General features: G+C 37.2%; 1 long non-coding RNA gene across 1 annotated transcript; it reads left to right on the top strand.

The window, feature by feature from the left end:
- The first annotated feature begins 36,914 nt into the window (after positions 1-36,914).
- LOC115427317 (uncharacterized) lies at positions 36,915-62,260 on the top strand. The gene is made up of 3 exons (XR_003936476.1): positions 36,915-36,925; positions 45,033-45,038; positions 62,167-62,260. It is a non-coding gene; the product is annotated as an uncharacterized LOC115427317 (long non-coding RNA).
- The last annotated feature ends 5,195 nt before the right edge of the window (positions 62,261-67,455 follow it).

Below are 67,455 nucleotides of genomic sequence, written 5' to 3'. Positions count from 1 at the left end.
AGCTTAGCTCTGTTTTTAGACTGAAAACAGCCACAGTAAAACCACTAATCACCCCTGTTTTCTGTACAGTTTGTGTTGTCAATAGCGGAACTAAAGATCTGTTTGGGTTCCAACAAAACAAGGTCAGAACTGTCACAGTTTAGTCTGAACCAGGGGTGTCAAACTCACTTCTTCCAGGGGACGCATTCAGCCCAACTGGATCTCAAGTGGGCTGGACCACTAAAGTAATAGCATCATAGCCTATAAATAATTACAACTTTTTTCTCTTTGTTTTAATGCAGTAAAAACATTGAATTATGAAAATATTTACATTTACAAACTGTCCTTTAAAAAAAAGTGAAAAACCTGAAAAACCTGAAATTTGTAATAACAATCTTATCAATATTAATTAATATTAATATTAATTAATTAATATTAATATATTTATACATGTGAATTACACACAATGTTACACAAATATTTGGTAACAAGCACAATATTGTTAAAAATTGGGAGTTTGGAACTAAAATAAGAACAATTTCTCATTTGCTCAGGTCAGTGTTCTTCTTGGTAGTTCTTCAAGGTTCAACTAGACAAGTTTTGCTTCAAAAGAGCAAAACTAGTTCAGTTGAACCTAGAACCTAGAAAAATGGAGTTGTCACTATGAAAGGTTATTATTCTATTTTACTGTAGATCATACTGGTTGTATGTGGAACCTGAACTAAAATGAGTCTGACACCTTTGATTGTTAATACCTTCAGCGTAATTTTTGCACTTTGCAAATTCATTCAACGGGCCAGATTGGACCTTTTGGTGGGCCAGTTTTGGCCCCCAGGCTGCATGTTTGAGACCTTTGGTCTGAACTGTGGATCAACAAACAGCAACTTAGCAAAGATAATAACATCAAACTAATTATTCCCTTCTACTTTCTACTATTTACATTCTGAAAACAAGCACATTTCCTCAGTTTTTGTGCATTTGAGGGGAATCAAAAACAATGTAACGCCATGTAATGAAAATGTATGAATGTAATTCAATGTAAAAAATGCAACAAAATGAAAACACTGTATGAAATGTAACAGAACATGAAGCAAACATTAAGTAAATGAACATCCATTTGGTTCATATTTTGTTCTTAAACTTGCATGACAGCATATCCATGAAGAACTCTTGTTATTTAAGATAAATCAGTTTAAGGTCAGTGGTGAGGTGATTTGTGATTCTGTTATACACAATATTTGGACAATTGATGTGATTCATGTGAAAGTCAGAAAAAGGAGATAAAAGTATGAACAATGTCAAGACAGAAGCTAAAAAAAGCCACTGAAATGACTGAAGATAATCCTAAAACGAAAATGCCTGATATAAATAATCTGATGGTTAGGTTAGAGACAGAAAAAAGCCTTTTAATGAGGAGCAGATGGCAGCAATCATCAGTGCATGCTGGGAGTTTGAGTTCAGGATGAGATAAGAGCGTTATGACACAAAGACGAGGATCCTTTAAACTTATTATTCAGCCAACAATTAGACCGAGCCCCGGAGCTCGTTCCAGGTCAAACTGAGGGTTTCACACAAGTCCAAAGAGGAGAGGACTGATCTGAATACACAACACACGCCGACGCACACAAAGACGCCGTGTGTACGAGAGGATGTGGGAGTTTAGCTCTCCGCCGAGGGATGGAGGTGGGTGTGTTATCCCCGGGTCAGGCCTCCAAGGCAGGATGTGTGTGTGTTGTGACCTCAGGCGGGTCCGACCCTCTGGATTTTATATTTTCTCTCTTTTTTTTTTGAGGAGACGCCGCCAGACATTCAGCACCAACATCGCTTCATTAACATTTTTGTTAATTTTTTGCGACACTGACATTTAAAGGGCTTTTGTGTGGATATTAACAGTCTTTTATCAAATATTTAGAGCCAACACTGACTCCAAGGATTATTATTCTTCCAAATTGATCCCATTTGTGAGTGACTAAATGTATCTGAAAAGTCATTTTACATTCTGTATTTTAAGGGATAGTTTTTAGTTTATTGCTGAAACTGCCTTTAATAATGTATAAAATAATTAACATGCTGCATCATGAGCACTATTACCTATATAATAATACAATTTGCTTTATTCATTTTTAATTACATTTATGATGGGGTTTTTTTAAGTTGTTTTTAAATGCCATTCAGTTTTTATTATCTAATGATATTTACTTATTTCTTGTTTTTATCCTTTTAATAGTATATTTTTAGTAAATATTTTAATTCACTGTCTTATTTCTCATGTCTGTCTCGCTTTCTTTTTTTTTTTTTTAATGATGTTTTATTCTTGAGATAGTCTAATGATCATTTGCTGGCTTTGTCTAATGGAAAAGATAAAAAATCATCACTGTATTCAGTTGGTTGCTAGATGCTAATGTGAGTAATTAACACTTTTTGCAGCTCATTGTGCAGACGAGATACACAGGATGTCAGATACATGAAAAGCAAGATCGTATAAAATCATAATAGTAGCATCAAAACAATTATGAGGATGAATATATTAGCAAGAACTAAAACACAACCATAAATATCTGACGTACATTTTTACAAACACCACTCAACTGTATTATGTCCATAAGTTAAAGCAGAACAATGAAAAAAGAATCATCACCATATTCCGTTCACTGTCTGCAACTTTACTGCTAGATGCTGATATTTATATTTTATGCTCACTTTGTGTAGGACACTGTGCTTCCATCTGGAATGAAATGTGCTATATAAATAAGTTTATGCTCGCTTGCTATATGTACCAAATGTAGTAAGCACATGTATCAATAAAAGCTGTTTGGAGCCGTAACTTGATCCAACGACAAATTCAGAGTTTTGGTGTGAAGGTAGTATTTTTGCCCTTTGTACTATTTACACAGGAACTGATACCCATCCATTTTTGGAACCTTTAAGACCCCTCTAGACAGCACAGAGATTGTTGGGTGACCACTGAGCGACCAAACACTGGCCTGATCTCTCAATGATTTCCTAAGCCGTGAAAAAGTTGTTTCTGTGTAAATGTTTGGGAGAGTCTTGTGCGCTCGTTGTGCCTTTGCCCCCCCCCCCCCCCCCCCTTACACTTTAAACCGTCTGCTCAGTCGTATCAGGCAGGGGGGACATCAAGATAGTCGTACCCATTCCCTCACTGATCTCTCAACCATCTCTACCTTCGAGGTGGAAAAAATTTGATGTTCTTTAAAAGATTTCTGAGAGATCATTGGGAGACTGATGAGATTGTTGAGAGCTCCTTGAGTGTTCGTTGAAAGATCACTTCCTTTGGCGAACGTTGACAAATTGTTTTGGACGAAGTCAAAACTTTGAGGGGACCGTGGCGACTGTGGAGATCACTGGAAGATCACTGAGAGATCTTGGTGATCGCTGGGTGCTCACTGAAAGATCAATGAGATCTGGCCGTTTTTTCATCGCTCAACCATCTCTCAACGATCACCACCCCTGTGGGAAGGGGGTTCGGTGGCTGTGGCTCAGTTGGTGGAGCAGGTCGTCCAATGACCAAAGGGTTGGCAGTTTGAATCCCGGCTCCACATGTCAAAGTGTCCTTGGGCAAGACACTGAACCCTACATTGCTCCCAGTAGGGTCTGGCTGCACTTTGCATGGCGCCTACTGAGTGTGCTACTGAGTGTGTGCATAAATGGGGGAATGTGAGGCTTTGTAAAGCACTATGGACACCATGAAGGTGTAGAAAATGCACAATAGAAGTGCAGTCCATTTACCATTTAACCCTTTCATGCATGAATTATTAGAACCTTAATTAAGATTTTTTTCCTGACTGTTTTTATTCCTCTTTAGGCATGAAAAAAACAATGTGATTGATTTTTTTTTTTTTTTTATGAACCTATTTTTCATGGAGTTACAAAAATGTCCACTCAGCTGGACACCATGCGTTTAATTTTTGAAGCAAAGAAACATGCATTTACTGTCATACTGTGTGAAAACTATGAAATAAATGTTTTTTTAATGTTGCTAATCTGATGTTTTCTCACATTTTAACATACTATAACAGTAGTTTTTACTCACTCAAATAATATGCAAAAAACAACAAAACACAACAACTTAAAAAAAACCCAGCAACTGTTAATTACAGTCTAATAACAATTAGCAATTGATTTACACTCAAATATGTTGCTGTAGATCAGGTTTATCAAGAACAGGAATGTTACAGTAAGCAGTGTATTGGTGTGTTGGTTAATATGCAGGTAAAACAACAAAATCCATGAATATACAAGAGAACAGCTGTAGAAGAACTGTCCACTGGAGTGACCAGTATGCATGAAAGGGTTAAACACAGTCACAAATATTTGACCCATGTCTTCCTGTCTTCCACTCAACTATCAACTTTGTAAGATACAGCAGCTCAGTGCAAGCAGTTAAAATAGACTAAAAGAAACTATGTGGTTCATTTATTTATGATTAAAGCATAAATATCACATAAAAATGACCAAATCAGGGGATCAGACAGCTCTGAAATACAGAACCAAAGGACGGAGCTAAACCTCATCAGAGCCGTGACCTTGCACTTAGATGACTACATGAAACAAAATCTACCAGCTGAACATGTACAAAGTCGTATAATCATTGTTTTAGTTATTATTGATCAATATTGTACAAATAAACAGATTTTCTGCCACAAAAAAAATATCTGAAAATCTGGATGAATAACTTCCATGCTTAAAGCCCTGCACCTGAGTGGAAAAGACTGAAGAGAAATGTTATTTAGAGGAATTAAAACAGTGTAAGTCAGTAAAAATAGAAACCTATGTTTTAATTTATCTTTAATGGGAAACTATGAAGGTACACCTGCTGTGGGATTTTACATTCTCTGGACTTCATTTTCTCAATATTTCTATCTTTCATTATTTAAACACTTTGTTTTTCTCTGGATGTTTCATTTATTTATGTATAAACACAATGAAATGTCTCTGTGAATGAAATGCGTTACATATTAAAAATAAACTTACTTTAACTGATACAATATACCATTTATATTTTAATGGATCATGTTCTAGTGAAACATACTGTTTTTGAGCTAAAAAGTGCAGAAGAACCACAGAAGAAGAAGCATTGATGAAAACCCACCAACCAAAGGCCTTTGTCGGATCCTGATGGTGGACATTGAACAGTCTTTCAGTGAAATGTGACGATGTAGTGTTGTGGAAATGAAGCCTTGAAGGATCCTTCAATGCCTCTGGTTCAACAAGATAAAAAAAAACAAACAAAAAAAAAAAACGCTTTACCACAACATATTCAGAACCCATCAATATTGGGGTGATGGACCAAACCACCACCACTCCCAGTGTAATATTCACCCTAGCTCAGAGCAACGGCTACAACACATGCACCTTGTTTTTCTTGATCTACCCTGTATATACCCTATATTACCTGTATATGTCCTATATTAACTATACATATCCTATATTTACTGTATATATATATATATATGCTTATTTTTGTACATATTTCTCATCTGCAGTACAGAGTTAGCTTTTGTATATTTCAGTAGTTGTAGTAGTACTTAAGCAGCATATGTGTATTCAATATTTTATGCTGGAGACCGTACACATTATGGTTGAATATTGTTGTTCTGTTTTATTGTTTATTGTGTATCATGTCTGTGTTTTATATAGTTTTGACTCTGTTTGGCTGACACCTTGGCTAAGTCTCCCTTGCAAAAGAGATTCCTAATCTCAATGGGGCTTCCTGGTTAAATAAATGTAAATAAATAAATAAAATAAAATAAAGCATGCCTACATTTTTCTTTAGCATTTTGTGAGATATTTTTATACAGTCCTTTTTGCTGCAGTGTTTTTGCTGTTAAACAGAACAGAGCTGTTAAACTGATTTCCATTGTTCCTGTGACAATAAAGATCTATTCTCTTCTATTCTCTTCTATTCATAACACTGTAACCCTGTTCTGTATGTGTCTCATCTGTACTGTCTGACTTTTTGCACTTTCCCGTTTGTTGTAAATATACATAAAGTCTTATATTACTATTACTTTTATTATTTTATTTTTTATTTTATATTGTTCGCTTTTGCACTACCTTGTTTTTGCACTATCCTTATGCATGTTTTTTTTGTTTTAATCTTGCATTTTTATAATTATTGTTAATGTTACTTTATTTGACTGTTAAGTGTACTAAAGCAGGTAATATCAGTATGGATCACATTGTCTCTGTATTTGTAAATGCATACTGTTATGTCTGTTTATTATGGAAGGACCCCAGGAAAAGTAGCTGATGTCCTGCATCAACTAATGGGGATCCTAATAAATAAAGAAATGTACATTTTATTCTGTTGCTGCCTTGACCGTTGAATTTCCTCATTGTGGGATCAATAAGTTCTATTCTTTTTTTTTTTTTTTTTTAATTTTTTAATTTATTTGCACAAAATAAAAACAGCAATAGAAAAAACAACAACATTCAAACAAGTAACAAAATTGTGCAGGAGAGGTTAGAAGCCAAAAAGAAGGCTTATATGAATACCTACCCCGAAACGAACAATACACAAAAACAAAAAAAAAAGGAATAAAAAATACAACATAACTGAAATTATAAACTTAAGTAAAAACAATAAAAATGTAATCCACATTACAAATCATCAAATACAAATCACGTGATACACAGCCTTACATTTTTTCATGAATTAAAGTCCTTTTCAGATGATTTTTAAACAATGATAAAGTAGATGTTGATTGAAGTTCAGGTCTTAGATTATTCCACAGATTTGGTCCACCATATTTCAGAGAATACTGACAGACTGAAGTTCGGCAGTACGGAAGGTAAAATTTGCTTGAAAATTGTGTCGGAAAGTTGTGAATAACAGAAGACAACATAAAAAAATTGTGAAAAATTTTAGGAAGAATATGAGTTAAGTGACCATATTCGTACGTGAAGACTCAGGTCTGGTAAACGTTCACATCAAAAACTGAGAGAAGACTGAATTTTTTTGAAAAGAGGAGCAGATGAGTGGAGTCTCCTAGAAAAACTGATCATTCTTAAAAATTTCTTTTGAATTAAGAGAATCTTATTGAGATACGTGGGACAGGTTGCCGTCCAAACAGTATTGCAATAAATAATGTAGGGATAAATTAAGCAATACTAAAAAGTCAAGAAACAAGAATGATTTATCAATGAATGAACTCTGTTCAAAATGACAACTGACTTCATGATGTTTTTACAGACAAAATTAATATGAGATTTCCAATTAAAGTTTTCATCTACAATAACACCCAAAAATTTAACGTAAGACACCTGGGTTATTTCAAAGTTATCTATGAATATTTTGTTGCTTTCTTTGTTATACTTCTTATTCTATTCTATTCTATTCTATTCTATTCTATTCTACCTGTAAGTCAGCAGCTGTTTTCCTGCTGCTTTGGTGTTTCTATTTGTTTGTTCCTGTGGTTTCTAGCTTTTTCCATTTAGGAAAAAGCTGTAAAATCAAACTCCTGGCAGCGAACAGAACAAACATCAGACCAAAGCGGGTTACGGCTGAAACTTGCTTTCATCTGCAGGAGGGTTTTACGTTCCCACACCTGACACGTGAACCTGTGTGACGCTTACAGCAGCGGACGTGGAGAACACGCCGCCGCGTTACAGGACGTGTTGTTAAAGCACAAACAGCGTGTCGGCTTTCAGGCCCCATTAGAGCAAAAAACAGTGGAATCAAGCATCCAACGCTGCCGGACGAGTGGGAACCGACAGCAGCGCTTCCACTCGGCTTCCCCTGAGAGAAGCTGCATTATCCAACAGTAAACACCTCCTCCACCTCCTCCTCCTCCTCCTCCTCCTCCTCTTCTTCTTCTTCTTCTCTGATACGCGTTATTACTCTGACACCTGTGTGTAACATGTGGAACTTAATGTCTTTTCATTTGCCATTTGTTTCCTCCTAAACAAGGTGCAGGGGGGTTTCGTCTGCTGGGAGCTCTATAGCAGCTGGAGATTTACTGACGGGTAAAAAACGTGCAGTAACACCCCCCTGGAAAAAAAAAACAGAAAAACAACAACACACCATCCGCCCGTCCACACCCACAGCAGAGTCATGTCGGTCTTCATCTGAAACCGTCACATCAGCAGATTTACATGTTGTCGGCTGAAATCACCAAGCTTTAACATCGTTATTTCACTATTATTACGCTGTCAGACAGTTGAATCTTATTCACCTGGGGGATTAAAAATAGTAGAAATGCATATGAAAGCGAAGGTGTGTTTAAGGTGTTACTCCTTCTGCACGATTCCGAAATGTGTTAAAGAGTCAGGAAGGAGAAGGAGGATGTGGAGGAGGTTCACAGGAAGCATATGCAGAACGGTTTAGTTTGGGTTTTTCTACTTTTTATGACTGTGTGACCTTGTTTTGAGAGGCCGCTGTCCATTGCTTATTGTTGCTATGGTTACAAAAATCATCACTTCCCATTTCTTCATTATTCATGATTAGATGCTGTAAGTTATCATTTTTTAAACACTACTGTTGGCTCGCAGGAAGTAGTTTTAAGACTACTAGAATGAGATTGTTTAATCTTTAATTTTGTTGATTTATGAAGATTTATATCAGATCACTGAAACTGCTTCAGTTTTCCTTGACCTGGCTCCGATTTTGGGATCATTTCCAGGTGTCAATAGTGGTATAGAGGTACATCAGGTACAGCGCAACCTCAACTACCTCAACAAAACTAGACGTTTCTTTTACTGCCTAACAGAATAACTTAGTTATTTATTCCATTTCTTTGCTCTATTTATTATCGTGACTTCAAATTTTTAAATTTTTTTTAATTTTATGTTCTTATCCTGGTTTTTATCCCAGATTGTTATTATCTTTTCTGGTTTTTATTGTGTTTTTATTGCATCTTGTTTTTATTTATTTGATCTTATTTATTTTATTCTTTTACTTATCCATGCTGCTATACCGATGAATGGTGGAACACTGAGCACTTTTTGTCCTGTCTGAAAGCGTGATCAAGTGCCTGTCTTGCATGTTCAGTGTATGTGTTGTTGTAATGCCAAGGCAATCACCTAGACTGCAAAACAAATCTACCTACAGGTATAAATAAAGTAACCTTGACCTTGAGACTGTAACTTTCTTGGCTCACAAAATTATTATTTGTCCCTTGCCATTCACCATGATTGTTTTGGGGGTTTTTTTATTCTGATGTTAGGTCCTATGGGACAGAACTGGTAGTGGTAGGACTCTGACTACATTCAAGACAATGATTATAAATGGTCCAATCTATGATCTGATTTTATGTCATGTTCAGTATCACTTTAGCTTGTTTGGAACCTCTGAAGTGGAGCTATAAGCAGCATCTACTAGTACCTTGTATGTAGAGCTTAAAATTATATGTTAGTACCAGTTTAAAAGGAGGATTTTACAGCCAAATCATGAACACTGAGTCTCTAATGCAAATGTTTGTTCTATGTGGCAGAGCAGTGGATTTTCAGGTGGGTTTATTATCTGACATTTGGCTTAAGAAGGTTAACAGAATTCTGGATATGAGATGACAAAAAGCTCATATATGGCTTCATGTGTAAACTCATGACCCTTTAGGATAAGTTCATGTTAACTGAGATTGATGAGGACAAACAGATCTTTCTTTCCTGATGGCTTTTCACTGCTGTTTTCAGATAATTAATCTCAGCCTGAAGTGAAGGAATGTGAGTTTCTCCAGACCTCTGTGAACTTCTCATCACACATTATTAAACATCTTCAAACCATCACTGAATCTAATTTCCATGAGTGGATGCGTTAATCCACTTTCTGTGCCTTCTTCACATTTAATTTCCGTGAGCTCTGGGGTCAAAGGTTAATGAGCGGGAGCAGGTTTTTTTTCTCTTTACCTGTTCCATTTTACATGAAGCGTGTGATCAGAGTGCAGACAGGTGAGACTGATGAACAGAATTAATCTGACTCTGCTACACGACCCACAGGTAGACCTGGTCCTGGTCCTGGTCCTGGATTGACTGGTTCCAGGACGATACGTGTTCAGATGTCATCCAGCAGGTCCTTTAAAGAGAATCAAGTTTATTTAAGGCGGTCTGGAGGTCATTAAACAGTATTTCATGTGTGGACAATCAGAGGTGGTAAAACTTCAGAAATGAGGTATTTCAAGAGTTTAGTGTTTGTGTAATAAGGTACTTTTGGTGTATTATTACTTCTTTTCTCTTTTCTTTTACATGATCATGTACACATGTTAACAGATCACAGTGAATCTACAAAGACAAAACATTTAACCCTTCACAACTTTGTTCCTTTGACTAGTACATGTTGTAGAAACTGCTGTTGAAAAAATAAATAAATAAATAAAAATTTTATATATATATATATATATATATATATATATATATATATATATATATATATATATATATATATATACACACACACACACACACACACATATATATATGCTACACAACAGTTTCCCCTTGGATTAATAAAGTACTCTGATTCTGAATATATACACAATCTTCTCTACTGGAAGACTTGACAACATTTGACTGATCCAACAATTAACACTTGGTATGTATGAAATTGGACTATTAAAATGGATTTCAGTTGATAAATTCATACCAAGAAAAGCTGACAATGCATTTAAACATTGGGCAGAAAAGGGCCATATGTACAACTATTGAAAAGGGAGAAATGAAAAGCTTCTAAAAATGCATGTAATTTAACTAATCAGGACTTCTTCAGTCATACAAATGAGGGACTATTAGATCAAAGATATTAAAACAAGTGAGGATAAAATACATCCTTTCATAAAGCTACTTGTGCGAGCTTGTGGTAATACCATCCTGAAAACAGTGTCAGTGCTGTATTGTTGTTTGATAGACTTTAGAAAAGATTCAACATTATATGTTAAAGCCAAATGGGAAAGAGCTGGGTGAGGAGATCCCAGAGGGGACATGGGACGATTTGTGGCAAACACACCAATCAGCATCACAATCACCTAAACAGAGAGAATTTAATTGGAAAAATGTAATTTGTTATTTCATCACACCTAAAATTAAAAGTAAACAGACACATAGTCAACAGCCATGTTGGAGACTTTGCAATCACATGGATTCACATCACACACACACACACACACATTTTGGAAATGCACAAACGTTCAACCCTTCTGGGGGAAGGTTCACTCAGCTCTCTGTGATGTGTTGGGATACGCAATTCCAAATTCTTGTCTTGTTCTAAACCTCGGACATTTGGAAGAAACAGTGCATAAAGGAGAACGATATCTTCTCAGATCCTCCTGGTGGCCGGGAAGAAAGGCCATAACAAAGAAGTGACTTCAGACTGATGCTCCGTTTTACAAACAATGGCTTTCAGTCATAGATGATATACTTGTCATGGAAAATCTTCCATATAAACTGAAGTTGAAAGAAAATCCCTTTGTAAAAAACTGGGGAAAATGGCTGACATTCAGGGACAAATGTGTCTATGAAGGGACCTGAACACATTCTGACACAAACACAGGCTGTTGTTTTCATTTGTTTGTTCTGTTCATGTGTTTCTTTTCTTGCTCCTCAACCTGAGGAGATTGGGTTGTATTCTACTGATAAAAATGAGAACTAAATAAAAATTGTAAAAACAAAACAAAACAAAACAAAACAAAACTTGGTCTATAAACCATTTTCCAAAATTGTACTGTACAGTTTTTGGCGGCGAGCAGACTAATGTCTATAAATACTCCTTCATTTTAATTATAATTAGGTTTGTTTGGGTACAAGCCAAACAAAAACAGCTTTGGGTCTAGTAGCTAATTCCAGTTTGGGAATAATTTCCTCAGTTGTAACCTCCACCTCTTCCCAAACCCACCCTCTTCATTTTTCATTTTTGATGAATAATTTTTTTTGATGCTGTTTTACATGTCACCATTTTAGGTCAGTTTACAAGATAATTTTAAAATTTTAAAAATGTTACCACCATAGTCTTTTTTTTTAACAAGTGTCTTTACTTCAGCTAAAGGAAACATTTGACATCTCTGACATGAGCCTGAAAATAAATGTGCTTAAGTTCAATTAAAATTACAGTTTAAATGAAAAATTCTCCATAAAGTCATTCAAATATTATCATTCTGTTCCAGTGACAGGATGAACTATAATTCATTACTTCTATATCTACCTCCAAGGGTCCTCGTGGGGGTAACAAACATCCTGAAAAAGGTTTCAACCAGAGCAGAACGTTTTCCCAGAGGTCCATCAGTAATAGGAAATAAAAAACACAGATAAACCTCGGACAACTGAAAATCTAAATGATCCCAACAGAAATCAGAAAAATAAAATATTTACTGTCTGTTCTAATCCTGAAACACACAGACACTGATGCTCCCCCGTCCCCTCCTCCCAGCATGCACTGCTGCTGTGTTTTATGTTTATTTATGGGGGATGATGGGGGAGGCGGGGCTGACTGACATGTTTATTGTGGCCCTTGGATCGGGAGCCGCCGGGGGCCACAGGTGCAGAGTTTTACATGAGATGAGATTTACAGTATGTCCAGTATGAGGAGGAGGAGGAGGAGGAGGAGGAGGAGGAGGAGGAGGAGGAGGAGGAGGAGGAGATGCAGCAGTGAGTCCCTGTCACTGAAGAGCTGGACAGTGGGAAAAAAAAAAAAAAAAAAAAAGATGGATTTATCAACTGATGGAATTCTTTGTTTGGTTTGTGCTTCTTTGTGAGATTTATCTGACTGTTAACTGATCTAATTTATATGAATTTATCTAGTTTATTTATTTCTCTTGTTCTTTTTGCCCATATTTGACTCTCCTTTGTGTATAAACAGTCCCACCAGAATTTCAGACTTTTTCTTTCCATTTATTTCTATGTTTTGACCAGACTGATCTCATGCAATCGCGTTGTATGTCACACCAGTTCTTATGGCATTTGGCGTGCTATACGTACACATTTTCATCTTTTCACGTTTTATTTAACGCCATTTGATCAATGTACGCCAAGATCGACGGTTTACATATCCATAACTGCTAACCCTAATCGCTAATCACATGGTGAGAGATGAGAGACACCGGACCCAACAATGCAGATGACCTGAAGGACACTATCAAATCAACCTGGGCTTCCATTCCACCTGAGCACTACCACAGGCTGATCACCTCCATGACACCACACACTGATGCAGTCATTCATGTAAAAGGACACCCAACCAAGTACTGAGTTCAGACAAATGAACATACTTTTCAGAAGCCTGATATTTGTGTTTAAAACATCCTTTTTTTTATTGATTTTATGCAATATTCTAATTTTCTAAGACACTGAATTTTGGGTTTTCATTATCTGTAAGCCATAAACATCCAAATTTTAAGAAATAAGGCTTGACATATTTCATTCTATTTCTAATGAGCCTATATAATATATGGGTTTGACTCTCTGAAACAAGTGACAAAAAATATGGAAATTTTTCATGATGTTCACATTTTTTGAGATGTACCTGTATGTGTGTGTGTGCGCATATGCAAATTTATGCACATTTTGTAGATTCTAATCTGAGTATATTTTGTTCTGTTTTTATAGTGTCTTTTTACTGTTGCATGTTTTCTCTTTTGCAGCGTATGGGGCAGTGCTCCAACTTCATTGCACTGTGTACACAGTATGTTGGTGCAATGACATTAAAGGTTTATCTTATCTCATCTCATCTTATCTTAACAGGTTAATACATAACTGATAAATTGTAGTAAATTTGTTGAAGTGGTTTTGAAAGAATCCTCCAGAAACACAATGACAGTGGAAAATGATCACTACCTACATCCATACTGTACATTTCCCATCGGACCTTCACCACCTCTGATTTACACCCACATTACATGTTAGAATCTGTCTGAAAGGAAGAGTTTTCCTTCCAGCTGCACTTTCATTCAGCGTCGGAGGGAAATATCAGGTGAGCGACAGTAAAGTCAGATGAGACAAACCGTAAAACAACATCACCTGCTGATGTATTTATGCAGGTGAACTGGTGTTTTCCCTTCACCGCCGCACGGTTCACAGTTCAGAGACAACGCACAGAGAAAATATATGTCAGGGATTGTGTTACTGTTTTACAACTCGGCCTCGGTCCTCAGAGTCCAGGTCTCTTGGTGCAGTTTTACAGAAGCAGACCAGCAGAAGAAACACCAAAGAAGAAGAAGGAAATCAGAGCGAGGAGCAGTTAACCTAACCTCTAAGGTTATTGACCCGATCAATAACAGGATACATGTGTTTATACAACAGGCAGCACAAAGCAGAACTCTGTAGAACTCATACAGAACATCTACAGTGGCCTCTGAGGACAAAACACATGCACACATCAGTAAAGTTACAAAGTCAGTGTGTGTGTTATCACTGAGTTCACGGTTTATGAGCACAAACCGGAGCATTTAGGCAGAAGTTTGAAAGTATGCCACAGATTTACCCCTTATAGATCACCTTTAACCCATAAAGATCCAGAGCTACTTTTATGGTAGTTCCCAGATTTATTTATTTATTTATTTATTTACTCCGCCAAGGAGGTTATGTTTTCATCAGGGCTTGTCTGTTTGTTTGTCTGTTAGGAAGATAACTCAAAAAGTTATGGACGGATTTGGATGAAATTTTCAGGAAATGTTGATACTGGCACAAGGAAAAAATAATTACATTTTAGTGGTGACTGGGGGGGTCATCACTGATCTGCCTGGCGGAGGTCTGCACTCTCCTAGTGCTTTTACAGTTTAACCTTTATTTTTACCTGGTAGTTCAATTGAGAACCAGTTCTAATTTCTAATGATGACCTGGTCAAGAGGCAGCGGAGAAGGCAGATAAAACAAAAAAACAAAACAAAACAAAACAAAAAAAAAAACAAGTTAAAACTTACAAACTCACATAACAAGCCATAATATTGCTAAAAGACAATATTATTTACAGTATTTACAGTGATATATTTTTTAAAGGAGTAGTTATTAGCAGTGAGACTATTATAACAGATAATGCAGTTTTACATGCCGTATTAATAGAACCAGATACAGTATATATGGGGACATGTATTAAAAAAAAATGGGCCAAAAGAAACGCACTGATCCTGTAGGAATGGTTGTATAACGGTTTTGAAGGAGGAAAGTGAAATGAAAGAGCTCAGCTTTTTCTCTGTATTTAACCTTTCTTAAGTGATTTATTACAATGTATTATAATATTATCCCCTGTATTTTGCATTTTTAAGAGAAAAATCAAGTATTTTCCTATATTTAATTTACTGATCATGCAATGCTCATAAAAGCTCAGATTAAAGTTGAGGTTAATAAACCAAAAACAGAGAAAACTGAAGAAAAGGTGATTTTTTTTCAGTAAAATCTCTCATTAAATGAACATAAACCCAGTGTGTCCATCCACGGTCATTGATCCAACTCCTTATGTTTTACTGGTGAATCAGTGTTGTAGAAGATGACGGTGTTTCCACATCAACTACGGAGCCTCTGAACGTCTAAATGGGTCATATCTGATGACCATGAAAAGATGAGAAACTGTATTTTACACCAATTATTCATATGTATTGATAGGATTAGTAGATCAACAGGTATTAAACAGTTTCAATCAGTAGATGGTTTTGGTCGTCGGTGGATGTTTGGGTCTTTATGGGTGAAGTGACGGATTTATTTAGTTTAAATGACTCATAAACAGTTTGTTGTTGAGTTTGGATGAGAAACCTGTTGGTAAAGTCTGGTTCTTTGTGATGTTTAAATGGGATTTCTCCGTATCTCGCATCACTACAGTCCTTTCACTGTGAATGAGACGAGACTTGGCTGAAAGTGCTGGGATGTTTTGTTTTGTTTTTTTCCTTTTTTTAATGTCAGTTTAGCGGAAGTTTTTTTTGTGTGTTTTTTTATGCTGTTTTCTTTTTGTGAATCCTTTAACATAAGTTAAGTTATTGTACATCGTCTAAGTCCTTTTCATCTTGGTGCATCTTTTTTATATGTTATGGTGTTTTATGTTGTGTGTATTTGTCATTTTTAGTTTTTGACGTCTTGTACTTCATGCTGTTTTCAATGTTGTGTTGTGTCTTTGACTATTTGCCAAGTTGTGACTTTTATATAATATTCATTTTTGCTCATTTTTACAATTTATTTTGCATCTTTTAAGTCATGTTAACCTCTGATATTGTATTAGTCATGTACGATACACTAAGGCATCAGCTTTTTTTCTTTTCCATATATTTTCATCTCATCAATTTAGGTTGAAATCAGCCCTGATGTGTGTTTTTATCTTTGTGTATTTCTTCAGTAAATACTCTGATTGTCCTTTTTCACACTGTACTTAAGTGAATATTACGAGCCTGCAAATCCTTCACTTTTAACATCATGATTTTAGATGTGATTATTATGTTAATTTTAACCAACATCCAAAATAAATCATTTTATGAGACTGAATTCTGAACTGACTATCCTTTCTTGGTATTGTCCAAATGTGGCTCAATATAAATTAAATCCAATGCTTTAATGTAATTATTACACGACTTCTAATATAATAATAACATATAGAATCAAAACACTTAATTTGCTTCACATATTTGGTTTGCTGCATGTGAAACAGATTTGTGAAGGTGGACGATGATACAAAATAAAGATAATTAATAATTTTTCTCGTCATAACTGTAATTGTAATGGGAGAAAAGTAGACATTTCTATCAAAATTTAAGGCGTAAAAGGAAAACTAAAGTTACAGACACCTGAAATGGACTGAAGTAATGTCACCTCCCTCCTCTTGTTAACTCTGATCATTCCTTTTCTTTAATCACTGCTTTATATATTTTTATTTTCTGTAGTCATATATTAACTCTATATTTCACCTCAGAACATAATGTTTCTTCCTCCTATTTACATTCACCCTCCTCCTTTTCCTCTCAACTTTTCTTATTTGTCTCTTTGGATTTCTTCCTCTTTCTAACATCACTCTCCTCCTCCTCCTCTTTTGTTTTAATTTTTCACCTCCTTCTCATCCCTCCTCTGTCTCCTCCCTTCCTTCCTTCTTTACTCATTCCTGAGTCTCTTTGGGTTTGTCTTTTCTTATCCCTCCTCCCCTTCCTCCTCCTCCTCCTCCTCTTCTTCCTCTTCATCTTGTCTTTTCTTTTCCCCACCTTTTCCCCTTCTTCATACCTCCCCCTCCTCCTCCTCCTCCCCTCCTTCTTCTTTTTTTCTCTCTCCCCCGTCCTTCTGCTCACATTTTATATTTTCTCACTCTTGTTGTTTTGTCTCTTTGGATTTCTCTTTTATAAACCCTCCCTTCCTCTTCCTCCTCCTCCTCTTCTGTTTTCATTTCTCACATTTCTCTGTATTTCCCACCTTCTCCACTGCTCTCTCCATCCTCACATTTATATTTCCTCCCCTCCTCTCCCCTCCCTTCTCCCCTCTCCCCCGCTCTTCACAAACACGCCTGTAACCATGCCCTTTCCCTCTTCAAACTAATTACCTCGGCTACCTTGTACCCGCCGCCCCGCGGGACTCCAACAACTGTCAGACCAGTATTATTTTTGAAATTTAAACAATCATCTTACGTGCGCTGCTGCTAAGATCCTGGCCTTTTCGGCAGCTTCGACCTTCAGTAATTAATACCCCAGGGCCCATTATTGGCAAAGCCTTTATCCTCTGGGCCAAGAAGCCTCTAACCCGCTAATTACGGCCAAGCAGCTAATCTTCCAGCCGGCTGATTGACAGCTACACCTATTCTACTAATTGCCTGTTGCAGACAACACCTGGTGAACCGCAGCGCCAGGGGAGAGCGCCGGGCTCCGACAACGCCTATGGGTCCTGGGGGAGGCCAAACAAGTGAGGGGAGGCTCGGTGTGTGTGTGTCTGTGTGTTTCTACTGTCTTTATGTGCAGGTCGAGGTGTTTGTATAAAGGAGAGCGAGCTGTTTGGTTTGCGTTTGAGCCCTTATATTGTATGTATGGACGGACGGGGGTTTAACATACGTGTGTGTGCTTTATGTTTGCATACGACGTAAGAAGCACAAACAGCCCTCGCCTCGAATAAAACAACAGCAGCCGTGTCGTCCTCTCGACCTGCTCATCTGAAGGGCGTTCGAGCACGACGTGACAACAAACGACCCTGACCTCGGCTCGCGGAAGTTATGTTCATTTGCAACTAAACCGCAAATACGTCTTGTTATATGCACATATGTTTGAGTCGCTTATAGAGGGTTTACACGATTGAACAGTCACTGAACAGCAACGTTCAGCGGTGACGTGAAAGCTAAAAACACGTCTAAAGTGGAAAAGGCCGGCGGCTGAAATTACCTTCACATATTCATTTTAATACAACACTTTGTGTAAGTGCTGTTTTATGTGCTGTTAATAGTCTGGATCGCTGCAGGAATAAGAGTGAATATTGCCGTTGTGCAGTGGATTAGAATTCCCTGTTCTTCATCTATCCATATGATATCCAGTGGCAGTTGGCCTATAGGGGGCGCTACCCATCTTAAAATTACATAGAAAAGCTGTTTACGCATGAATTTTACTGAATGTATCTGAAATTTAAAAAAAATATGTTTAAATAATTGGGATATAATACTTGTCCTGTAGTTCATGTTCATATTAATATTTACTCAAGTTATTTTTGATTGGATTTAATTTCTCTGTGAATACATTAATTTCCTGTTTGCAGGACGCCAGTAAAATTGTGAGTATGTGGCGACATGCTCTCATTGGAGGATTTATGCTGCCTTCACGTGCCATGGGAATTATGTAAATACTAGTTACAAACTGGAAAGTTGCTCATGAACGCCCCCTCACGTTGTATTTTGTACTGGAGAACTGGTAAAAATTTTGATATATGAGCTGCCAAGATGAAATAACCGTTGAAATTTTCAGCATACTGTATATTTTAGATTAGATTAGATTAGATTAGAAGAGATTAGAATAGATATTGATCCCTTGGGCAGAACCATGAGGAAACTGAGGTTACAATAGTGGCACAACACAAATGTACACATTAAAGAAATATCAGAAGAAAATACTTAGAACAATAACTATAAAAACAGTAGTGGAAAAAAAACAGGCAATTGCACATTAGAAAGTATGTGTTCTTAAAGACTGGGCCTCATGCAGTACCATATAAACAAATTCTCAGAAGTTTGTTTCTATCCATACTTTCTTCTCATTCCATTAGTGCCTACTGACTTCCTGTATTTATGAGAAATCGTCAGGATATGAGACAAAAAAGTATTTTTCAGTCCACAAACTGTCAAACGTAAGGAAACATACCCTTTTCCTGAAGATAAATGAAATGTATGAAAATAATATCTAATCAAATCTTGAGTATTATACATTTTAGAATGATTATAGTGATTGGATTATTAAACTCTTGGGCTCCACAAGTCCTACTGGTCCGCTGATACCAATTAAGATCATATAAAACTACACGTATCCTTGAATGATGCTGCATGTGTGAGTCAGGGGATTCACAAACTGATGCATCGTCGTCAGGTTGAGATTCTGGCCTGGACATCTGCCAGAGCATCTCTAATTATACCTTAAAGAAGCAGCAGCAGTGAAGTTGAATCACTGATAAATAAACATAAAGAAAGTAAATGTGATTTCCCAGCGCTGTGTTGATGTTACAGGTAAATCCAAAAAAGCAGTGAAGGAAAAACACTGGTGATGCTGTAAATGTAATATCAACAGAAAGAGACGTACAGTGGCTGAAAGTGAAAGAAATTGGTTTGACATGACACTCGAAAAAGTGGATTGGTCAGAGATCGATGCTCATGACAACAGGTGGAGGTGGAAATCAAAATGGTGAAACGCTCTTAATTTTAAAGACACCAGAGAAAAAAATGCAACATGCATAATAAAGAAGGCATGCATCGGTGGTATTTCCTTCTATTTACCATTTCCAGTTTCTCTTACACATGTCTTTGTCATTTCCAGATAAACAACAGCACAAACTGATGGTGTAGTCTGGTATCTGGAAAAAAAGATATTTTCTCATGTGTTTTTCTTTTCATCTCCATGAAAACTCCAGTTTATGTCACTGAAAGTATTTCTGAAAACTGGTTTGTCACGGAAAAGGATTTCTGAAAATTTCAAGAAGAGATTTAATTTCAAAATGAGACAAAAAGATGAAAACTTTTCTGTAAATGATCAGGTATGTACGATATTATTATTATTGTAAACAGAGATGGTGAAATATGTGTTACTATACATACTCCGCTACGTGGATACATGACCTGATTTTCAAGCATCAAAGCAAGACCATTCAACCATGACGTTCCTCTTTTATTGGGAGGTTCAGACCTGATCCAGACCTCCACTGATTGGTCCAAAGCCCCAGACCCCTCCCTGCAGTGATTCACCCCGCCCACTGCTGAACGTATCCCAGAGGTGAACATCCTGTCCATGACTCGTGTCAGGGGAGGAAGGTGATTTATTGTTTGCTTGTTGAATGCTATCATGGTTCGACATCAACATTAAAATAAAAGTCAGTATTATCTCTTAAAGACTAAAAACTATTTTTGTGTCAGCGTCTATATTCATTTTCTCTACATTTCACTTTTGCGAAGTGATTCATCAAAATTTCTGATATTATCCTTTGGATTTTCTGTGAGAATTGTGTAGACGCTGATAAAAGCTCAGAGAGAATTCAAAGATAATTACACAAAAACAGAAAAATGAAGAAAAAGTGACTTTCCCAGCAAAATATATCATTAATTGAACATAAAAACAAGTGTCTCTAACCGCTGTCATTTATGAAACCCCATGGGTTTTACAGGTGAATCAGTGTTGTAGAAGATGATGGGGTTCCCACCTTCACTAGAGAGTCTCTGAACAAACTGCATTTTACACCAATTATGTACATGTATTAATAGGGTTAATGGATCAACAGGTATTAAACAGTTTATATGAGTAGATTACTTTGGTCAATGCTGCATTTTATCTGAACTATTTACACATACTAATAGGATTCAGAGATTATTCAACATTTTAGATCATTTGATAGTTTTGGGTGCCAGTGGCTGTTTAGATCTTAAAGGGTTAAAGTGAAAATGGAAATAAAATAGTACAACTCATGTTTAGCTGTAAAATGGTTTAAAACACTTCTACATACCTTCGATATCATGCATGTTAATTTCCTGCTTTGTGACTTTCTTGAATATTCCTTTGTTTTGTCGAAATGTCGGTAAAACTATTTGCCAATGTCACACCTTTCCGTATAAAAGATATTTCTCAAAGTCACTGAAGGATGTTTAAAGGCTTCATTTCCATAAAGCTACATCACCGACCACCGAGGAACATTACCTCTGCTAATTAACTAAACCCCTCCAGTTTCAGATCCAGTATGATTCATCATTCAACACACCCGGGTACCATGTTGAATCTAGTTTGCAGTAACACCACTCTGCTCTGAAACCTATTATTTTCATTATCTACTGTATAACAGTGCTTCGTCATAGAGTCAAGAAGGAAAACGTTAATCACCTGGAGAGCAGAGCAGTCAAAGTTCAGAATGCACACACATTCTATGATGAATACCATGGTCAACAGAAAAACAACCCAGTCAGATTCAGGATTAAAAATATTTAAAGTGGACAGACTAAAACTAAAACTTTCTCCATGTGATATTCTATTTATCAAGGATTTAAATGGATGTTCAAGTTGGGAAGGTGCACAATGAGCAAAATTAAAATGGTTACATTTATACATACATATAAAAAACAGCACATGTTAAAACATGAACACATATTAAGACCTAGAACTACTTTTATGGCGACCTTCAGATGAATTTCTTTCCACATTCAATTGTGATTTAGTCCCATTTACTACAATATTATCTTCTGTATTTTGCATTTTTTTGTGAAAATCTGGTGATTTTCCTATATTTAATTTACTGATCATGTTAATGTTCATAAAAGCTCAGAGCAAATTCAAATGTTACTATATCAAAAAAAGAGAAAACTGAAGAAAAAGTTACTTTTCCAGCAAAATGTATCATTAACTGAACATAAACCCAGTGTGTCCATCCACTGACATTGATCCAAGTCCATGGGTTTTACTGGTGAATCAATGTTGTAGAAGATGACAGTGTTTCCACGGTAACCACAGAGCCTCTGAACGTCCAAATGGGTCACATCTGATGACCATGAAAAGAAGACAAACTGCATTTTACCTAAACTATTTACATGTATTGACACAATTAGTGGTTCAGAAATTATTGAACACTTAACCTCAGTGGATAGATTTGCTCACCAGTGGCTGTTTAGGTCCATGAGGGTTAAAAGAAAAGAAAAAAAAAGACCACAAATAGACAAACCAGGCAGAGTTTACAGGGAACATACCTGCTAAAACCTTAGAACATACAAGTACAATACATGCACACTAATGGACATAGACATGAAAATATATACACAAACGCACACACGTATAATCTCACACATGCGCTCAATATTATTAATTTCCCTCAAATGCAATGAAACTTTAAAGCTTGAGTGAAATTTCTGTCAAAATGTTCAGACGTCAGGGAACACTTGTCAGTAAAGTCCCATCATCAGGACTGATTTCAGCCAAAACAGATGAAACGATGACACAAAGACAATCCCTCTGTGAATATGTCAACAAATCACACGACAAAAAGGATGTCAGAGATGGAATAATGTAGAAGATGAACAAACCTGTAGTGTCTGATTTAGTGCTTAATGTGTTCATTTCATAAATTACATTAAAATAACATGAAAACAGCTCAGACTGTGACTGTCACAGTTAAGGACGGATGCAGAAACCCAGAATTATACAGGCCCCAAGTATGAGTTAGAATTAAGACTTGCATATCGATGAGGTCTGGTGTTATTGGTTCAGATTTTTTGGCTTGATTTAAGCAAAAAAAATCTTGAATTAAGCAAAGAAAAAAATCTGCCAGTGGAAGAAGTGAAAAAATCTTTGTAAGATTTCTTGAAATGAGATTTTCCAGATCTATTGTCTAAAAATAAGCTCTTATATCTCACTGTAAAGTTACTCTTTAGGTGATTATGTCTCATTTTAAGTGTGATGAGATATTTGGACTAGATGTGAGAAAAATACACTTGGTAAGATTTAGATTTTTTCCAGTGCATTTGAGGAACAGTCCCATCTCCACATTACATATCTCAGCAAGTTGATAGGACCGATATTTTGGGAGATATTAGTAACTTTGGAATACAATAGCCTGACCTATCAGGTTGCGTTGCCCATGATGGTTGATGGGAAGCGCAGTACCACGCTGCATGACAGGAAATGAAGTTAAAAACAGGAACGAGCAACCGATGCAAATCTGCAATCCGCAACTTTGGCTGAATCCCAAATCACCCCTTGGCCCCTCCCCCTTATCCCTACCCCTCCATTTTGCGTGTATACGTGAAGGGGTCATGTGTCCCAATTCTCAATTAATGTAAGGGGAAGGGCTAAGGCGGAGGGCTGTTTGGTCCTCGAAACGGAGATTTTCCAGGACCACACTACAAACAGAGGGGTAGGAGAAATCTCCCATAATTCTGTTCAAATCATCAGCAAGATGGAGGTAAACACAGCCAAAAAGAGCAGCAGTGTGATGAAAGAAACACACAAATGTACATATTTTCTTCATAAACAACTTAATCATTTGATCGACTGTTTAATGCCGTTTCAATTTGTTATAGATCGCATTTCTGTGGTTTATAGTTGATAGCCGCAAAAAGACGACCAAGCCCATGGAACAGAGGTGGTTACAGCTGCTGACGACATGGGGAATACTTTAGGAAACAAAGCTGTTGCATCTGTTAACAGCGGCATCAATGACTGCTGATGACGTAACAGGTCACGAAGGGTTGTCCCATTTCATAGGAGAATGTTTCAACCCCTAACCCTTGCAGCTCCGTTTCAAGGGGTAGTGTCAGGTGCAAGGGCCAGGGGGGAGGGCGAAGGGGGAGGACTAAGGGGTGAATTGGGACTGGGCCTTGGTCATGCACTAAACTTTACTCATTCTGGAAGAGTATTTTTCATTGTTTTTCAGTGGTTTTTGGGAAGCACTGGGATCCAGATCCTATCATTGCCATCATTGGGGCTTCTAGTGCTTTATCATCAGCCAATAAATATGAGAAAGCTGCTGTTTTGTTTGGTATAGTGATTGGTAAATAGTTGATCCTGAGTGTGTAGAAAAAGGACTCAATTCCTCATGTCTGACCATCTGATGGAGGAACTGGCAAAGCCGCTACATCTGGAAAGACTAAGGTATTATAATGATGATAGAGGCAAAGTGTTTGACCAGATATGGGACCATGTGTTAAAATTTCTTCAATGAGGTGACTGATGTGAGAGACTGACCTTTCTGTTTTCTGCATTACATACACTTTTCTTTATTTATCTGATATATGATTACTAATTTGTAGTATAACAATTTATTACTGTCAAGACTGTGTTGCTGTAAATTCATTGATGTGCAGGAAGTGGGGGGGGGGGCTGTTTTGTGTTGTCATTTTTTGTAAAAATGAATAAATATATATATATTTGGAAAAAAAAAAAAAAAAAAACAGGAACAGGAATTTACTAACTTCAGTCATTAGATACCGGTATTGCTATGAGCTGTGGTTCCCCACGGGTTAACGTGCTAGTTTTTATCATATTACTCATTAAAAAAATCATAATTTATGGTAGTGATCAGCTCAAAACTATGCTTTTACACATTCCTACTAAAGAATTAATTAAATATTAAGTATATATGGGTCTAAAATACAAATCAGAAAATAAAGCAAATAATTCTGTTTCACAGCCCAAAGAAGAACCAACAGTAAACCTGTTAAAGTATTCGATCAACAGGCAGTATGAATAACACTAGTACTATCAATACAATAATAATGGTGACGTCCTTCCCTAGTTACAGTGTTGTAGAGACAGGAACTCACAAGAAGAACTGAATTTATTACAGAAAAAACAAAATTATATATATTATATATTATATAAATTCCCTCAGAGAAAAAATCCATAAACAGAAGAAAAGGAGCACAGAAGCATAAGGGCAACAGGAAGAATGAAGATATACCTGTAACGAACTGAACAGGAAAGAGAACTGAGTGGAAACAGGTGAGTTAAGGAGGGAAAACACAGGTGAGACGGACGAGTGGAGGGTAGGCACACAGGCAGGAAGTAAAAACAAAACAAGGACAAACCACGACTGGAACCAGATTAAACTGTGAATGGACGCTGGAAAGAGGAAAGAATGTCTGAGTTCTGTTTCTGACTATTTTGCTCTTTGGTGTGAAGTTAATGTTCACTATTTTCAGTGTGTGTTTTTTTTTTAGAGTTTAACTTAGACTGGTTTAATGGTCTTCAGGATGTCAAACATATGGCCCGTGGGCCAAAACCGGCCCACCAAAGGTTTCAATCTGGCCCATTGTTGAATTTGCAAAGTGCAGAAATTAACATTAGCAATCCAACTCATTTTAGTTCAGGTGCCACATGAAGCTCAAATGGGCCAGACCAGCAAAATAACAGCATTTAAACACATAAATAATAACTCTAAATTTTTCTTTTAGAGCAAAAAAGTAAAACTGCATAAAATGCTTACATTTACAAGCCAACCTGAACATATATCAACCTGACATTTCTTCAGAAAAATAAGTTCTGTTTTTTTAAGTTTTGTGTATTTGTGTTCCACTGTGATCAGTGAGTTGTAATAAACATATGGAAAGGATAAACTGAGGCATAGTAGTGTTAAAATAAACGTATTTTTGTTTCAGGTCATTCGTGGTTGTTCAGGTTATTCACATTTTTTGTTCAAGGACAGTTTGTAAATATAAACATTTGCATAATGTACTTTTACTTTATTGTATTATAACAATGAGTTTTACTTTATTGTATTATAACAATGAGGAAGAATCGGAGTTGTCATTATTTATGGTTTTATTTATGCTGTCATTTTACTGGTCTGACCCACTTAAGACCAAACTGGGCTGAATGTGGCCCCTGAACTCACATGAGTTTGACACCCCTGCTTTAATATGAGGTTCAGGTTTAGTTTGAACCTAGTGTCACCAGAGCCTTTTCTAATGTCTCTGTACTTCTACTCTGTTCTATTGGAGGAAACATGGTCCACTCCTCAGTCGTCTTCAGAGTTTTAATCGGTGCGGCGTTGAGGTAGAGTTCGGAGAATAAGTGCGAGTGATTTCGTTGTGTCTGACAGCAGCAAACAGAGGGGGGTGATGTGATGTATGAAGGCGTCCGGAGGTCTGGGACTCGCTGTCAGTCTGCCTCCGTTTGACGGCTGGCAAGGGGAAAAGGCCAGCTCGGCGTGGGGCCGCAAGCGACCGAACACACCGCCTGCCGTCCCGCCACGACGAAGAGGTCGCCTCCCGGTCCGAGGGGACGCCAAGCGCCACCGTGTTTTGCAAATGTAACCCGTCACCCCCACGGCTCCTGACCTCAGCCTGGCAGCGCCCGGCGAAAAGCCGATCGATTGATCTAAATAACATTATGACGCCATTACCATAACAGGCTGTGGAGGGGCCCCGACGGCCCCCGGCGGCCCCCGCAGGACGGACCACACAGCAGGCGGAGGGAGCGCCGCCACGGATCAGAGAGTCAGAAAATCCATCTGGAGCGACGCTCTGCTGCCGCCAAATGTGGTGATGAGAATATAATGATCATCAGGTCAGAGAGGAAACGGCACAGATTAGCATTTAGTTAGCCCGTCCGCTACAAATAACACCCCCCGACAGATACTCAACAGCCACTGGAACCGAATGTTTACTATTAACATGGAAAGTTAATGAAGTAGAGGAATAAGAAGAGAGGACCAGGCAAAACAGCAACAATTCAGCAAACAATTCAACATAATCTAAAGCTGAATTTGTTTTATTGTACAGAAGTGGGTGAAGGTCTAAGCTACGATGACGTGGGTTTATTTACTGTATGTATGCATTTGTCAGTCAGGAAATATGTAAACAGCATCCCAAACAGAATATGATGATTAGGTATTGTATCATTATATTCAATTCAGTATGTCCTCAGAATTAAATTTGCCTGCAGAAGCCACTTAGATTTGTCTATGTTTAATTCTGTGCACATATTTCCTGTATTTTCTTGTTGAATTTCAACAACACTGGTCTACAAGTAAAATGCTTCCACAATAAAAATAGTTAAACTTTATCAAATTTGAGTCACTAATAAAGAAAAATTCAGTCCAAAGTGTGACTTGGTTGTAGTTTCTAAGATACAGTCTTGGACCAAAATGTGAAATTCTGAAAATTAATGACAGAATGGGTTTAATGCTAAAGGAATGTTTATCTCAGAGCTACAGATCTACCTCAAAACAGTGTCTGCACATGACAATATAATCACTTTACAGGTTATATCTAGTGGAACATTTATTTATTTAAAACATGAGCTAACCAGCACTTTTGTAATTTGCTTTCTGATTCATCTCATTAAAGATGAATTATTTATGATTTAACACATTTAATGTCTGAAGCAGATATTTTCTAATAATTGTACAACAGTGTAATCTTCTCATTACAACCCAACAAAAACAACAAAGCTAAATGTAGCACAGTGTGCATTTTAATTTAGTTAAGCATTACTTTACTAACTATGGTCAATCTATAATAATAATATTTAATGATTTTATTTTATTGCTGCATGTATTATTATGTATGCTGAATCAAAGTTCATAGAGTTTTGAAATGTCTCTTGAATCATAGGTTTTACACTTTAGTTTAGTTTGGGTATTTAAGTACATATGTTGATGTAGTTTTGAGAAATGGATTCAATTTAGTTGATTTGATTTAGCTTTAAAATTAGCTTTATTATAAGGATGACAAATAGGCATAGGTAGTTTTAGCGTAGTTTAGTGTTATTTAATTTTTTCTATGATTTTCTAGTTGTTTTTTTTAAATGTTAGTTTTATTTTGAGAAATTGACTAGTTTTAGTTGAGTATTTTTATTGAGTTTTCAGGAGTAATGAGCCTTAATTTACAGAAGCCGATAAAAACAGGATGAATTAAAGCATCAGATAGCAATTATTGTTTATAATAAAGTTTACTGAAGTGCTGCGTTTGCATGTCTGAAGCTGAAATGCACCCTGGGAGTCGTAGTTGACTCCTCTCGTTCAGTGTTTATGCCCTAGACTTGTACCTTTGACTTTTTAATGACAGAAGCAGATATTTTCTAACACAGATGTTCGTCTTGCAGAGTTTCTATCACGCCGTCTGTGGAATCATGGGAGTGCTGGTGCAGCTCGCTCCATATGTACGTACAGTAGGTGTGTGTGGCTGCGGCGTTCTGACCGTTGCACTGCTCGGAGCGGCGGTGGCGGCGGCAGCTCATTTATCACCGTGTTTCAACAGAGATGATTAATCTGCTGCAGCTGTGAGCGCAGACCCAGGGGGCGCTGTAGAGCAGCCGGGGGAGGGGTAGAGGGAGGGCGGGGGCACGAGTGAATGAACACCGAGGGAAGGAAGACGTCCTCCTCTTCGGACTCTAACTCCATCTATCTATGACCCACTGGAAATCACAATAAATACATAAACCATTACATAAATATTAAGGTTTTAATGTTTTAATTACTACGATGAAGCTGTGGGTCACTAATCGGTCACATTAGTAACATTTTCATACTTATTTTGCCCACATATGTGAACATAGCAGCTACAGAAAGTTCAGCCAAATAGCAAAACATTATTATTTTTATTAAGTTAAACGCATAATATGTAACATTGTCCTGAAAATCCGTACATCATGACCTTGTGTCAGTGTGTGCCGTTGTATTTATCTGCAGAGACTCCGCCCTCTGTCTGTATCTCCTGTTTTCCTTTGGCTTTGCTGTTTTCAGGATGTTTTCTTTAGGTCGACCTTTAGAATGAATCTGTGTTTGTTATGTTTTAAAGCTGTTTTTTCCATAAAATATCAAGTGAAAATGAAAGATCTTCGTGAATTATATGTGAATGAAGTGTGAATTATATGCATAGAAGGTTGGGAAGTCAGCGTGTGACCAAAGGGTTGCCGGTTTGATTCCACCCCTCCACCCTTGCTACCCTTGTGCCTGGCACGGCACCCTGCTGTTTCTAGTCTGCAGTGTGTGGTGTGTTGAGTGATGGGTTAAAGGTAGAGAATCAGTTTCAGTGTGTGTTGCATGTCAGTGTGTATAAAAATTAGAGACAAATGAATTTTTTTAATCAGGCTTAAAGTGAATAAACTTTGCTGTGTAACATCATCAGACGGTGGCGTTACAGGATATAAAATGTCTAATTTGCACTCATGTTTTTGTGCTTTATCTGGTTGTAAAGCTGTGATGTCCACATCCCATTGTCATTCTACCAAAGTAACGTGATAATAAAAAGCAGAGTCAGTGGATGCGCTTCAGGTTATGGTTCTTAAATAAGGAAAGAGTTAGTGCTGGCTAACACAGTGCATCAGCTACCTAATGTTACAGTAAGGCTTTTATGAGGTGATTTTACAGAAGAGGATTAGGGCCTCTGAAAAAAAAAAGAAAAAGGTCCAATACATATATATATATATATATATATATATATATATATATATATATATATATATATATATATATATATATATATATATATATATATATTTATTTTTGTTTTGTTATTATTCTGCAAAAAGGTCAGAATTCAGACTTTTTTTTCTCAGAATTCTGTTTTAAATATTTTTTTTTATTATTGTTCTGAGATTAAAGTCAGAATTCTGAGGAAAAAAAAGTCTGAATTCTGACTTTAATCTCAGAATAATAATAAAAAAATATATACTGGACCTTAATTTAAGTGGCCCTAATCCTCTTCTGTACATTTCACATCTTCACAGTTTGTGTTTTGTTTGTCAGTCTTTCCTTTATCTGTTCTGTCCAGTTCAGGAGAAGATAAAAAAAAAACAAAAAACACAAGCCAACAGCTGTGTATGAAGTGAAGTGATGCAAGGCTGGAGCCGAAACAGGATTTAAGAAAATTCAAATCTTGATCTACTGCAGTAAAAAACAGACTACAGAAACTTATCACTGTATTTGAGTTAAATAAATGAATTTAACCCTTTCTGAACTGTAAGTCGTACCTCATTAAAGATGATGTCAAACTGAAGAACTGGATAGAAATATACAACATGATGCTCTGGTCACGTACTCAGCAAATTAGTCAAGAGTTAAATATTCACTATTTCAGAACTTATGTGAAGTGTTTCCATTTTCAAAAAGCACTTAGCAATACTGAGCATACATTTTATTTTACTGTTTTAAAATTCAAGACCTCAAAAGCTACCTAGTAACAGCATCGCACAATGTGTGGGTAGAACAATAAAAGAACGAATCAACTGTTCAATCTGGTTTTTCCCTTGACTGCAGCACTATTAATGCGGTCTAGTTCTGTCTGAGAGACAAACCTCTGGGCAAGGCAAACACAGAGTTACAGACCCTCTGACACACATACAGACAGCAGTAAGTGTAAGCTTCAGCTGGATCCCCTCTATAATGTACACTAACATGTGCTTCAGAACATAACTGCTATGAGATGATCAGAAAATGATGTTCTATTTCTGTTTTACAGCTATATAAATACTTTCATTATTATTATCATGATTATTATTAATAATCATTTTTCGTTACTTTAACAAATGTTTATATTTTTTATCTTTTTATTTTTCTATTGTATTTGACACACATTTTGTCCTGCTGTATGTTTGATCAAAAATGTATATGTTATCTTATCTTTATTACTCACTCTATCTCCTAAATCAGCTGTTTCACCCACTTTACTCCATCATTCCCTGAGAAAAGAGGACGAGTGAATATTGAGTGGTCAGTTTCACATCAGATGTGTAAATGATGCATAATACTTTTATTTTTCTCCTAAAATAAGGTCCTATGTGGTAAAGTTGACGGTTATTATATCAAAAAAAGAGAAAACTGAAGAAAAAGCGACGTTTTCGGTAAAATATATCATTAACTGAACATAAAAACAAGTGTGCCCATCCACTGACATTGATCCAACTCCATGGGTTTTACTGGTAAATTAATGTTGTAGAAGATGACGGTGTTTCCACGGTAACTATAGAGCCTCTGAACGTCCAAATGGGTCATATCTGATGATCATAAAAAGATGAAGAACTGTATTTTACACCAATTATTTATATGGATGGATAGGATAAGCGGATCAACAGATAAATGCTTTACATTAGCAGATGGTTTTGGTTGTCAGTGGCTGTTTGGGTCTTTATGGATTAATATGGAAGACCTGATCAACGCATTTTTATTCTTTATATCAAAAAATCTAATGGAGTATGGATGTAAATGATCCTCTAAAACCAAGGGTGTCAAAGTCATTTTAGTTCAGGACCCAGTTAAGCCACCTCCTAATTTTGTTTTAGTAGAAAAAAGTTAAATTACATTATGAACAAGTTTATAATTACAAACTACCCTTTCACAAAAAAGTGAAAAACTTGAACAATACTATGCCTTAATTTTTACACATTTACACATGTACATTATAACTTATAGATCACAGTGGATCTACAAATACACAAAACATTTACTAACAGGCAGAATATTATTAAAATTGTACTTATTTTTTAAAATGAATTGCAGGTTGTTCATAGGTTATTTGCATTTTTGGTGAAAGGATAGTTTTAAAATATGAACATTTTCATAATGTGAGTTTACTTATGCAATTTTTCAACTTAAAACAAAGACAAAATTTTGATTTTTCATTATATATAGGTTTTTATGCTATTACATTACTGGTCTGACCCACTGGAGATCAAAATGGGTTGAGTGTAGAACCTGAACGAAAATAAGTTTGACATCCTTCATTGTTAATATCTTCTATGAAATGTTTGGATTGGATTGGACCCTTTCGGCCCCCGCACCATATGTTTGACATCCCTGCGCTAAACAAACTGTACTTCCTGAAAACTGAAATTGAAAAGCACATGTCCTGTCTGGCAAGAAAAATACCAATCTGTAGATTCCAGACGACTACAGCGCCAACATCTGTTTTGGTGTCTGTGATAACGGAAGAAACCAAACTTGAAACTGTTGCTTATCTTGCTATTCCCCACATTACTTCTAGTGAATGCTGATTTTAGTGGAGGGTGTTCTGATGACTGAATATTTGTTTAATATTTTGATAGTGGCCTGTGAAAAAGCACTCGCCAGACGATGGTTGCTTCCTAACCCCCCCCCCCCCCCCCCCCCCCCCCAGTCATACAGGAGTGGAGAGATACAGTGAACAACATTTATTTCATGGAAAGGAGTACTTTTTCTCTTTGTCTTAAGAAACTGTTTTTATTAAATTCTGGACCAAATGGATCTAGTAGACTCAGTCGTTACAACCAGATTTCGTAGAAGCCTGAACTGTAACTTTGACTTTACCTTATTCTCATAGTTTTTTTTTGCATTTTTTTTAATAGTTTTTAACCTCATCTAATCCCTTCTCCATGATTTTATTTATTTTGTCAATTTGTTCACTTGTTTTCTCTCCTAATATGAATATAGTTACTGAAATTTATAAAATATGTGCATGGCAGGGGGTCCAAAACTGCTCTTGATATTATACATGTTATGCTCTGCCATTTAAACTGCTGTTCCAAAATAAAAAAAATAAAAAAAACTGTTGCTCGTCAACATCGACCAACCACTGCAGACCCCTTCAGCCCCCACCCAAACAGGCCGAGCAGACGCTAAACACCCCCTTATCTTTAAAAACTCCAACCGAGGCCGATGTTAATGTGAGCATTAGTGAAGATGAGGAGGAGGAAGATCCCTGGAGCCCAGCACTTCTCCAACTTAATTATTAAGGGGGGTGTTGGTGTGGGGGGCTAATGAACTGCAGGATTACAGAGGTGATAATCACTGTCCTGCAGGTGCATTAAGTCTCATTCTGTGTCATTAAAGCTGAGAGCCTGACGGTCGACTATTGGGGAAGCACACACACCAATGTTTAGGTCTTTTATGAACGTGGACTCTGTAAATCCTGGACTCTGATTGGTCGGAAGGTGTGGATTAACTTTTGCTACCTGGACAGGATGGAGAGCACCTGTGACTATTCCCAGACCAAACCTTTACATTTCCATCGATCTTCAGGAACACAAAGCCCTGGATAATACAACCAACGTATCCGCTAGCTCCGCTTTGATTTATCGCCACTTTATTTCTGACCAATCAGATGCTGTTGCCATGGAGAAGGAGCCAATCAGAGCAGTAGAGAGTTGTAAATGCTGCAAAAGATGCACCGTTATCAGCTGTTCTCCCGCTGGAATCCTGTGTTGATAGTTCATGTTTTCTCTTCTTATTTAAAGGTGAAACAAATTCTAGGAGTTAGTCTGTGCCTTGTGTTTTGTCGTTTCACCAAAATCAAAAACGCAGCTGCAGAAAGAACACACTATCACTGTCCAGCAAAAGCTTTCAAAATCTTGAGTTAGAAGAATGGAAAGTTGTTGCGAATGGAAACATTACACGTCTCCTCTGGTTACCTTGGTTTTCAGTGGTTTGCAGTTGACTTCCCAGTGAATCTTTTCTCTGGACTAGATACTTATTAAAGGAAGTACCCCTTAGAACATTGTTTTAAGGGTCGTTTTAGCTTAATTTTCACAGTCTGTACTTCTCATTTCCTGATTTTTGATGGATAGAGCAAAACAAATCAGTGCATCTAACCAGAGCAGCAGAAGCAGAACATTGTGTTAAACCCAGTAAGACCCAGTGCTACTTTTGTGTCAGTTCCCAAATGAATGATTCTCTAGATCACACCTTTCTTAAATTATTTATCACCATTTATTATAATATTATCCTCTGTACGTTGTGTTTTTTCAGTGAAAATAATATATTTTCCTATATTTAATTTACTGATCTTGTAAAAGTTCATTAAAGCTCAGATTAAAGTTCAGGGTTATTATATCAGAAACAGAGAAAATTGAAGAAAAGGTGACTTCTTCAGCAAATATATCAATAACTGAATGTAAAACAAACATCTCCATTCACTGTCGTTTATCAAATTCCATGGGTTTTACTGGTGAATCATTGTTGCAGAAGATACGTTTCCACGGTAATTACGGAGCCTCTGAACGTCCAAATGTGTCATATCTGATGACTGTGAAAAGATGACAAACTGTATTTTACACCAATTATTTACATGTATTGATAGGATTAGAGGATCAAGAGGTATTAAACAGTTTTGATCAGTAGATGGTGTTGGTCACTGGTGGCTGTTTGGGTTTTCATGGGTTAACTGGCAGCACATTACAGTAGTGGGAAAAAGTTTTCAGACACCCTTAAAATATTACACAATCTTAAATATTATCATGAAATATTTGCAGAAAAATCTTTGTGCTTCAAAAGGTATGGCTGCATCAGACAGGCACAAAACACTTTTTTGGTTTATTTTTAACAAGAAAAAAATAAAACTAAATACGTGACAGTTTCAACATGTCAATGACTTAATGACTTAGCAGTGATTCTTAATACATCACTAATGTATTCGGTGTCCAAAAACTTTTTTCCACCACTGTAGAATGCATCACTCTTAAGTCACTGAATTCTGCCAAGTATAGTTCCATCCAAACCCACATGCTCCTTCTGCACATGCTCAGTTCAACTGAGGTCAAACTGGATGTTTCAGCAGATAATGAAACACATCCAGGGCATGATATGTTGAAACTGTCAAGAATTTAGTTTTATTATTTTTTCTTACTAATAACAAACTAAACATAATTAGCATTTGTTGTGTCTCACACCTTCTGAAACACACAAAAAAAATTGCAAATATTTCACGATAATATTTGAGATTGTGTAAAATTTTAAGAGTGGTAAGAGTTTTTTCCATTACTGTATATCCAATTCCAAAAAAGCCTGAAAAGCCTTGAGTTAGAATAGAAAGTTGATGCAAATTCCTCCTCTTTTGGCATTGGTTTTCAGTGGTTTACAGCAGATTTCACTGTGAATCTTTGGTCTGGATTTAACACTGGTTAAAGGAACACTGTTTTAAGGGTCTTTTTAGCTTTGGGTTCAGGGTTTGTGCTTCTCTCTTCCTGATTTTGATGGATTAATAGAACAAAAAAAAATAATTTCATCTAACAGGCATTAAGTGGCAGCACATTATATGGCAGACACTAGTTTATCTGAGGTTGTTTTTTTTTTACCTTCCTTAATTAAGAACCTATTTTATTTGTTCACATCTACCTCGCCCCTGGCTCTTATAGAGAACCAGCTTGAAAGTTATGTTTTTTATTTGAGGAAATACAATAGTTATATGATGGTCTGGACTTCTGGGAGGCAGAGTTGGGTTGTCATATGCATTAATCTACATAATTTGTCCTGTTATGAGAAGTCAAGCTGTTTTATTGAATCTGAAACATATCTGCTATTGTAAATTGGTTGTATGTGACTTGTAGGATGTGGTTCTTCACAGACAAATCAATACAAGGATGTTTTAAAGCCATGGAACGGTGAACAAACACTGGTAGTGTTTATATTTCCTCTGCGTCTCTACATGAAGGCGGTTCTTCTTCTGTGTTTTTTATTCGGTGCTCCTCCTCTTCAGGGGCCTGACATTCAGCGTTCGCAGTGCCTTCCCACGATGCCTCGCTCCTGTCCTCCCAGGTCTCATTTACCCATGATCCCGCGCTCCTGACGTGTTTTTTGATGTCCGCAGGGTCCGCCTCCCATTCATCATGTCTGATGCACACGGCGGTTAGCGTCGTTAGCTCACATCACACCACAGGTAATTAAAGTCGCACACAGTTACATAACCTGAACACACGTGAAGCTCTGCATCTGAACACGCCAACGCCGGCGGGTTTGACCTGCAGCCACCGCAGCTTCGTCTGTTTGATCGCATTAATTTAACTTGTGAATAATAAAGCAGGTTCTTCGATAATTAAACACAGCGAGCGGCCTCTCCTACTGAGGACACGATGAGTATCTGATTAGAGGCAGAGAAGAAGAAACGGACGCTGGAATGTTTCCCACCGACTTCAATTTTTACATAAAATGCTGAAGACGAAAATTAAACCTGCATTTAGAGCCAACATTTCTGCCTCCAGTTTACAGCATGAACCCAAAAAAACAAACAAACAAACAAAAAAACATTACAAGACATTTTCAAGTAAAATACATATGTTGAATAAATTCACTATAATTAATATGAAATACATTTAATGCAACAGGAGATATGATTAGTTTAAATGTGTCAAATGTAGGATTTTTTAACTCTATATGTCACTAAATATCACACACTGAACCTTTAATTGACATATTTTTCTCTTTTGCTACATTTTTTTATGGGTGTAAGGTGTGTAAACATTCTGAGTAAACTATGATGGATGAAAAAGTCATTGGTTCTAAACAATAAATAGTAATTAATAGGTCTGTTTACTCACTAATAAAATGCAAAGACGATGACAATATAAAAGGGGTTTGTGACGCCCTGGAAAACCATATTTTTCTGGTTAAATCTGGAAAGTCTGGGCCCAGACATAAAAAAATAACCCAACCATACAGTTACACATCTAGGATTGAAAAGTATTTTCTGTCCAGTAGGTTGTGAAACTATTGGTCAGGACTGTCCTGGACTAAACCTAAAATGTACTCCAAATCTAAACTAAAACCTTAAATGACTAAACAGGCCAGAAACATTTTAATTCAGGAATTAAATGACTTCCAGGCTGCTCTAAATAGAATAGAATAGAATAGAATAGAATAGAATAGAATAGAATAGAATAGAATAGAATAGTTTGGGATTGCCTTTGTTGGCATTGTGTGTACATTGAAATTTGGAAAACTTACTTATTTGCCCTTTTTTAAATCCTTTTTTTTTTCCTTTCTATGTCCTCTAAAGTTCATTTTCAGTCGTTTTACACTCAAAGTTCTCTTAGGAAATTGTGATTCTTCAGTTCATACATTCAGCTGTTTACATGAATCTGTATCAAAGTTTTATCATCATATCCTGTATTATTCAGCTCTAAGAGTCCATCACTGTTACTGTCTTTTTTTTTTTTACAAAAAATGCTGTAAAACTCTACTTGCATACCAGGACATCTATGGATAGACAGAGCATTTCCGAACAACAGCTCTTGTTTGTTTTACACGTGCTTCATACATCTTCTGCAAAACATGCACACAAACATATATTACGCTTTGCTGAATGACTTTTGAGGGTTTCCTGAGTGTGTTGTGCAGATTTACTCATCTTTTCTTTAGCCATTGTCTTGCTTGTGGAGTCGTGAAGTTTTACATGTTCCTCATACTGTTTTGTATAGTTCGTTCGCAAGTGGTAGAACAGATTTGTCGTTGAACTGCACTTCATAGCAACCATTTTTTGGCAAATCTTGCATATAACGTTATTATGACCGATGTCAGTCTTGCCAAAACTGAACCATTTCCAGGTTTTGTGAAGTGGACCCATGTCTCGCTATGAAATCATCTGCTAAGACGGGACACTCCTGCATATTTCCTCCATGTGAGACGACGTTGTGTTTTGGGTGCCGCTGAGTCACCACGAGACTGAATCCTGTCTGCTGACTGGCATCTGAGGCACGCATTCAGCCAATGAGGACTTTCATGCACTTCTCCTTTACCATCTATGCACCCTCTGTTTGTTTTCTTTTCAAGACAGTATGAATACTTGATCATGTAAAATTGCACATCGTCAAATCAACATTTTCGATATTGTCGTAGGCAATATATATGGCCCACCTCTATTATCACTACCTCGTCACAGACTGGTCCTATCAGATGGAGGCTTCAGTTCGATTCAGAGGAGTAATTGTAAACCTTTAGGAAGTCATTTAATAGAAAAGTATGTGTCTAATAACCTCCTGAGACCCAGGAAAGTGAACATTTTTTAGCTTTTTTTACATTAAACAATTGTCTTGATTGGAGACTACATAATGCACCAGTTTTTTTGGATACATTTTTAAAATTCTCTTTATTTATTTATTTTATTTTTTAATGGAATGTCCTTTGCAGCATTTTTCAAGTAAAACTGTCAGAGTTTTGTCCCCTACAGAGGACAAAAAATGCATTGCTGGGTCTCAGGAGGTTATCAGTGTCAATAATTGATCTGATTATTTATAAATGGTTGGGATATGGAAGTAACATGACAAGCCCTCAAGAAAGATGTTGTGCTTCTAATTCTACTTTACTGTAGATTGAAAAGCTCTGCACAATGCTCATGAAAATAAAGGTTTATTGTGATTAAATGTTTTAGGGAATTGGAAATAAACATCTTAATAGGTCACTTTATTTAGCCTCGGTGTAAATATTTCAGTTGAATTTCTAATCCTAGCGATTTCAAGCCAATTCATATAAACACAGCAACTGTTGTACTGATTCTACAGGTGTTTTTCCAACATCAGTCAGCAAGGAGAAATTTTCAAAGCTTAAACTAGAGCTGGATTTTCCGTCTTAACGATGGTCATGAACAAAACAAAGCTGGAAAACTCACCAAGGAACCTTCGAGTGTCATTTAACAAAACATTAAGCTGTACCCGGAGCAGCAGGATGGGACTGTGTCCAGGAGGAGGTCAGGGAGGACCTCGGAGTGCTTTTCTGCTCCATTTGCTCCTTTTACAGCCGTGGAGCAGCCGTTGCTACCCAGAAGGCTCGGTGTGCACGCTGCCCGGCGACCTGCCAGAGATGGAGAGGGTGAAGAGGACGAGGCGGAGGTGGAGATGGATCATAAACCGGCTGGAAAAAGACCTCCACACCTGGGAGACAAAGGAGCAGGAACACATGGACGTTTTACTCCTTAAATAAACACCACAGATCCTCCAACATGACGGAATCAGGGCAGTTCAATTCACTTTTATAACACATCTGATACATGGGTACACTCACCATGCTTTACAGTAAAACTCAGAAAAGAAAACAGATGAGACAGGGAACATAAATCCTCCACATAAATAACTTTTCAGCCACCCATACAATGCATACACATATAAAATACAGGTTTTATGACTCCTGTTCATTTCACAAACAAGCCACCAGTAAAAAAAAACATTGCCATTGTACATTTCTGCAAATTGTGGGTACGTAGAATTTTTCCTCATTATTCAGGACATGTGGTGGATAACGGATTTACTAAATCCAAGACTTGGCGTCAGAGACTGGGAGTCAACTCTGGACTGCTTTGGTTGACCCTAAAAGATGTCGGCAACAAAAAGTATCTACTGATCGAAAATGTATGACTTAAAATGCACTAATTCTATCGATATAAATGAATGTGTGTATATATATATATATATATATATATATATATATATATATAATATATAATATATATATATGCATTTTACACCAATTATTTACATCATTTATATATATATATATATATATATATATATATATATATATATATATAGATATAGATATAGATATATAGATATATAAATGATGTAAATAATTGGTGTAAAATGCAGTTTATCATCATTTCATGGTCATCAGATATGACCCATTTGGACATTCACAGGCTCCATAGTGAACGTGGAAACGCTGTCATTTTCTGAAAAATTGATTGACCAATAAAACCCATGGAGTTTAATAAATAACACTGAATGGAGATGTTTGTTTTTATGTGCAGTTAATGATATATTTAGTTAAAGATGTAAGTTTTTCTTCAGTTTTTTTTATAATATATTTTTAACTAACTCTGAGCTTTTATGAACATCTCCATAATCAGTAACTTAAATGTAAGAAAATACCTGGCTTTTGATTAAAGTTGGAAAATGTATAGGATAATATTACAATAAATGGTGATAAATCACTTAGGAAAGGTTAAATAAAGAGAATAATTCATTTTTGAAGTTTCCACAAAAGTAGTTCCAGGTCTTATGTGTTAAGGCCAGAAATGACCATATTGGGTTAAAAGGGCGGAGAACTGGGAGCATGAGGGATGATGGGTGAGCTACTGTTAAATGCTGGTTGCTATCAAACATTTTTGTGAGAAAATTAACAGTGCAATTTGATGGTCTTGTTAGTGTAAGTTACGCAACACTGTTGTTATACCACTACAATAGAGGTACCAGTCAAGAAAATAAATGTTTTATTCACTTAACAGAAAGTCTGACTCAAGAGGCAGTAAGCTGTCAATTACACCTGTCAATCAAACCCAACAAAGAAGATGTCAAAAACTTTTGTTAGCTCTAAAACCTGATCAGCAGAGGGTGACTTAGAATGTAAAGATGGATCATCAACAGTGGTAGGTCCAAATAAAGACAATTTAAAAAAAAAAGAAAGAAAGAACTTTTATGGGTTCAGTTTTTACCTTGTGCTTTAAAATGTTGTTGTATTTAATTGCAATAACAATAAAAGGAATCTAATCTACTCAATAAGACCATCAACATTAATGTAGATATTTTCCTAAAAAGACATTTTCTCCCTCTATTAAAAAAAAAATGTTCACACAACCTTTGTTTTACAAACATGAGAAACTCCAAATTCTTGGACAAACCGTAGTTGTTGTTGTCCGACCTGTGGACACCGTGGATAATACTGGACGTATCAGACTTAGAGTTCAATCTGTCATGAAGGTGTAGTTCAGTTGTAAACTTATGTTATCCTAAGTATTGGTTGTGGAAGTGTATTCTTTACATGATGTGAATTTATCCATTTGTCCGGTCCGTCTCCCAAAGGAATCTGTGCTGACCTCCATCTACTGCAGGTCATACACTGGTTTATACACCTGGATTTGATGTTTGAGGTGTAGCTTCATCGCACAAAGACATAATAGACATGACCAAAATGGGCTGTGACATTGTTTAACAATCTCTCAGTTTCAAAGACACTACACTTTGGAGAGCGTCTGAAAGTCTCAGGTTTGCAAAATATCTACATTAGTGTGGATGGGACATGAATGTGCATGCATGGATGTAGGACAGGAGGAGTTCAGAGACATGCACAGGACACTTATGCAGAACCACATGAGGATCTGGAAGTTTTTGTCCTGGTTTTACCGCCTGAGAAACGCCTTCCTTAAAATCAATATCCATTAATTGTGCACTATATTTAGAGGATATTCTCCACTTTTCTCTTACTGTCATACAGTCCCTTCCCACATGGAACTGAAGCCCTAAAGCCTCTTAAACCTTCCAGATTTTGCAGACAAAAAGAGCATTTCTGCAGCCGGTGCTGTTGTACCCCTGTGGTGTTTTAATATCTTATCTTGGTACCAAACTTTTAAAAGAATTAACTGATTGAGGCAGCGGTTTATGAGGCAAAATCACCAACCGTGTGTGAGTCCAGTGGTTCTGACTGAACCAATCACAAGACTTCAGGTTGACCCATTGAATCCGACTGAAGGATGAGTGGACTGAACACATCCGATTGGTACTGGTGATACTGAATTGTTTTTTTGTAGAAATTTCATTGAATAGATTCATACTCTACATCGCAGGTGCCCAACATGCAGCCTGCGGACCAAAACTGGCCCGTCAAAGGTTCCAATCCAGCCCACATGATCAATTTACAAAGTCAAACGAAGCTTATGCTGTCGGGGACTGACAGCAAGGGTGTATCCCTGACATCCCCCCAATCCTCTGCTATATATAAATCTATCCACGATAATTGTTAGGCAATCGATATGAACTCAGTTTGAGCTACATTGACCTGACAGTGGCAGAATAATGGTCAGAGAACCAATTTTTTTCCCCACAAAACTCTATCTAGTGAATGAAAATGACACCATATGAACTCTGGATGGTAGCCAGAAAATGGACACTGGTAAAACGATCAATATGAACCAAATTTTATCTCAATCGGCCCATTATTGCTTGATTTATGTCCAAAAAACAGATTTTCAACTAAAGTGCCCCCATTTGGATGCCTTATAATACTCATAGAGAAGCTGAAATCAATAGAGTTCTTCCACTAGGGGTCCCCTACGTTGGTTATAAAGGGAGGAGAAATCCAACCAAATCTGTCCTAGTTATCGCGTTCGCACGAAGGATATCCAGTGGTGGTGGATCTGGCAGCGGCAGTGGTATTTGGGGTAAAACCATTGCGTTCACCAAACTCGATTTCGGGGATGCAATTACACTGAAGATATTAACAGTCAAAGGTGTCAAACTCATTTTGGGTCAGATTCCACATACAGACCAATAGTACTAGCAAACCCACGACTGTTCAGCTCAACACACAAATAAGTCAGTAACTTCTGGGTCATACCAAATGGGATATCAAAAATGTCAACGTGAAACCCAACATTTGGTCCATTTGCTTATTTCCAATTTTTAATTTGTGCGTATGATCGAAAGGCTGAAAAACAACTTGTTTTAGGATTTTTACGTTTTGATTTGTACATGATTAACTAGAAAAGCACTTGGAGAGCACAGACCTCCGCCAAGGCAGATCAGTGGCCCCCCCCCCGCAATCACCACCAAAATCTAATCATTTGTTCCTTGTGCCACTATCAACATTTCCTGAAATTTTCATCCAAATCCGTCCATAACTTTTTGAGTTATTTTGCACACAGACAGACAGACAAACAAACCAACGCCGGCAAAAACATAACTTCCTTGGCAGAGGTAATGAAATAACAAGTTATTTTTTCATTTTCTAATTGTGGATTCTTAATTGAATATGAAAAGAACGAATGATACACGAATTGACTAAGTATCTGGTCGTTGTCTTTTTTGCTGCCTTTTTTCCATCAGATGTTCATATTTCATCCAATAGAAGTAAATTAATGTATCTAGTTGACCCATGTCTATTCATTGCATCATTTTAAACATTACAGTTATTTACTGTTCCCTCCACCAAGGAGGTTATGTTTTTGCCGGCGTTGGTTTGTCTGTCTGTCCGTGTGCAAGCTAATTGAAAAAGTTACGGACAGATTTGGATGAAAATTTCAGGAAATGTTGATAGTGGCACAAGGAACAAATGATAAAATTTTGGTGGTGATGGGGTGGGTGGGTGGGGTACTGATCTGCCTTGGCGGAGGTCTGCGCTCTCCAAGTGCTTTTCTAGTGTTTGTGTATGTATTTATTCTAATTTGGAGAGCAGACAGTGGGTCAGAGCTGGACGGAGGTAGAGTCAGAGGAAGAGGATGCTTTCCCTCGGTGAAGTTCAAGTGGGAACCTCCGGGCTGCGTCCACACTGTAAACAGCAGCAGAGTCGGACTGCAGCCTCCCAGGACTGGCTGCTCTCATGCATTATGCACATGCAGAGTTTGACCGCTGGCCTGTTGCTGATTGGCCGTCTCGGGGTCGGGGTGGGGGCGTGAGGGGGTGGAGGGGGGGGAGGGGGGGGAGGGGGGGGAGGGGGGGGAGGGGGGGGGCTGTGAAGCGTCCATCTCCGGCAGGCTGGATGACTGACTGACCGACTGCCCGGACCCCCCCACCCCCTCACCCCCACCCCTTAACCCCAGCAGAGCCTCAAACACACAGTGAGGATCGATGCAGGTGGACTGAGCTGCTCACATCGACTCACACTCACTTTCTTTGTTTACGCTGAGATGAAGAGATGAAAGCTCAGATCTCTGTTTATAGATGAAATAACACTAACAGCACAGAGAGCGCCCCCTACAGATGGCATCGCGCACACAGTACGAATATGGAAAACAGTTTTAACCCATAAAGACTCAGTGTGACTTTTGTGGCAGTTCCAAAATGAATTTTTCTCTCTATTTAACCTTTCTTAAGTGATTTATCACCAGTTATTATAATATTATCCTCTGTACTTGGCGTTTGTGCAATAAAAATCGGGTATTTTCCCATGTTTATTTCACTGGTCATGTAGATGTTCATAAAAGCTCATATTAAAGTTAACTGTCATAAAATCAGGAACACAGAAAAATGAAGGAAATGTGCCTTTTTCAACAAATTTTATCATTAGCTGAACATAAACTGTCTCCATCCACTGTCATTGATCCAACTCCATAGGTTTTACTGGTGAATGTTGTAGAAGATGATGGTGTTTCCATGGTAACTACAGAGCCTCTGAACGTCCATATGCGTCAAATCTAATGACCATGAAAAGATTTTACACCAAGTATTTACATGTATTGATAGGATTAATGGATCAGAAGTTATTAAACATTTTACATTAGTAGATGATTTTGGTCGCCACTGGTTGTTTGGATCTTTATGGGTTAAGATTAAGAGCAGGTGAAGGTGGTGCTGATGCAAAGGACACTATCTAATAAAACCGGCAAAATAACAAAATAGTCTAAAGACATTGTTTACATTTTTCAGTACTTTTTGTGATATTTTGTGTGATATTTTTTTAATATAGTCTTTTTTTTTTTTTTTGCACTAACTGTTTTTGCTGCTAAACAGAACAGAGCTGCTACATGGATTTTCTTTCTTTTTTTTTTGACAGTGACAATAAAGATGTATATTCTATTCTAAAATAATAGTTTCATAAGTAAATTCCAATTAAGATCATAATCACTCAATCAATGACTGATTCCTCTAACTGATTTTAAACAGAACATTAAAACTCTGGAATCAAGGCTGTTGGTCAGTACGTGTTTCAACTGATTGTATATGTTTTTTTTTGTATGTTTGCAAATGCTTGTATTATTGTGAAACTAATTATGTGACTGTATCACTGTCATCTTGGCCAGGTCTCCCTTGAAAAAGAGATCCCCCTTCTCAGTCGAACCAACCTGGTTAAATAAAGGTTAAATAAAATGAATAAAAAAAGATGCATTAAAGAAGGGCCGCAAACCCTCATGGGCTAAAGACCACCTGAAGTACAGAGCCAAGTATTTTATGTGCATTAGAAAATGTTTATGGAACATTCATCTGCTCTTGTGATGTGGTTTTTGTCTTTTCCTAAAAAACAAAAAAATGTCCTAATGTGAGATGAAAACACCTTTGTTGAACTGATCAGCTGATGCAGCATTTGGTAATACAACAGTAGTGTGGATTGGCTAACGACCAAATTAGTCCTCATGTCCCATCCTCATCCTCTCCTGGTATTCCATCCTAGTATTTTTTACATTTAGGCAATTTTCTCTTCATGCACCTTCAAAGGGATAGCATTCTCAATCTCATGGTACATGTACAAAGACGATAAAGACATTCATTCTTTTAGTAATTTCCTGCACGTTCATGTTTATAAAGCTTTAAATGCAGTAGAAACATTTAGATACATGTAGATATTTTACACAGTAAAGTTCACACATGCTATTTGTCTGTTGGCTTTGTATTATTTACTTTGCACTAAACCCAACAGGATGTGAACAGATGCTATTTTTGGCCCTTTTTGTCATTTCCAGCTGTTTTAATATTGACTCAGGACATAACATTTTCATCTGAAAAACCGACAAGATGGTACTCTGCTTTTACCATTTTATAAAAGATGTGCTCTCTAATTGTTTGTACTTTGACTTTCAGACCTTTTGTAAATTGAGTAAAAACTTTTTTTTTTTTACATATAACAATAATTACAATATAAATTAGCATTAATACAGAGTGTGTTATAATGTCCTAATCAGTGAACTCATATATTGCACAGATCTGACATTATGGTTATTGAATACAACTGTCTGTGTGATAACCTTTACCAAATCACAGAAACATTTTATGGTTTTTCGAATGACAGTGTTTGCTAGTGATGTGTGTTTAGTAAGTGACCTTCGTTTTGGTATGTTCCACCCATTGCTCTTTTCTAGTTCCACCCTCTCAACTAAATACGGTCACTTCTGCTCTGAAAAAGCAAAATGGCACCAACAAAAATGCCAGACTTAAAACTTCAAAACAACCGTCCACAAACCAGCGGTTGACGTCACTGAGGCTTTGACCACTTTTTACTACCGGACCTGAGGACGTCTACATGACCACATTAAACCCACCACGGTCATGAAGGTGCGAAGGCCTGATCCTCTCTGCTCTACAGCGTTAACAATGAGTTCAGAACTTTGTGTTGGAATAATAACACACACTATTGTCTATGACTGTCTCTGTACGAGTCATGTATCCTATTATTTTTTAGAAAATGATGAAGTGGTGTCATTCATCGTACATAAATCACGTTAAAAATAACAGATCCTCTTCAGTATGATCGGCGCAGTCCGACTGAAGCTCCGATCCTCAGTTTAACTCGCCTTCCTGTTTGCTTTGAAAAGCAGCGCTGAGGTTCAGAGGCCAATTCCAGCGTTTCTTTTCCTTTTTTCCATTTTTAATGGAGACGTGTGGCCATGATTTATTCAAATGACAAACCTCTCTGCTCTCTTTTTCTTTCCTGAGGTATTAGTCATTGGTGCTAATGTCAGATTACTTTAGTAGCCTTTCTGCTCTTGATAAATGACTGAGACAGGCTGTAAAAAATAGATCAAAACCACTGGGATGAGAAAAAGGAGGAGTAGGAGGAGGAGGAGGGAGGAAGGCCGTTAAATCATTTCCCTCCGCCGCCCGACAGGCCTCGGAAAATGCCACCCATTATTCCTCTGCCACGGCTAATCAAAGCGCCCAGAGTGATTAGAGACGCAGCAGCAGCGCTCGTCTTCCTCCCACCTTAACAAGCCATTATGACGGGCTGAAGCGCCGCTGCCGCCGCCTTTACCGGCTGAAATATGGAGCACTTCACAGCGCTCGCTACATCACAGGGCAGAGCACGGGGCAGCAAATGGCGTTATTAGCCCTTAAATATGTAATTAAGGAATTTCTGAAGGAGCGACAGCACAAAGAGACGATGCAGAGGAGAAACAGTGACGACACAAAGTCAGTTTATGACCCAAGAACAACAAGAAGATCAAATACCAGCAGATAAAATTTATATTTTAATGAGGAATTAATATGTTTAACACTGAATCTGCCTTTAAAAATGTTCTTCACTGATGTTTTGGGGGGTTTTACTGCTGCCATTTGTTTGGAATTTTCAGATATAACATGGTGGGGGTTCTGTTTGGTCACATGTTTTGCTGTTTGACTAAGTTAAAACAGATAAAGTGTGTAAAAAATTTTAAACATGGAAAATATGCTGCTATAACCACCTGAAATTTATCTAACATCTCCTAATCTATGCTATGTACTCTTTGCAGTTTCTAATGATAATGCTAGGTAATGCTAGGTAGCTACTGTGTGTGTGTGTGTGTGTGTGTGTGTGTGTATAAACACAGAGACTGAATAAAGTTATAAAAAAGTAAGTTAACCTTGAACCTTTTAAACTTATTTAATAAAGGAAAGATATCCTTTTTAATTGCTTGTCTGTTGGACTTTTAGAGCTTATGCTTCTTGAACAAAAAATACTTTTTGCAGTTACCGCTACTTAATTACACCACACAGTCTGTTAGCTTAATGTAGCTACATTGGCTAATGTTCGCATTAATTCATAGTTACATCAGTTCTATCAGTCAGTCTTAATTAGTGTATTTATGCTTTACACAAACTCAACACTGTGGTTGTTCAACACAACTGTCTACTTTAACATTTATTACATCATTGATTTTATTTTATGGTCTGGTGTTAGCAGTGTGTTTAGTAAGTTAGCATTAGCTAAGATTCACCCAATGCTCTTTTTCAGCTCCATCCCTGTGTATAAATGTTCAGTCTGCTCTAAGAAAGAAAGAAAGAAAGAAAGAAAGAAAGAAAGAAAGAAAGAAAGATGGTAACAACCTAAATGTATAAATTATTACCCACAAACCAGTGGGTGACATCACTGAGGCTTTGACCACTTGTTACTTCCAGTCGCTCATCATTCAGTCATGTCAGCTCTGGTGTCGACACAGAAGCGACATCCAGATGTTCCAACGTGTTGGAAAAGTCACGTCTGTTGCACACACAACACATTGGATCATGTTTGCATCTGGACTGCGTTTGCACTGCATTCATCACTCTTTACGTGGAGTTCAGTTCGTTTCACTCACACTGTGGATCCCACATGTCAAACTTTCCCACAGGCTGTGAACACAGCGCAGAGTGTCGTCAGGAGCAGCTGGGTGGGCGGAGCCTGTTGACACCTGCTCAACACCTGGCACCTGTTGTTGTGACCGTCGACGCCATGGCAACGCCACACAGCGCCAAAGTAATGATGGTGTGATTATTAAGGTGTGCAGGTGAGACTGAGTGAACAGGGTTTGGATTATATTATAAAATACATGTTCATATTTTGATAATGTACTAACAGTGTTGTAGTCATAATGATGTATTTTTATATTATCATATCTTACATCATCTTGTTTGACAGGCTTCTCACCTGTGCCCTGGAATAAATACCAAAAGAAACACTGATAATATATTGCATGAAGTTAAATATGGTGTTGAATAAAATCAAATACTGAATGCATCCACCAGAATGAACCCAATAAACTTATCTTAAGTTAACTTTGGTTTTAGAAAATGGATGGTTCTGATACTTAATTCTGATTGGATGGTGAGATAAAATACTTTAAGTGCATCACATCGGCACAAAATGTTGGATTTTATTGTTCAATCGAGGTCATTGTGGTTGAGGTGGAAAGAAATGGACAGGAGAGAGGATAAAGGTAATTAAAAAAAAGACATTAATGACAGACTCTAAATAGATGGAAACGTCCATAACTGTGTGTGGTCTATTCACCACTTTCAGACCTGGTGAGAGAGAAATGAACCACAACTCTGCAACACTCCCAGAGGGACAGAAATGTCAGTGATAGAGTATTTTATTTTGGTATAAATGTGAATATTGCTGCAATGTTACTAAAAACAGATGAACATGATGGAGCCATATCTTAACATTTGACAGTGAAATTAAAATGCAACCACTCAAGTCAAATAGGAATACTGAAGTATATATTAACTGCTTTAGTCATGCTATTTACCAGACAAACCTTTAGATGTAACACAGGACTGAAACATAACTTCAGCTGCATTTCCACTTCTGTCTTATTCTAATAAATGTTGTTGAAGTCATACATTTCGTGGCAGAAAAAAGCTTGTTATCAATATATTATTGCTTCTTTTATGAAACCTTACCAGGTACATGTAGTAAGAGTTTGTAAAATCAATAAGTCATATGAAGCTGTGATCTACAGTGATTTTAAGGGGGTTTTAGGTCAGACAAACACCCTTATGCATGATTGTAAAATCACCATAAACCACAGTTTTTGGGGGGTTACTGCTTCATTGCAGATAGGTGAAAAAAAAAAAACTTAATTTGTACAAATATTCTACTGTGATATCTAATTTTTCTTGAAAAGTAAAAGAATATTTTTTGAATCAGAAATTAAGCTGAAATGCACAGGCCGCACCTTCAAGTATTTAAGAAATAAATGAATGAAAAAACAAAAGTAAAGGCAAATCTAATGACTGTTAATGTAGCCTTGAAATTATGTATAAAAAAACCTATAAAAAAAACAGCTGTAAAGCATCCCACCATCACCATCTTTATGCTTACGTTTAGCTAGGGAAAAGTGCAGTTATAAATCAGAAATTAAGCTGGACTTGTCTTTAATAGAGCCACAGATACTGTAATATTATATATATATATATATATATATATATATATATACATACATACATACACACACACACACACACACACACACACACACACAGGGTGGGGAAGCAAAATTTACAATGAACATTTAGTTGTTTTTTCTCAGCAGACACTACGTCAATTGTTTTGAAACCAAACATATACTGATGTCATAATCATACCTAACACTATTATCCATACCTTTTCAGAAACTTTTGCCCATATGAGTAATCAGGAAAGCAAACGTCAAAGAGTGTGTGATTTGCTGAATGCACTCGTCACACCAAAGGAGATTTCAAAAATAGTTGGAGTGTCCATAAAGACTGTTTAGAATGGAAAGAAGAGAATGACTATGAGCAAAACTATTACCAGAAAGTCTGGAAGATACTATTAAAGAAGAATGGGAGAAGTTGTCACCCCAATATTTGAGGAACACTGGCGCAAGTTTCAGGAAGCGTATGAAGGCAGTTATTGAGAAAGAAGGAGGACACATAGAATAAAAACATTTTCTATTATGTACATTTTCTTGTGGCAAATAAATTCTCATGACTTTCAATAAACTAACTGGTCATACACTGTCTTTCAATCCCTGCCTCAAAATATTGTAAATTTTGCTTCCCCACCCTGTATATATGTGTGTGTACATATATATATATATATATATATATATATATATATATATATATATATATATATATAAATTTCATAAGATACATTTTTGCACTAAGTATGTTATGGAATATAACATTAGCAGTGCAAAAATATACGGACGATATGGAAAATAAAATTCGATGTGTAAAGCATTACACTAAGGACAGGTTCACATTATTTTCACTTATAAATGAGTCTTTAAATAAAAGTATTGAATAGCACCACTGTTAATGTGACTGAAAATTCATATTAAAAACCCCTCAGTTGATATCCTGTCCATGTGTAGTTGTTTCATCCACACCGAGCCGTAACGTGGCCTTGAACAGTCGAGTTCTCGGAGCTCTGAAAATGTGCCGGGTCATTATCATGTGCAGCCATCTCTCAACATCAGAGAACCAGCTCTCAGTTTCCCCTCGATGGCAATTAGAAGAGTGTGATGGGATGAACTTCACTGTTTTAGCCACGAGCAAAAAACTCTGCTGTCAGACCACTGACGACCTGAGGAGAGAGGAATCAAACCGACGGGAGGAGGGAGGAATCAAATCCAGCTCTGCAGCCCGGATCCACGTAAATCCAGAAAGAGAAGGAGTGAAAACTGAACAGAACGACGGCAGAAACCAACTCCCATTCCAGCTTCAACACACGCTGGAGTGGATTTGGCCTCAGTGTCCACAGACTGTCCCACTGCCAGAGGTGGAAAGTAAATATACACATTTATTTACTGTAGAGATTTCAGGTTTTCTGATTATTTATCTTTCCCGACAGTTTTTACCTTTTACTCTCTACATTCCGACACAAATATATCTTACTTGTTTCATTTCAAAATAGATTTGTTACTTTAGTTTAATGCAAAAAAGAAAATGATTGATTCTTTTTGTTTTGCATAACAGTGTACTTAAACAGCATCCAAACTGATTTCAGCCTCAAGGAAGGAATGATAATGTATAGAAAACATGACAAACAAGACGAATACAGCATAAAGGACAAAATGAGTCATACATGATGTAAAAGATGAGATGAAAATGACATAGAAAATGTAATAAAACAAAAACCATGCAAAAGATGCAACAAGAAGCAAACAGCACAAAAAGATGCAACAATACTAAAACGTAAAGTCCATGAGGCAAAATCAATAAAAGACGAGATTAAATGAAATATAAGATGCAGCAAAATGAAAACAATGTTAGAGACACAAGTTGAAAATGAGAAAACGTGCAAAAAGCTAAAACCAACATAAGATGCAAAAAGAAAAGAAAAGAGGATGTCAACAAAGCTGCACACACGATGATACAAAAATCATATAAAAGACACAGGACAAAAACACAACAGTTGTAGTCTCTGACTTAGTACTTATTTTATTTTGACTTAAGTTTTAGAATTTTGTTGCCTTTTATTTTTTCCTTATTTTGTGTTTCCACCAGTATAAGTATAAGCTATGAAACAAATGTTTTCTTTGTCTGCTGTGATAATGAGTCATGATCATTTTGTGTCAATATTTCAATGTTGTGTTCAGTATTGAATTTGATGTAATGACTTTATATATCTAAACAGGACTGTCTACGCCCCCCAATAAACACTTATGTTAAATTAGCTGGGTGTTGTTGAAGCTTAACCCATAAAGATCCAACAAAAAAACAAAACCATCAACTGATCTAAAATGTTTCATAACTTCTGATCCACTAATCCTATCAATCCACGTAAATAATTGGTGTAAAGTACAGTTTGTCATCTTTTCATGGTCATCAGATATGACCCATGTGGACATTCAGAGGCTCTGCAGTGAACATGGAAACACTGTCATCTTCTACAACAGTGATTCTCCAGTAAAATTCAGGAAGTTTGATAAATGACAGTGGATGGACACTTTTGATTTTGTTTAGTTAATGATACTTTTGCTGAAAAAGTCACTTTTTCCTCATTTTTTTTTTCTGATTTGATCTAATAACCTTTGAATTGACCCTGAGCTTTTATGAACATCTACATGATCAGTGAATGAAATATAGGAAAATACATAATTTACACTGAGAAAACTTACAGCAAAGAGGATAATATTCAAATACATCATAATAAATTACTTTAACAAAGGCTAAATATGAGAAAAATTCATTTTGGAACTGTAAAAAAAGTACCACTGGGTCTTTATAGGTTAAAGTCCAAACTTGAATCACATCTTCATTGCTTCATGGGTCCATTTGTGACACATACTGTCCAAATACTTATGGCCCTGACTATATGTAGATGACAGAGGAACTGTGACATCGCCCACTGGTTCTTGAACAGCTGATTTAAATCCACAATTTTACAATTTGGCCCATGCTATGTTGGCTCTGTGGAGCAGGAAGGGACCATATTTGGCTGTTTAAAAAAAAAAAAAAAAAAAAAAAAGGAGGAGGAGGAGGGGGGGGGGGGGGTTGGGGCTGTAAGAGCAGGAGTCAGAGCCATCTTCACAGGGTCATGGGTGAAGTAATGGTCAGGTCCAGTGTAACAAAGTCATTTTACAGTGTCAGGAAGAAATATTAGTAATATTGTAGTAAATAAATAGAAACTCCAACATGGCTGATATCAAAGTCTTCTATTTGACCTGATGTCTGATTAACAGAATAATTTAAAGATGGACCACAACACTTATGAGAGGGTCCAAATAAAACTGGAGAATAGAGAATGGAATGACTTAGAAAACTAGAAAAGCACTTGGAGAGCGTAGACCTCTGCCAAGGCAGATCAGTGGGCCCCCCCACACCCGATCACCACCAAAATTTTATCATTTGTTCCTTGTGCCAGTATCAACATTTCCTGAAATTTTCATCCAAATCCGTCCATAACTTTTTGAGTTATCTTGCACACAAACAGACAAACCAACACAGACAAAAACATAACCTCCCTGGTGGAGGTAAAAGTTCTATCAACCTATTATTTTCAGAGAAGTTTATCGTAAGTCTATGAAAACCAAGGCTTTTTGGAGCAGCATCTAGTGGCTTTCAGTGGCATTACAGCTTGAAAATACTTCTGCAATGGCATCATTTTGGACCCAAAGTCAAAAACCACCTCCTTCGGTCGCACCATCTCAAACTGCCACTTTTCAGTTTGTTTATTTCACACTCATCAATCAAAAGTTGTTCGTCTCTGTAGAAGATGTTAACGATCATCACCGAGGTCGTCTGTTACCAAACCAACTGTTTTCACTAAACAGTTTATTCAGGGAACTGAGCCATATTTCCCATTGGACTCCATTCAAATAGAACATAAGAACACACAGATGTTATGTATTTACACCACAGACTGGAATCTCCCCCTTAAGCCATAATCTCTGATAATACTTTTGACATGTATTAAAACCGACAGTAAAAATCTCACCTCCAGCTCTTGCATATTGACCGTATCTTCTCAAACATACTCAGCCTTGTGCATTATGGTTTTTCTCTCTGTAAAGCCTCAACTTTTTGTACCAGATCAGTCTCTATTTGTTTACAATGAGACAACAGATACAATCATCATAATGATATCCTACAGAGTGAATTCTTCAGAGGTTAGATTTCAGAAAGTAACATCTGTGAAGATTCTCCTGTGTTTATGAGTCAGGTTTGTCATCAGATCTAGTATTATTGGCTGGAAAGAGTCAGATGAGAAAACATGCCTTTGCAGAAACCCTAAATATATCTGGAAATTAAACGAGATTGAGTGTAGATTTTACGTAACTACTGAAGCCCTGCTCAGACCACATGATAACCTCTGGTCCTAAATGTGATTTTAACGTGAATGACTCAAAAACTGCAGGTCAACATCCACAGGGGGCAGGATAATCCCCATAAACCCCCATGTAAAAATGTCCAACTTTATATCACAAATAAAAATATTTTCAGCCTTGAACAAAAAATGGTTTGTCTCTATTAAGCCAAACATTAGACATAATTAAGAGCGGGGTTCCAGTGATTGACAGGTAAATGTGTCTGTGTGGGCTTTGACTGATAGCTAGTGCTAGCTCAGCTGCTGAGTCAGATATTCAGTTATTGAATAAAACTTTTTTTTTCCATGAAACTGCCAGTAGTTGTGTTAAAGGAATTCTTGTAATAAGACCATCAGAGAATTCTGTCTTGAAGTTCACCAGTAGTTATTTACAATAACAAGCACAACTTAGTTGTATTAGCATGTTAACATTAGCTCTGTTGAGGTATATGGTTGTCAACTAGCCAGCTAATTAGCTCAGGTTGCTGTAATGTGTTTATGCATTGTACATATTTGACATCACTACCGGTATTTGGAAACATCTGTATTAATATTTACTAAATAGTATTTAATATGGCAGACTTCGTTTTACTACTTGGCCAATTTTGTCTGAGGTGGAGACTCAAAAAACAAATAAAAATGACAAAAATGACAGGTGATCAGACACATACATCACACAGATTCTGAAACATTCCCAATCAGCGACCTGCAGAAGATGTAGATGAACCATGTTGGAGCTGTGATGTGGTGCACCCACAACTGATGGAAAGCAGGAGTTAATCAATGTGGACTCCTGTTCCAAAAATGTGCTCATGTTTGCAAAAATTCATGTTGATGGTTGTCTCATAGCTTCAGCAGCCCACAAACCCATGACAGTTCACTACCCATAGATGGTTCAGACCAACAATTGAACCAAGGGTTAGGGTTAGAACCGAGATGAATGTGTAAGCGAAGAACAAACCACCAGCCTGCAGCGTTTGAAATCCTGTCATGTCATACAAATGCATTACTGAAGGTGGATTTCTGGTGTTGATGCAACAACATAAACATAAAGTAAAACTAGATGGTAGAGAATTTTCCCCATCAATTCCATAGTTAAAGGAGTGATATTTTGCTTTTTTAAATGGAATTATGCATTCTCAAACATTCTCTGTGCTCTACATAAACTGTAAATGCTCTGCTTGGGTCTGAATTCTTCATTCATTCAACTACACAGGTCCATCTTCAACCCTATTTCTGAGGAATGACACCAGAAAGGTGGTTTGGAGCGCTGGCCCTTTAAATGCAAATGAGCCACTTCAGGCCCCGCCCCCTCCAGGTTGTTGGCTGTGCTGCTCTGTCCCATTCAACTAACAGCTAAACATTTTAGGTAATTGGCCCAAAGTTTGGACATATTTTCAGTATGGACTTCAACTGCTGCTGACAAACAATTACGTTGTACTAGGAGAAATGTTCATCGGAAGTCTTGACCTTATATGTGCAAATGTCGTAACGTAACTAGTTATAAACGTAACAAATTAAGAAGGAATTAATACGGCTTGTAGAAATCCACTCGATTTTTGCCGGAATGAATATGAAGATAGCTTTGCAGCACTTGGAGGGTTCAAATTCAAACTGTATGAACTATTAGGGTCCAAATACACAAATAAATGAACTAAAGACTAAAAAAAGTGGGTTTAGATAAATATGACCCCTTTAAGAAAAGTTGGTGTCACCTCTAAGCACATACATCAGTTATGGAGATAAGATGATGATGCTGTACTAGTTAACAGATGAACTACAACCCATAAACACTAATAGCACACACTACAGCCCTATGTTCTGAAATAAACCCCTGGTAATTTGACAAACTGAATCACTGATGACGCCATCTGATTGAGCTGAGTCACTTCACAGCACTGCAAACATTACCTGCAGCGTCCTAAAAACATGCTACAAAGTCATTCAATTATTGCACATGTGTCATTATTGAACATACATGGTAAAATTATCATACAAATGCATTAATAATCATTCATCTGGCAACTCAAGAGTGATTTCCCCTCCAGCTCCACAGTCACTTCATCTTTGTTTTCACAGACACTCTACTTCAGACTACATGTTCTGATTGTCAGAGCCAGAATTTATAACTCTATAATCTCTAATCTGACACGGACCATCTGACATTACACAACCTCCAAACCGGACTGAAAGACTCAACAGCGAGAGGAGATGGACTCCAAGTTTTTTTTTTTTTCTTTTTTTTTTTGTTTTTTTTTTTTACAGCTTTGTGGAGAAACAGCCAAAAAGTCGTACATTATTTACCTCTGAGTTTAGGGAGCGTCTGCCAAAGAAACAATCCTGTGCCAGAAAGTTTCCAGCTCTCGTCTGCTGGGGATTACGGCGCTAATAATTCATAAACCTGTCATGCTGCTTTTTGGAGCTGAGGCTCACAGATACATGAAATCTGTTTGATAAAGTTTGTAGATGAACATCCGCCTGCATCTCCTCAGATTGTTAATAATGATGATTAATGATCAGTAATGGCAGTGATCTGAACTAATCGGAAGTCACGCTTTTATTGATTTTTTTTCCCTCCTTTTGTGGATAAAATCAAATATGTTTCAGGCCTTTTACATACGGCTTTTGATGCTAAAATACCGTCAAATAAGCTTTTTCTGTGAAGCTGAATATTTGACCAACATTTATTTCTTTTTACTCGGGCAACACGTATTAAAAAAAGATCATAAAACATACAGAACACCGGTGGAAGGAGGTGAAACATGTTATTAAAGGTATTGTAGTTTGAGTGAAAATGAGCTGAATTGATTTGCGCCTGAAACCAACCATGTCCTTGGTATCGTCAGAGGCTCACATTAGTCCTGTGTTTTCTTGTTTCTTCTCCTCAGCTATCGATTAGTGAGCTGAAAACTTGACAAACGGACGAGTCCCGCAAGGCCGAGGGGAGTTTTCAGGAAACAACCTTGGAGATGACGGAGTGAAGCCGATTATTTATTTATCAAATCACTTCCAGCTCACGTGCCGCCTTCTTTCTTTCTTTCTTTCTTTTTTAATCTCAGGGGGGAAATAAAAGAATCTGACAGACGATGGAGGGATGATGGAGTGACATGAGCGGATTTTAACGATTAGTCAGGACATCACAGACAGGATGGTGATGGAAATCATGTTTTTCTACTTTTTAAACATCACTTACAATTAATCACCTCCACTTAGGACAAAGAACTGACGATTAATTTGACTAAAATAGGAAAAGTAAAGTGTTTTCACCAGTGTCTGGTTTGGGTTTTGTATGTTTAAAAGAAGAAGAAGTTTAAAAGAAAAAGTAAAAACAAAGTGTAAATGTGACTGCTGGCTTCCACATCATTAGTTTGTCTGTGTGTTCTCTCCAATAATGGTACAAAAAAAACAAAAATAACCTAAAACTAAAAAAAAAAAAAAAATTTTGTTCTTTGACTTTCTTTGAAGGAAAATAAGTTTGCATCTCTTTTTTAATACACAGTTCTCACTAAAATCTGTAATTTCTTTCCAAATCCTATCTCCCATATTTTGTCAACCTGCGTACTTAATTTGTTTCCAACTGGAAGGAGAATAATTTACAATTCATCATATCCTCTCCAATAGCTAAAGCTAATTTTTAGCATGACTTGTGTCTATTTCCCTGGAAATACTTAGTGCTTAGAGTGACTGTGTTTGTGTCTGAGTGGTTGCTCTGTCTGGTTGAGGATCTTTGTATACTCGGTCCATAGGTCTCCCTCTGATTGGTTGAATGCAGGGTTCGGTGGCCTAAAGTGGCTAAAGTGGTTATTTAATGCTGACTGGCTTCTTTAACCTGTACATCTGTATTTAAGACCTGCGTTTCTGACAGCACTTCAGCAAAAACTCGCTGCAGTATCCTTCATCCTCTGTCTGCAAACTGTTGAGTGATTATCTGCTTTGTGAACTTTGCAAGTTGTAGAAATAGTTTTGTAAATACGTTAAGTCAGTGGTTGGTGTGGTACTCACAAAGCACTCACAAAGGAGTAATTATTAGTAATTATTCTACTTTGTACTGATTTTCTCCAGTTTTGTTAAATTAGGGAGGGCTGAGGTTATTACATACACAAGAACAGAGGAATTTGTTGGTTTTTACCCCTCGACCAAAGGGTATTGTAATCGTTTTGTCGTCTGTCCGTCTGTCTGTCCATTCAACGACATAATCGCATTATCTGAAGAACACATTGGCATATCTGCACCAAATTTATACTGTGGATGAATCTTGGCATGGAGCAGAAGCTGATTGAAAATCAGTGACCTTGACCTACTTTTTCAAGGTCAAATGGCCTTGTGCAGTAATAATATCTGAGTACTTTCAAATATAAATATGTAATAAATTTTACACAAAGACAGTCTAATCTAAATTATAGGCAGGACCTTTCAACAGAATTTTACACTACATTTGGCCGAGAGGGATTAAAAGTGTGCAGCACGTTATGTTCTCAAGGTGGCAACAACAAGAACAAAGTTCATTTGGGCTGTTTCATACTTCAAGTCAAATGCAGAACTCCCGGGAAATCCTCCGCTTTTACCTATTAACCACACCCACTTCAAATTTGTGACCAATCACACAATCAATAGTTGTCGGACACCACACAAAAAAAGTTCTGCCCGGATGATGTGTCGAGAACAAGCTGTAAGAAAAAAATGACGTCATTTCTTGCAGCTCTGGGAGACAGAACACATTTCTCTGTTCTTGCAGAGGATGCAATAACCTTAACTATTTGGTTTATTTTCATTGAGAGTTAGTTTTTGGTGATTGTTCTGTTATAAAGGGAGGTATAGTCGCTCCACAGCAAGAAGGTCCTGATTTCAAAGTAGAGATGGAATTTTTAATTACTTTTTGAAGCTGAATATTTAAGCCAATTTTAATTGATTAGACAGTTAATTATGACATCATTGTTACCTCATACCCTCCACCCAAGCCAGCATAATAATACTAAAAAAGCTGACCAACCAAGGAGCAGGTGAACCATGAGTAAAACTTTATTGGACGTTACTTAACACATGCAGTACTTGGGCAGAAACTGTGCCATAAACATTAGTTCTGCCTCTTATTGAAGTAAAACATAAATCTCCTCCAACTCCCAAAGAGTTCAGCAATGTGTAGAGTTTCAGCTTATCGATTATTCATGCAGATCTCTGGTTGAAATCCAGCGTTTGCATGTTCTTCTCATGTCTGTGTGGGTTCTCTCCTGGTTCTCTGACATCCCCCAACCATCCAAAGACATGCACCTTAATGGGTAAACTGGTCAATCTAAACTGTCCATAGGCGTGAACGTGAGAGTGAACGGTTGCTTGTCACCTCTGATGAACTCTCAACACCTTCTAGATAGGATCAGCTCCAGCATCTTCACGACCCTCAGGAGGATTTAACAGCTATAGAAAATGACTGAAGGAATGAATGAGCTATGATTGCTGTTTTGGCTTGGGTTTACTGCTTAAGTAATTACAGTTTTATTTTCCACTTTTTGATGACTTGTAGATAATAAATTGCAGTTCTCTAGTTTCCTGGCTGTGGTTTGGCGAATGGAATGGGAATTCCTTTACTTTGTGTTGTGTTCTTAACCCCCTAGATGACGGGTGAATTGAGTAAAACTGTAAACTATAGAGTTACCTCACATGAAACACACAGTGTACATGCTGGGGGCTTTTATTGTGAAAAGCAACAACAGAAGTTGTGCCCTTTTGGTTTAGCATGATTGGGAGACACTGAACATTTCATTACTGCATATATCTGTGCTTATTTGTTAGTGCGTTTATTTTACTTTTACTTGAACAATATTTGAAAGGAACTAAAGTTATAAGAAAGAAAGCCAAACTTCAAAAGTACAGTATCCCTGAGATGTAGTACAGTGGAAGTATGTTTCAGAAAGTTGAAATACTCAAGTGCATTGAGTTTGTACTATAAAGATAAAACACTTCTCCAAACAGAGTACTTTAAAGAGTTAATTCTAAAGTAAACACTGTGTTTCTCCTTAAAAAAAAGTTATTTATTGCGCAGATAATTAGTTTGGGAGAAGTTTTTTTTATTTTGTCCTGGACATGTCAAACTGTTTTATAATGTAAATAAGAAGTCGTCTAATTGGGTCTGGCAAATTTTCTTCATGATGGATTTCATCATGAACCAAAAGAAGAAGAAAAAAGATTCATTTGTGATGAGGATGTGAGAGGAAACCGACTGTCTGAGCGTTTTATTAATCGTCTTCCCCCAATTTAACTAAGCAGGGCTGTCATTAAAATCGCTGAGACTCTCGTCCCGTACGAGCTTTTGTCACGACACAATTTATCTTTTTGGCTGCTTTAAGCCTCCAATTTGTAATGAGTTATTGGGCTGTTCGGGAATATTCCCATGTGATTGAGCAGGAAGTATTCGGGACATGATTTATAGATGTTAATTGTAGTGTTCAAAAATTCACAATGGAGTGCAGGAGGAGGGAAAAAAAGGAGAAAGAAGTGAGGTGCACATCTGGAAAAGTCATCATGACCGAAGTCAAGTTCTGGTCCTGGGAGGGACGTAAAAGCAGAGCTGAATGTGAACTAAGCTGCACCCCAGAGAGTACAAAATATTTTCCCCCGTCAGCTCGGCCCCCGGCCCCTCGAATCCCAAATCTGACGACCTCTGCCGAACCCCCGTCCACATAATATCCCTCTCTGCAGGAGCGCTGCCCAAACAAGACATATTTGTATTTGATATTAAAGCAGCATCAAGCAGGGAATCAATCACTCCAAGTAGAAACATTTCAGAGGGGGGGAGGATGGGAAAACAATCTGCGTCTTTTCCTGAAGCGGATCCCACCTGCAGTTTGAGGGAAGCCGTCCGTGGAAGCAGAACCCACGAGCAGTTCATGAAACGACTTGAACGGAGGCCAGAGCTGCTAATGACCCCCACCACCACTTCGACTCCTCCCCCTCCGAGTCCATCAGTGAGTCCATCTATAACCTCTGAACACATTTCCAAACAGGGAGGACCAACGTAATGCGATGATGGCGGCGTTTTAAAGAATCTACGACAGAGCAGAGAAGTCACCGTTTTCTCAAGAGTTCATTATGAAACTGATCAATGAAGCAGCTGTTGATGGATTCTGATTTACTGCAGAAAACACAATTAAGTTCTTAATGTAGACCATTTAACGACATGAAATCTCTTTTTTAAACAATCATCAATTCAACCAAAACTGAAAATTTACAATAATCTTACCTCCTCATAAACACCAATATTTACAAAACTACCAAAATAACAGCTAAATTATATCAAAAAAAAAAAACTTTGACAAATTAATACTTATTTTGTGTTATGAATGCTGTGATAGAGAGAAATCTAAATTGTTTGCTTTTAAGGGAAAGTTCATTAGTGTCTCCATCTGTTTCAGATATTCAGATTCTGGGAGAACACAACACATTAAGATATGAACTGATGGAGTTTAACCAATTTCACGGCTTGTCAAAGAGGTTTAAAGGTTTACATACAAAATAAAATGACAGGTTTCCTTTAAATTGGACCAAAAATGAATGTGAATTGCAGCTGGTTTCCTTTTCATTTACAGCTGCACAGAATCAATTCCATAAAACTACTGATTGTGTGGATCAGTTAGTCGCTTAAAAGTAATTTCAGAGACTTTAATGACAAAGCATTTATGTGAAAATGTATTAAAACCCCATTTTTGGTGTTGTTAACACATGCAGATACCGCAGAACAGTTATGCAAAAAACAAACAAAAAAACACTATAGCCTTGGTATTTTTCTCCAAATCTACCCATAAACAGTTTAATAATGCTGTCACCAAAACCAGCTGATATCATAAATCAAGCCATGAATAGTTTATTAAAGTTCAGTTTCAACATTTTTATCACTTTGGAAATAACTGCAATGACATTTAATTATTTTGTCAAAACAAAACAAAGTGGACTGCATTATGTTTATGACAAAGTTTATCCCTAGCAATAATTCTGTTGCATATGAACGGTTTGATTCAGACAAAAATCTCATGATACTTTAACATCAGCTGGACAAAGAATTTTCAGTGGTGCAGTTTAATAATATGTGTATGAATGTTCTGCAGGGATGTGCATATTGACAAGTCTATAGTTGAATATCAAATCTATAAAATAAATCAGTGTGGCAAATTAAAGTTTGTGCTTGTGTATATAGAAGACATCTGGGTTCGTAAAAGTGTGTGAAGTTACACACAGTAAAATCACAAACTGGTTTTGAATGTGTCCCCCTTCATCCTGTGAAAATCTAATCCATGTTAATGATGTTCATCTTAAATTAATCCAATAATTCTGAAACATTCATATGCACATTTAACTCAAATATAACTATATTCTGGACTCATGTAAATACCATATTGGGTTTGAATATTCTGACTTTTCCAAATGGAGCATTTTCCTTCTATGACACAGAACATTTCTCCAGTTTTATGAGGATTCTTTGGACATGGATAGAGTCCATTCAGAATATGAATCTCATTTGTGGGTTTTACCACAGGTTGTGACACACGGCGCCTGTTTACGATCAGCTGGAGCACAGACAAAGATCCTCTCTGGTACAGATGGATGCTCTGTACCAAAGACATTCTTAGTTCCAATTGTAGGTCAGTTTGCAAGGAGAAATACACTTGTAAACCTTGTGAAACAGAATATTAACACATAAACACATTTCTGTAATACAGCAAATATCCTAAGGGTGAATTTTTGCAGGAATGGAAGAGGGAGGCTGAGTTCACACAGCTGAAAAATATAGTTTTACTCCAGGTATGCACAGCTGCATGTGAAGAGGAATAATTTTCTTTATTACTGCAGAAATCTGTACTTGTAACTTCAGGGTCACACACAATATGGGAACTTCAAGTGCTGTAGTTTACACGGAACACTGGTTTTCACTGTCTTTGCTAATACAAATGTTTTCTACACATGCACAATCTGGAATCTGTTCCAGGTTGGCCAAAGTTAGTTTTTGTGAACATTACTTTACAAACTCTAAATTCTACTGTTTCTATTGAGTCCATATGTATGATCACATGAACCAATACAGTTTTTTGGAATTTTCTGTGTGAATTCAGACTGATGCTGGGTCATTTATGGTCTAAACGACTGTGAGAGGATTGAGGATGATGATTAAGTACCTGTTACACTTCCTCATGTCTACCACAGAATGATGCAGTAGCTGTTTAAAGTTCCTACTTTTTATGCATTTATATTAGTTAAACTATTTCAAAGCCTTGCAGCAAAAGGTGAGTTATTGGTTTGTGGTTAGAGTTTACTCACAGAATTACAGAGGTTGTTTTGCTATAAAAAAAATATTACAGAATTATAAATCATACACTGTTGCCCATAAATCTGGAATAAATGTATTTTTAAGCACATTACTTTTTTTATTCCTATTCTACTCTTCTTATATTGTGGATAAATAAAGTGTTCTGAATCTGAATCTATTCATACACATTAGTAATCACCTTTACCAGGTTCAATGATTACATACTGAGTCCCAGTTACACTTTATCTATCAAGAATAAATCACATTCATCTCATGAAAAGGGGTAACATTATTTTATCATTGATCTGAGATTACACGAAGGTAAAATCTTAAGTGTAATACCACTGATGACCACTAGGGCTCCAAAAGTTTAAGATTTATTTATTCAGACAGGCCTACTCAATTCCATAATTTCGCTCTTATCTACTGCCATTTTATGTACCTATGTGTTTTATATATGTATATATGTAATTTTAATTGTGTTTTATTTATTTTTAACAATTTTGTATGGTGACCTTGAGTGTCCTGAAAGGCACCTATAAATAAAATGTATTATTATTATTATTATTATTATTATTATTATTAAAAGACTTTTACTGAACTTCTCTGTGAAAATCCTGATATTTTTATCCATCCATCCATCCATCCATCCATGGACTCATTCTGGTCTCACTTGTATTTCAACACTATAATAAATTCTGGTCTATCTTTACATTATTTGGTACATTAATAACATTTTTAAGTGAACAGAAGCTTTGATTGACAGGTGTGATACACTTCATTTGCCTCTGTTGACTGAATTAAACATATTTTCACAGACAGCTCAACATGGTTGTTTTTAATAAATTACACTAACATGACTTTTGTTGCTCAAATGTTTGATAAAGTTACCACTTTGTGTCAGTAAGCTAGTATTTACCATTTGCTTGCCTCTGAGCCTTCGCACTCCCATACTTTCATCCATTTTGACCAATAACAGTCACTTCTGGCTCCATAGGATCAACATGGCGTGAACTCCCATCCTCAAAACAGCTTGAAAACCAATGACGTGATCCATATCCACATCTTATATACAACTGATGATTTTAACTCAGGATTTCAATCATGTAGTAGCATCTGTAAGAACCCCCAGTCAGTTTTCATACACTGGTTTACATTTAGCTTTTAAGTAATGGGCTTTAAAAGTTTGGGTTCTTCTCTACAAAACATAAAAACGCCAAAGCTTCGTTTCTCTGCATTTGTTACAGAGCTGCAGAGGGACTTTCCCACCCCCGCCGTCATTCACCCTGCACTCCAAAGGATTGTGGGAAGCTTGAGGATGATAAATGTATACCCCCCCCCCCCCAACCACCACCACCACCACACACACACACAAACACACACCATGTCGTCTTTCAGCTCACTGTTGGCACGATCCTCCTCAAAGGTTCCTGTAGAAATGTCTTTTTTTAAGAGCACCACCTGCCCTTCCATCCCCCCTCCCCCTCCCCTGTGGTCCCATCTCTCGCTCAGGTTACCCCCCGCCCCACTTCCATTCGTCTGTCCTCTCCTCTCTGTTGGACCCCCCTCCTTTCTTCTTTCTCTTCTCTCAACATCTTTTAAGTTGTCGAGCAGAACAGATGGCAGAATATGTAGCTGACCTAAAATACATCTCTCCTCTGGGAGATGTTTCCAGCTCTCAATATGGCCGAGCTTCCTATATGCGACGGCGAGGATTACATCAGAGATGGGCGCCGCCGCGGGAGGGAGGCGACTCTGACCGAAATGCATCTGCGTCAGGAGGCCGAGTGTTGGAGCGGAGACAAAGCTACGACTGAAGCAGAAGTCCATCAGTGACATTTAACAGCAAACAGACTCTGCTCTCCTTTAGGATTATAAATATCATTCCAGGTGATCCAAGCTTTTGGCACGGGTTCATTCTTTGGCTCGCGGCGCCAAAACGAAGCTTCCCGTCCAGAATCCCAGCGGGGCCTCGAACACAAAGCCAACACTGCTGTTTATTTTCTATCTATACTGTTTATTACACACAGAGCCAAAGTGAAATGGAAATGACATCAAATTAAAGAAAATGTGGGGGAATGGATCAGGACCGGACAAAAGCTGCGCCCGAATACCTCCCCAGACCACTCCGTAATTACTGTCCAGTGTTTTATATGAGTGAGTAAATGCACAGAGTGGAAATCCATCCACGATACACAGCCCAAATATTCCACAGTGGAACGAAAATGCACTGTCCACAGCATGTGTCCAACTAACAAGCTTCTACTAAGCACTAATTAACTCATCAGAGACCAAGGCTTTACTTATACAATCAAAGGTGTGTTTTAGAGCCGTATGAATATATGTATATATGTAAAGGTAATGGAAAATATTAATCATGGCTGTCACTGGTTTAATTTAATATATATCAACTATACCTTCTCAGAAAACATGAGATCTTCACCACTCTGAAAAATACTGTTAACTCTTGTAGAAAAGTGGGTCAGAGGTCACCAAACTGTACTGGACACAGGTTTGTTCTACACGTGTTCTACTTCCTGTCACTGGTATTTATAAGTAATTCTAAGTATTTGGAAGAAAGACAGGGCATTTAGGGAATGACAAATCCCAATGTCCCCACAAAACTGTAAAGTGGAATTTTTTTAGTGATATTAGCTTAGGTCGTTTTCAGACTGGGTACCCAGATCCCTGCTGTACCTGGATACAATCACACCTTTCTCACAGATGTTGCCTTCACAAGCATGTACCACGGCCCGTGCCCGAGAATGAGTGAGTCTTATAGGGCCGAAACAGTAGGTGGCTGTGTGGAAGGAATTCTGTAGCTATCCAACAAATGCAGAAGTGACAAATCCTTACGTTATCAACCCAGCGACTGTTCTGTTCACAGGCAGCACTTTTCTATCCATTAACCTGTTTGGGGCAAAGAGAAGAAGAGCGGCCTTCGTTGTCCCTGATACATCACCAAGTGGTTCGGTCGATAAGGCGAGCCTGTGCCATGCAGATTCGAGGCTTTTTCAGGAGAAAACAGGAGCGCCATCTATGGTCTCATGGTGATTAGGTCACTTCTATTGTCGGAGTGTGATTAGGCCACTTCTGGTCTCGGGTATAGATTATTTTCACACGGCAACATTCCGTACTAGAGTCCACGCAGTCCGTACCCAGGACTACCTTCTCAGCTGGTGTTTGCACATGGAACGTTTGCATTCATATTGATAAAAGTAAGTGGACTTTGGGGTCCAACGTACTCGAATACAAACTCAGATACCCAGTCTGAAAACGACCTTAGTTTGACTTTGGGTTTGAGTAGTTTCTAGAGTCATTTAGTGGAAAAAAATGGCTGCTTTTCTAGTTCTGTGGTGTTAAACACAACATGCATAGATGAGTCAACACCAACATGTAACTTATAATAAAATACACAAATAAAAATATGAAATATTAATGTAAATTAGAAAGAAAAGTCTACACATGTAGATAGTACATGTAGTAAACTGGGTTAGAGTTGTAAAGTTGGTCATCAACGGTAATACTAAAATGTTCATGATATTACATTTAACAGGAAAGGGGTGCTCTTATCATATTAGGACAAGATGTGGTGGTTTCTCGGATAATTGTACTATTATATTGTATAATCATTAGAATTTGATATCAAAGGATAGTCTACTGTATATTCTTTCTGTTTTGCTCTCATCACATAACACAATTTCAATTTTTTGATTAAAACAAAGCAAAACATGCTAAAAAAAAAAAAAGTGTCAAAATGTGTCAAGTTGAAAAGTTTTGATCATCTCTTTGATGGGAAAATGTTAAAAATAAGAGAACTTCATTGGTATATTCATGTTCCTTAGGTTACAGTGATAATCTAGAGTCAAAACAGGGACAGGAAGAAGGTAACAACACCTGAAACACCTGGAAGTCAAACCAAACAAAGAGTTTAAGTTATAACTAAGATAATAATTGAAAATAATAATTAAAGATAACACAAAACAAGAGGACAAAAGATACTGAACAGAAGTTGTTCAAACAAGAAGATGCAGATGAGGGGATGCAAATCACAAAAGGTCAACATGAATAAATACAATAAAATAATAACAGCAGTAATGATCTGTTTACAGTGATGGTTTCAATTGATGTTTCTAAAGCATTCATTTGTAAATGTGATTGATTTTCTTTCTTAAAATTAATCAATATGTAGCAGAAAGCTTTAATATTAAACTGTTTACTTCTTTTACATCAAATTCATCATGCATTCCCTGTGTGTTGACTGGTTTTATGAGTAAATAAATCCGTCTTCATTTCTTCTCAGTGTGTTTTCATCTGTGTTCGTGGATGTTTGGATGAACGTCTGACGTTTTGTGTAGATTGTTTTATGAGAGTATAAAACGTTTTCCACATGAGCTAACAGACAGCGTTGTCCCAGAAACCACATCAGTGCGTCGCCGTGAGTCAGAG

The sequence above is a fragment of the Sphaeramia orbicularis genome, chromosome 10 (assembly GCF_902148855.1).
Source record: "Sphaeramia orbicularis chromosome 10, fSphaOr1.1, whole genome shotgun sequence".
NCBI lineage: Eukaryota > Metazoa > Chordata > Actinopteri > Kurtiformes > Apogonidae > Sphaeramia > Sphaeramia orbicularis.
The sequence above is the reverse complement of the archived record's forward strand: the minus strand, read 5'-3'. Positions and strand labels throughout refer to the sequence as shown.